At 38.5% G+C, this 72,089-nt stretch overlaps 2 protein-coding genes across 2 annotated transcripts in view; both read left to right on the forward strand.

Annotated features, from left to right (window-relative positions):
• The first annotated feature begins 22,285 nt into the window (after window positions 1-22,285).
• On the forward strand, window positions 22,286-55,595 carry LOC136847998 (mucin-2-like). Its single transcript, XM_067120009.1, has 6 exons — window positions 22,286-22,487; window positions 24,482-24,536; window positions 47,963-47,995; window positions 49,053-49,113; window positions 49,673-53,517; window positions 54,759-55,595. Exons 2-6 carry the CDS (start codon window positions 24,504-24,506, stop codon window positions 55,593-55,595), a joined length of 4,809 nt encoding a protein of 1,602 aa, XP_066976110.1. The 5' UTR covers window positions 22,286-22,487; window positions 24,482-24,503.
• A 14,158-nt stretch (window positions 55,596-69,753) lies between these two features.
• Window positions 69,754-72,089, forward strand: part of TM9SF2 (transmembrane 9 superfamily protein member 2) — an 18,472-nt gene continuing 16,136 nt past the window's right edge. Inside the window, exon 1 of the mRNA XM_067120596.1 lies at window positions 69,754-70,060. Coding sequence (XP_066976697.1) covers window positions 69,938-70,060 — 123 coding nt within the window. The 5' untranslated portion in view covers window positions 69,754-69,937. The remainder of the gene's footprint in view (window positions 70,061-72,089) is intronic.

A 72,089-nucleotide genomic window follows, 5' to 3' on the forward strand; every position in this document is an offset into this window, starting at 1 on the left:
GTTCAATGTGATCGCGAGAACCATTATAAGAATGAGATGACGCTTTTGTTGTCTTCTTTTTCTTCTTCTTCTTCTTCTTATGAAGTTGATTAAAGATTTTAGGTACCTGTGTCTGTATTAGTGTGTGTGGGTGTTATAGAATGCCCAAGCGCGTTTTTGTGTAATATAGAGGGTTTGCATCATTTCCTTTTGGGATGTAACTTGTCTCAAATGATCTTCGGAAACCACAGTCGCGTCAGATCACAAAAAATGTAAATTTAAGTTGGATATTTAAAAAAAAAAAAAAGTGTCAGGGGAACTCATTCGAACTTAGGAAAGGCTCAAAATCTTGTCATTCAGACGGTATAACTATTTAAACTGAACAGCCCCAACCCCCCCCCCTCCCCCTTTCCCCTTCAAACAAAAACATAAACATAGACTCGAGCACCAAACCTCTTCACTGAGCCAGTACCAAGTCTCCCTTTCAGTGTTAGAATGTCGAGCACTTGTCACGAAATGTAAATGGCCTTCGCGCCTCTCTGGAGAAGCTTTGACCGCTGTCTGCTACTAGCGAAGGTGAATGGTGATCACGAGCCATTCAGGTGATCAATTAGCCTTGCCGACAGGGCTTACCTGAGGTGTGCGTCATAATCTCTTAGGCCTGTGTGTTACATAGCAAAGAACATTGAACTTGGCCGTGGTCTATGGCAGTTAAAGTTCGCGTAAGTTAATCTAAAGTAGAACTGAGCAAGTAATTTAGTTTGAAATAAGATAAAGACACCACAACACAATCATAAATTATGAGATAATGAAAGTTAATAACGGCAGGAATGATTAAATAACTTGACCAAGAAGGCAATATATTATCATAATCGTCAGAATCATCATCATTATCATCGCTTCCAAAACCGCGCGACAATAAATGACCGTGAAATTTCGCCACTCGCGTCTTTCCCGCTTCTTTCACTTTCAAATGTCTCCACTTATCTCAAGCCTCCCGCCCTCATAATTCTCCTCTTGGTAAGTCAAAGTTGAAACTCTCCTGGTTGCCACTGGAGCCCAGCTGACATTGCTACATAGTGTTGCAAATTGCAATCATTCTATGCCAATCTGCGCCTAACTAATACCCTGAAGGTTGCATGAAGACCATTGAATTTGTTTATTCACCTTTTTATTTGTTTTAGTTTTCTGTAGGGAAAACTATTGTGCCGGCTTTGTCTGTCCGTCTGCACTTTTTTCTGTCCGCCCTCAGATCTCAAAACCTACTGAGGCTGGAGGGCTACAAATTGCTATGGTGATCATCCACCCTCCACTCATCAAACATACCAAATTGCAGCCCACTATCCTCAGTAGTTTTTATTTTATTTAAGGTTAAAGTTAGCCATAATCGTACATTTGGCAACGCTATAAGATATGCCACCACCGGGCCGTGGTTAAAGCTTCATGGGCAGCGGTTCATACAGCATTATACCGAGACCACCAGAAGGTTAGATCTAGTTTCGGTGACTTTGATTATACGCTGTAGCGGCTGTACAGAAAACTCGATTGCGCCGAAGAAACTTCGGCGCATTTATTACTTTTTTTTTTTTACATTTCGTTCATAAACAAGTAAAATAACCGACGAAGACACCGGATGAAGTTGAAATTTGTTACGTTATCATAACGTAATTTCAGAAAAGAAATTCCCTTTGAAGTGTTCCTCTTTCCTTGCCGCTTACTTAACAAAGCTGTCTGTCATTTAAGTATATATAATTTACTTTTGATCCCTTAATCTTTTTTATGCATTCTTAAAGTTTTTTTAACTTACTATCTTGTATATATGTGTGTGTGTGTGTATGAATATATATATATATATATATATATATATATATATATATATATATATATATATATATATATATATATATACATATATATATACATGTATGTATGTATATATTTACAGTATATATATATATATATATATATATATATATATATATATATATATATACTGTATGTGTGTGTGTGTATCGTACGTGTATATATGTGTGCATCATAAATAAATCTGGATCCTTTCAATGAAATACAGTCCAACAGCAATAAATATAAAACTAATTTTAATAATAGTCTTTTGTGACGACTAACAATGACAAAGCAAAAAAAAACGAAGCAAAGAAGAATATAATCAAAATGGGTCTTATTTTATTTCGTTTCTTATTTAAACTTAGAGAGTAAAACATTGTAAAATAAACTGCTCTACGAACACGAAAACTGTTGGCCTTCCACTTCGCGCCAACAGTTCCACAAACGAAAGGTATTATTGCATTGAGACCAACAACGGCCCTTTTAAAAAGGTCTGTTTCCAGCTAAGCGGAGGGATTAAATATATAGGCAGCGAAGGGGCAGACATCTCCGAATTTTAAGACGCGGGAAAGGTTTGGACCGCAACAGCAGTGACACAGTTGCGAGGAACCCGCGGCGAAAGGACTCGTGTCGCAATAAACTCGGACCATTTAGCGAGGGAAAATGTGACAGAATTCTTCTCCTCCCAATTAAATTCCGCGCTGGAGTCCAATGAAAAGAATTATATTTCGCGCTGCCAAATGTTTCACTCTTTCGGGAGAGGAGAGGCTAAAAAGAAAAAAAAAAAAAAGGGAATGCGAGACTTTTCGTTTTCCATAAAGAAAAGGTGAGAGTAATATAAAGTGCTTCTTAAATAAATAAGGTGAAAATACCTCGTAGAATAATGTATGACAGTTCACGGGGAATAAAAAGGGTTACCAGTACAATACATTCCCTAAGCTCTTAGAGGAGGGGGAACTAGACGCACTGTTCCAGATCCACTTCTAAGTGAATTATTTACGAACAAAATAAAAGCAAAAGTTTGTCTTCGTGATGGACGCTTACAGTTTTCAAAAAACGTATATATTTGGAACATTTTCATTAGAGCCAACTGAAACTTTTACCGGATTTAGTGGGGTAACAAATATAAACAAAAAATAAATAGATTTTCAGAGCTTCATCCGGGAGTTTCAACAGAAATACAGAAATACAATTCGTGCAAACGTCAGCAATATTGTAAGAACTGAAAGGGGAATATTTTGCATTTTAAAATCAGCCAATAAAACTGAATAACGATAAACGTCCACTTCAGAATGAGTTGTTGGAGGGCTTCGTCTCTAAATGCTTTTAAAAAGCCATCCGTCTAGAAATATGAGAAAATACATATTCTTGCACTTACTATACCCTTCCTTTCATAAGGACAGAAATTGATACCTTAGGGATTGTAGTGAATTGCTCAATTGATCATCGTACACAAAGTTCAAGGGTGTATATATATAAATATATATATATATATATATATATATATATATATATATATATATATATATATATACAGTGTATATATATATATATATATATATATATATATATATCTTGGTATGTATACAGTATATATGTATGTATATACCTTGGTATGTATACAGTATATATATATATATATATATATATATGTATGTATATATATACACCCATGAACTTAGTGTACGATGTTCAATTAAGCAATTCACTAGAATCCCCAAGGTATCAATTTCTCTGTCCTTATGAAAGGAAGGGTATAGTAAGTGCCAGAATATATTTTCTCATATTTCTAGACGGATGCTTTTTCAAATCATTTAGAAACGAAGCCCTCCAACAACTCATTCTGAAGTGGACGTTTATTGTTATTCAGTTTTATTGGCTGATTTTAAAATGCAAAATATTCCCCTTTCAGTTCTTGCAATATTGTTGACGTTTGCACGAATTGTATTTCTGTATTTCTGTTGAAGCTCCGGGATGTAGCTCTGAAAATCTATTTATTTTTTGTTTATATTTGTTACCCCACTAAATCCGGTAAAAGTTTCAGTTGGCCCTAATGAAAATGTTCCAACTATTTACGTTTTTGAAAACTGTAAGCGTCCATCACGAGGACAAACTTCTGCTTTTATTGTGTTCGTAAATAATTCACTTAGAAGTGGATCTGGAACAGTGCGTCTAGTTCCCCCTCCTCTAAGGGCTTAGGGAATGTACTGTACTGGTAACCCTTTTTATTCCCCGTGAACTTTTATACATTATTCTACGAGGCATTTTCTCTTTCTTTATTTAAGAAGCACTTTATATTACTCTCACCTTTTCTTTATGAAAACAAAAAGTCTCTCATTCACTTTTTTGTTTTTTTTTAGCCTCTCCTCTCCCGAAGGAGTGAAACATTTGGCAGCGCGAAATATAATTCTTTTCACTGGATTCCAGCGCGGAATTTAATTGGGAGGAGAAGAATTCTGTCACATTTTCCCTCGCTAAATGGTCCATGTTTATTACATCACGAGTCCTTTCGCCGCATTTTCCTCGCAACTGTGTAAGTACCGTCTTGGTCCCAACCTTTTCCGCGTTTTAAAATTCGGACATATCTGCCCCTTCGCTGCCTATATATTTAATCCCTCCCCTTAGCTGGAAACAGACCCTTTTAAAAGGGCCGTTGTTTGTCTTAATGTAATAATATTTTTTCATTTTTGGAAATGTTGGCGCGAGGTGGAATATCAACAGTTTTCGAGATTAAACTTGTCTTGCGCCGTGTGTATTGTAACTCAACTCAAGCGTATTGCCAAAGTCTTTAAAAAAATTCAGTATTTTACTGAATCACACTGCAGTTTTTTTTATTATTATTATTATGCAAGAGAAGCTACGGTTGCCCAGGTGCGCTTTTGTGCTTCAAACTCCGATGGTCATTCGCCACAATTTTCTGAATAATAATAATAATAATAATAATAATAATAATAATAATAATAATAATAATAATAATAATGAAATGCTATTAGGATTAGACTATGAAAATTACCAAAAAGTTAAATATGACACCACACTTTTAATCTGTACGATTCATTTTCACAGAGATAAGTCATTATGATAATAATAATAATAATAATAATAATAATAATAATAATAATAATAATAATAATAATAAAACGTTATTACTGTAGGATTAGACTATAAAAATTGTAATAAAAGCTAAAAATGACATCTCATTTTCCATCAGTACGATTAGTTTTTAATTTGGTAAGTCTTTGAGTCATACGTTGCTCTGTACCCTATGTTATATCTTGCCATTTTAAGTCCTAATATTCATGTTCATTACTTAGTTGTAAACTTCAATTTAGGCTTCCGTCATATATCACAGTTTATTATTTAATCAATAAGTAATTTAGATTATAAACTTCAATTTAGGCTTCCGTCATATATCACAGTTTATTATCTAATCAATAAGTAATTTAAATTGTAAACTTCAATTTAGGCTTCCGTCATATATCACAGTTTATTATCTAATCAATAAGTAATTTAAATTGTAAACTTCAATTTAGGCTTCCGTTATATATCACAGTGTATTATCTAATCAATAAGTAATTTAACCTGAAATGTGAGATATAAAAACATCAAATATTAACCTGAACTCCAGTTGGAGTTTTATATCGAAGAAATTCATTCTTTTCAAATACGCATGGCAAACTGATTGGCTCATCAGTATACCAAAGCAAAAAAAATATTCCAAATACACAAATATTGATCCCGGTCGTAGAAGCCCCACCATTGGTGGGCCGTGCAACCTCCAAATGGAACGGGTCACTGCTCTATCCTAATTTCAAGAGAGGAAACAAATTGCGGTGCCAATTCGGGAAGAAAGGAACTCTCGGACCAAAAGCAGTCTTGGCGAAGCCTTGGGGAACTTCAAAAGAAAGATTTTTATCATCGCGGACAGAGGAGCCAACTTTATTTAATCTTCACCGCTTAATGGCCAACTTCTTGATTTCCTCTTATCGGTTATTTATTTTTCCTTTTTATTTACTTTCATCATCAGGCTACGCCCATGATGCTTTTCAAGTTCAAAGCAGTGGGTTTCGGGAGAGTCAATATCCACATTTGGGCTTCGACTAATCCCGTTGGATTTTTTCCTTTTTTTTTTTTTTTACTTTTAAGAGCTTATTTCGTATTTCTTCTCAATATTTTCATAAGCCAAGTGTGATATACATTTCAAAGTAAAGAACAGAAATGGATAAATGTCAGTATTGGAGTCAGTATGTTCTACTGCTATTTCCCTCAGGCCTCAAAAGGCCCGATAAACCGCCTGCTCTCACTTTTTCTGACGATACAGCTCTTTCTGATAGTTTCCTGAAATAATTTTTCCGTCCTTATAGATTCAAGTTCCATTTTATCTCTTAGTTTTAGTTTCCTAAAATCATTTTATTCAAGGTCCATTTTCTCTCTCATACCTCTGTTTTCATATATTTCAAGAACTCGTGTATGTTGTTGTGCCGGCTTTGTCTGTCCGTCCGCACTTTTTCTGTCCGCCCTCAGATCTTGAAAACTACTGGGGTTAGAAGGCTGCAAATTGGTATGTTGATCATTCACCCTCCAATCTTCAAACATCCCAAAGTGCAGCCCTGTGCCTCAGTAGTTTTTATTTTATTTAAGGTTAAATTTAGCCATAATCGTGCTTCTGGGAACTATATAGGATAGACCACCACCGGGCCATGGTTTCATGGGCCGCGGCTCATACAGCGTTATACCGAGACCACCGAAAGGTAGATCTATTTTCGGTGGCCTTGATTATACGCTGTAGCAGCTGTACAGAAAACTCGATTGCACCGAAGAAACCTCGGTTCATTTTTTACTTGTTTCCCTTCTCTCTCTCTCTCTCTCTCTCTCTCTCTCTCTCTCTCTCTCTTACTGATATAGAAACAGATTTTCCCATAATAGCTTTTCTCTTCTCTCTCTCTCTCTCTCTCTCTCTCTCTCTCTCTCTCTCTCTGATACTGTGATAGATTTTGCAATAAGAGCCTCTCTCTCTCTCTCTCTCTCTCTCTCTCTCTCTCTCTCTCTCGCCAGGCCCTCGAATAAAAGTTGGAAATCGTCGCATCATGTCGCAGAACTTAATCTAACGAAGCAAATTTCCTGCTTGACAGTCGCTCAGAGGAAGAAGAAAAGGAGGGTGGCCCCCCCCCAACCCCCCACCCCCACCACACACTTTTCGAAATCTCACGTGCAAAGTTGAGGGAAATTCCCCAGCAGATTTCCAATGATATTCTGCGATTCACGTTGAAGTTTGAGGCTACGTTTAAGTGCCGTACAGTTTATCAGCTCTCTCTCTCTCTCTCTCTCTCTCTCTCTCTCTCTCTCTCTCTCTCTCTCTCTCTCTCTCTGTGCATTGGTAGAAGTATTGGCTGAACGCATCAGGACATGCCTACCGTACATGCACTCCTTAATCCATTCATTCACCCATTCACCCATTCAATCATTCATAACCATCTGTTCATTCACCCATCCACCCATTCATTCATTCATATCATCAGTATTTAGTGTCTAACATTTTATATCAACTTTAACTCGTTCATTTTTTTCCGTAATCCAGTCGTTTAGTAATACCAATGAAAACCCATTGCATTTGAACTGTAATTCGTTTAAATATAAGGAATTGGTTTCTAACAAACAAACAAAATTCTTAAACTTCTTTTTATGGATTTCATAAAAAAAATGTTTCGACATTTTTAAAGCGAAAAGATGATTATTTTTCCTTTTTCCAGACAGATAAACCTCTAATTAGTCATTACTCTGATAGCTCATATTTCCAGCATAAAGTTCAGCAAGTACACTAAAACATTTAGGAGTGAGGTATTTCCCCGATAACAAAATGTTCCTGGAAAAGAATTCTGTTTTTAGACTTGCCCAGTCGATTGAGAGTGAGGCCCCCTGTATATTTTAGTCATCCACGGCGAAACATTTTTAGTTTTCTGTAAAAGAAAACTATTGTGCCGGCTTTGTCTGTCGTCCGCACTTTATTCTGTCCGCACTTTTTCTGTCCGCCCTCAGATCTTAAAAACTACTGAGGCTGGAGGGCTGCAGATTGGTATGAGATCATCCACCGTTCAATCATCAAACGTACCATATTGCAGCCCTCTAGCCTCAATATTTTTTATTTTAGTTCAGGTTAAATTTAGCCATAATAGTGCTTCTGGACACGATGTAGGCCCGGCCACCACCGGGCCATGGTTAAAGTTTCACGGGCGGCGGCTCATACAGCATTGTACCGACACCACCGAAAGATAGATCTATTTTCGGTGGCCTTGATTATTCGCTGTACAGAAAACTCGATTGCATCGAAGAAACTTCGACGCATTTTTTACTTGTTATATTTAATCCACGAAACGAAGCAAATCTGTCGTATATTCTACAACATGCCTTAAGAAAGTATTCAGGAGACTTTGGTGGATTTTAGAGCGTTGAGGTAATTGTGAAACAGAATTTCTTGACGAAAAATTATCATGATTTCTTTCGGCAAACCTCTCATCTATTTTTCAAACTGGGCGTCAATATGAACTGTGATTTCTTCAACTGGAAGTGGCCACCTTACCCCATACTCAATTTTGTCTACCAAATGCAAGGCCGTCCAACCGCATGCCCGTGGGCCAAAAGTGGCCCGTTTGATTTTGAAAGTGGCCCGCTAGAGAAAAATAAGTAGAATTGTATTTCTCTGTTTTATATCATAAAAATTAGACTTACTGCTTATCCTGAATAATAGAAATATTCCTTGCAAGATCAGTAACTGCAAATAACTGCAAAGCAAAGTTTCATTGGCGCCTGTTGTGTGTTACATCATTATATATATATATATATATATATATATATATATATATATATATATATATATATATATATATATATATATATATATATATATATATATATATATATATGCTGTATACATATACATATTTACACACACATATACATACATACACACAGGTAGCCCGCATGATTTTTGTTTTTTTCAAGAGAAGGCTCTCAGACTAAACAACTTGGTCTGCCCTATGTCTCATGGATAATGATAAGGGAGTCTTATAATTATCTGAACCTAGTTATCATTCTGAATTTGAAGTTTGCCTGTAGAAAAGTAAAAACTAATCGTTGTAATAGTCTGTGACTTAATATACGGACGGAATAAATTTCATTTATCGTAGAGTAAACAAACAGAATGCTTCAGAAAGTTGACTATGTGATATACAACATTACCGGAGTGAATCTTTTTTTTTTTTTTTTTTTTTTGTCAAATAACCAACTTCGAGGTGATCCTGGATCATAAAATTTTTAGACTCAAAATTTTTTGCATCAAACAATGAGTTTCATCTACAAGCATCTACGAAATTTCTTATGTAATGCAAAGAACTGCGCAAAACTTTTGACCGTCTTAATGGAAATTAATGTCTGGTATATTATTTTCATGAACCTAGAAAGAGAATTAGGTTAGACAAACGGAATATCAGTAGGATATTGTTGTCACAAAGTAAACTAAATAAAGAAAAGTCAAATCAAGGAATAATGTTTCATTTTATATAAGAACTTCTGATGCAAAAGAGCTTTAGTAATTCCTCATGAACACAAGGCATTTGTCATGAATATGTGATCAGTTGTGGCTCTTAGAATTACCGATTGGTCTGATAAACACTCAGACATTAGTCTCAACTGTGCCAGAAACACTTGCCCAAGTGTAGATTAAGCACGTCAGCAAATGTATAAGAGTATGGGTTAGGTTTCTTAAACAGCTGGAGATAGAGTATGAAGATATGACTTTGTACACACATGCACACAGGTAATATATATATATATAAATAAATAAATATATATATATATATATATATATATATATATATATATATATATATATATATATATATATATATATATATATATATATATATATATAGTCTCTTAACATAAAAAAATAATTCCTCAAGGAACAGAAAATACAGCAATGGCTTATGATCTCAGTACACCAAGAAAATTAAATAAATACCTGAGAAACTGCCCTTTTTGAATTGGCAGTTTACATACAATAACAATAAAAAAAAGAATGAATACTAAGTGATAGATAGAAATATAATATAAAAACTTTTATGAGAAACAGGTTCGTCTAATAATAATAATAATAATAATAATAATAATAATAATAATAATAATAATAATAATAATAATAATAATAAAAATCCACAATATATATATACACTATACACACACACACACACACACACACACACACACATATATATATATATATATATATATATATATATATATATATATATATATATATATATATATATATATATATACAAGTAAATACAATGTAAAATAAACGAAGGTCTTTGTTTATTTTACATTGTATTTACTATATATTTGTGGATTTTTATGAGTTTTTTACGAGATTGTGAATATCTTAGCAATAATAATAATAATAATAATAATAATAATAATAATAATAATAGTTAGTGAAGGCAAGTGCTCACTTTTGATTCGGGAATTCTCCTCAGAACGAAAGACTGGTCCGAAGGCAGCACCAGCAAGTCTTCCGAGCGCATTACTGTTAATATTTCCAATAAGATTCAGTAGAAGCAATTTTGGGCTGATCCCGTAAGCCCATTTCAGGCTGCATCCAACCGGCCCACCCACCCTCCCACCTCCAAATGCAGAGGGGTCGTTCTGCCCAGGAGGGATTCGAGCTCAATCCCGGGTTCGTATCCCGCCTCTCGTTTGCATCTCATTATACGAAACACCTGAATGCAAATTCCTGAATTAGAATGTCGCCGACGTGGTTAGGAGGAGGAGGAGGCGTCTCTCTCTCTCTCTCTCTCTCTCTCTCTCTCTCTCTCTCTCTCTCTCTCTCTCAAAAGAGAAATGATATTTGCCTGTTAATCTCAGTGTTTTTCGTTATCTACGCCTTGGGCCTACGGAACGTTCCCCTTGTGCTTCGTTTAGGAGTCGTCTGCTTGTGCTTTTATTTTGAGTTGCTTCGAATCGTTTGCTTGTTCGTTCACTTGCTTGTTCTCGTGGCAGTCTGAAGCATTTAAGTGCTTATCTGTTGTTTCGAATACTGTTTTCTACTTCATCTCTCTAACGGAACCTTTATTTGGCAGTGTTTGTGCTGTGGATAATTACTTTTGAATATCATTCGAATCACCTGCTTCGAGTGTTGAACTCATCAAACGAAACACTTGCTTGTTCTTTAACGCCCCGAATCTCAAATACATTAACCATACTTGGCTAATCCTTTTTCCATTAATCTCTTTCAAATCACTTACTCGTTCAGAAGGGGAGAAGACCAGCCAAAATATCAGAATAACTCCACCAAAGAATAACATGAAAAAAGGAAACGGAATCAAAGCACTACGTTAAAAGGAAGAAAAACTTTGTTCTGGGACCATACTAAAAGCGTTTACACCATTAACGTTATAGACGCCAAAGGTGTGTGTGTGAAAGAGAGAGAGAGAGAGAGAGAGAGAGAGAGAGAGAGAGAGAGAGAGAGAGAGAGAGAGGCAAAGGCATAATTAATAAACACGGGAAAATCAGATCTATACTGGAACTGACTGACCATCAGATAAGAAGACATTGATTTCTGTACTAAATGTTCTAAGGTATTACAGCCGGAGATTTTATAGCCTTATAATCCATAGGCAATTAATAAACTACCATTCTTAAATGTATTCAAGATTATGTTCTGCAGTAAGGTAGATATCATAAGAGTTGGAGAGAATAAATCAAGAGTCTAAAAAAAAACGGGCGCTTGAAGGAAGATGTGAAGCAAGGAATCGATTTGTATAAATGTTAGAATATTGAGAATAATATGAAATGAAACTGTAGTTTAGTGAAGGACATGACATTTATTATACCCGATAAAATGTAGAGTTCTCTAAGGAAAAGCAAAGGCGGAAGGTATCAAATGCTAGAGCAATACTCTCTCGAAAGCACGAGACTCGACAAAGAGCAAGTTATTGAAAATGGATGATGAGGCTGAGGTCTCACTCTGCCAGATATCAATAACAGACCAGAGGACCTGCGCCATGGGAGCAAGAAGAGGAAAAGAACGGCAGTTAAAGGGTCTGGTGAGTTCACCCTTCTCAGGAGAGCTCGAAAAAATGGGGTTGATTTCTATCAAAAAGAAAGTAGAAGGGGAAAGAACTACTTCAGAATAGGATGACAGAGAAAGAGAACGCGTTTATAACCCTAAGACAGAGACAAGGAAACTTTAAGCTCGACTTAGATCAAAGAGTTTCAGTAAGTCTGCTGACTGGCAGAAAGACGTGGAGGGGAAAAAAGGAGTGCGGTTGATTGGCGTTGCAGTGCCAATAAACCTTCAAAGGTAGCAAGAGAAAGTTGGAGGAAACCGAGAACAGACGCTACACGAGAGAGAAAGAGAGAGAGAGAGAGAGAGAGATCTGTAATTCATTTAGGAGCTCTGGAGACGAGCTGGGAGATGGTCCAGAGATCAGCGTTGTTTTTGACTGCCCGAATACTGCGCAGAGACCGCATTCAAAATTTAGACAACGATTCTGACGAATTCGTCGGAAGGCCCGGGTGAGATTCTTCAATTTCGGTGCTGGCCTCGCTCGAATACCTGAAATGTAATAGATTACGTTAAAAGGCAAATCAAAACTATTACATTGCCAAGAATTTGGTAGTACCTACTTACAAAATATGTAAGAGTATATAGGAGTATATGTATTATATATATATATATATATATATATATATATATATATATATATATATATATATGTGTGTGTGTGTGTGTGTGTGTGTGTGTGTGTGTGTGTGTGTATACATACACAAACACACATATACGTGTGTGTGTGTTGTGTGTAGATGGATGGCCGTGGAAATATGCACGAAAGGTAGCGCCAATAAACCATATTCATGTTGAATAAATGAAGATAAAAGGGAACAGTTGCCGATTCCACAGCTGTCCCCTCATGTAAATGAGACATGTCAATGGGCGAAGCAGCATTATCAGCAAACCTCTGGAACATCGTCCCAGACTGTAATTAAAGTCTCAGAGAGAGACAGAGAGAAACAGAAACATATTCCAATTCAGCATCACACCAAGTCTTTAACTGCTTCCTTATTTGTGATTGTCTCATTATTAGGTCCTTTATGTGCATATAGCATTCCTTCTTTATCACCATAGTTTATTGATTCAAATTTATCAGAGTTAAATACCATCCTATTTACCTCTGCCCATTTATATATTTTGTTTAGGTCTCTTTGTAGCGAGTTCCTGTCTTCATCACAAGTAATTTCTCTACTTATTCTTGTGTCATCGGCGAAACTTCTCACTACCGAGTCCTTAACATTACTGTCTATGTCTGCAATCATAATCACAAACAGCAATGCAGCTAACACCGTACCTTGAGAGAGAGAGAGAGAGAGAGAGAGATAGGAGCAGAAAGAGAGAGAGAGAGAGACAGAGACAGACAGACAGACAGACAGACAGACAGACAGACAAACAGAAACAGAGAGAGAGAGAGAGATAGAGAGAGAGATAGCAACAGAAAGAGAGAGAGAGAGAGACAGAAACAGAAATAGAGAGAGAGAGAAATAGGAACAGAAACAGAGAGAGAGAGATAGGAACAGAAACAGAGAGAGAAAGAGAGAAACAGAAACAGAGAGAGAGAGGAACAGAAAGAGAGAGCGAGCGAAAGAGAGAGAGAGATAGACAGAAAGAGAGAGAGAGAGACAGAGAGAGAGAGGGAGCGCTTCAGTGAATGCGAATTCACCAAAGTAAGATCGACTAGGCACTTAGAGTAATGGAGAACTAATCTGGCTTTGTTAGATGCAAATTGCGCGAAGTCCGCTGTGTGTGCTTTCAAGCACAAAGGCAGTATTGACCTAAGGCCAGACGTCTTTTACGAAGAATTGCTGAAATTAGAATTTTATATATATATATATATATATATATATATATATATATATATATATATAGATAGATAGATAGATAGATAGATAGATAAACAGATAGATAGATACATAGATAGATAGATATACAGATAGATAGATAGATAGATATTTCTAAAAACTTATTCGTTGGGAATAGCCCTTATTACATTTATGACTACCAAAAGATAAGGCATTAACTTACAAAATACTTGTTAAGAGCCGAATGACAAATGAATATTAACTTTACAGTAAAAAAAATATTCTTTTTATATTCGCTGAATATTGTCAACCAGCAAAAAAATATGCAAATACCGCTACCACTTCGATATAAAATCAAACTATTTTTTACGGTCTATTCCTTTTTTTTTTCACCCGACGCATCATTATTCCTAATTATTCCACACGATTTTAACCATGAAGCACGTATAGAATCTTTATTTATGTGTTGGGGGGATAAAGAGAGAGAGAGAGAGAGAAATGCACGAAATATTAATAGCGCTAAAAGCGGTCGGCGTGAATTCTCGACTGAGAATTCCTGCCCATCACGGGATGTTTTTTGAGTCCGAGCTCAAAAAAAAGGGGGCGGAGCCTAGGGACATGGCGTCATTAGTAGCTGTGTCTGGTTTTACACTTTCTGATTTGTGAGGTGTACTGGATTCTAGTGACTATGATGTTTTATTTTTGTCTGTGAAAAAGTGGGAATGTTATGATAATAATTATAATCATATTTTTTTCCTTATTCCTGAGAAGTTTGCCTGAAGACGTAAAGTATAGACTGATCCAAAGTGTAGGCAAAAAGATCGTCTCTGCAAATAGTGCCATTGGCTTCAGTTTGAACTGCATAAGAGCGAAAATGTGCCCAAATAAAATAATAATAATAATAATAATAATTGAGAACTTAAAATTATAAAATAATTATGATAATAATGATACTTAGAGCTTATAATAATAATAATAATAATAATAATAATAATAATAATAATAATAATAATAATAATTAAGAACTTAAAGTGATAACAAAGTAAATATAATACTAATGATAATAATAATGATACTTAGAGCTTATCATCATCATCATCATCATAATAATGATAATAATAATTATATTAATGATAATAATAATGAAAGCACACATACATTAAAAAAAGTATAATACTATTTGGAAAGCCAAACACACCTGATTGCTCTGCATTATACTGAGAAAACAAAAAAAAAATGACGAGAAATCACAATAAACTAAAAAAAATCAACCGGGCTTATTCTCTCAGAAGACTTCTCAATCGCCTCTCTCATCCATGTTTAAATCTCAATAAACGATTCTCAACAGAGAAAGCATTTGATTTTGAAAGGCAGGACGGCCTCAACGCTCTCTGTGGTCTGGTTGTGCCTTGTCAAGGCTGAGTGAACGCTCCAATTCACAATTGAGAGAGTGGTATAACTTATGAAAGCGGCTGCAAGGCTCCAGACTTTCGAGAATGGCTAATATTTTATCACTCAAATCGCCTTTGCTTTCCTCACTGGTATTGTATTTCGTTTTGATGCGTACGCGCGTCCGTTGGTTCTTTGTGCTCTTGTTGTTATTATTTTTGTAGTTGTTTTCAAAAGTGGCTTTTTTTTTTATTCAAGTATTTTGAATATGAGTCGGATATATCACAGCGATATGATTTTGTCACGAGATTTTTGATAGTGAAATGTGGCGTATGTTTTCCGTAGACTTTTTCATTCCACCTACGGGAAAACTGGAATCGTGAATTCACGGTGTGTTTTATGCTATTACCGTTGTTATTTTCGTAACCGTTATTATCATTCATTCGTTAAAATCAAAACCAATAAGATCCACTACACCTCATTTGGTCATAAAACATACATAAACCGCTCCTTGGAAAACACCCTTTTTAGTGTTCTGTAAAAGGAAACTATTGTGCCGGCTTTGTCTGTCCGTCCGCACTTTTTACTGTCCGCAATTTTTCTGTCCGCCCTCAGATCTTAAAAGCTACTGAGGCTAGAGGGCTGCAAATTGGTATGTTGGTCATCCACCCTCCGATCATCAAATAAACCTCATTCCAGCCCTCTAGCCTCAGTTTTTATTTTATTCAAGGTTAAAGTTAGCCATGACCGTGCGTCTGGCACCGCTATTGGTGCCAACAACACAGGCCACCACCGGACCGTGGCTGAAAGTTTTATTGGTTGCGGCTGAGAGTTTCATGGGCGGTAGCTGAGAGTTTCATACAGCATTGTACACTGTACGGAAAGCTCGATTGCGCCGAAGAAACTTCGGCTCATTTTTTACTTGTGTTTTTCCAACGCGGATGAAAATTTCCTGCGTTGATGGACAGGAATGATCGCAGCGAGAACTGACGTCGAAAGCTTTAAAAGCCTCTCTTCCTCCGCAAATGAGCAAAGACTCCGGATGTGCTTAGCGCTTTTTCGATGACGTCAGACGGTGTGAAATGACGGCTGGTCTTGGTAAGAAGAACCATTTTCGTATGGGGTCGTGGGCCTGAAATTCAAGTTTCCAAAGAATATGGTGTTCATTAGAAAAGAAGTAGCAGAAGTTTGTGGGAAATGCAGAAAGAAGAGATCACTTATTAAAAAAGAAAAAAATAAATTAACAAATTAACAAATAAATGGATAAAAATGAGTCATTTACTAAAATACAAGGATGATTGTATTAGGGTAGCATTGCATTGCATCTTCCCTTGAAAAGGATGAAAAATAGGAATGAACTGTCAGTTATGTAGTGCGCCACTCTCTCTCTCTCTCTCTCTCTCTCTCTCTCTCTCTCTCTCTCTCTCTCTCTCTCTCTCTCTCTGCCGAAGAGGAGTATTTATCAAGGGTAATCGATTATGTCTTCGGTCGTGCTATCATTGTTTTTGTGGCATTAGCTGTGACCGTCATCTACGTGTTATCTGATGGTAAGCAAGTGTTTTTCTATGTACGTGTAAGGGCTTCGGAGAACGAGGATAATTGCCACGTATGAAAAGCTGTGCTTTACCTGTGAGGAGCAGTTAATTATACATGTTAACTTCAAGGTACATGCATATATATATATATATATATATATATATATATATATATATATATATATATATATATATATATATATATATATGTATATATATTTAATGTATATTATTTTGACTCATCGTTCCCTTTATGTAACGTTTATCGCTTGAGTTTTATTTTTTATTTTTTCCTTTAACTTAGTCTTCCAGTCTACTCACATTCTCCAAAGGATTTTCCCTAAAAGTTTTCAATGTTCAATATTATCATCTGGAATCGTCTTCTCTCAAGGAAGATTTTGTAGTCTCTTAATATAACTAAGGCCTTTGAATGAACAATATAAAACCTCTCTAAATCGTACTACATACTAAATCATACTTCACACAAATTCATGTCTCATTATTTTATGAACGAACACCTACGACCAGTGCCGAGAAAAAAGGTAATTATACTAAGAGTCATCGCCAGTGTATGTGTGTGTGTAAGTGTATGTGTAAGTATGTGTATATGTGTGACTAACGAATAAGATCATAAAATATAAAAAATGAAACTTAACTTTTATTTGTCGAGAGAAATATGTCATATCCTGGGAGAAATGTCTGATATATACGGGAGGAGAAAAAAAATTCCGGGAAACTTAGGGAGGAAAAGTCGTCATTGGTAGGAAACTTCTAGATTTTCTAGAGTTTCTAGAACTATTTCTCTTAATTAAAACTTTCTTTCTCCTTTTTTTTCGTAAATATCACTCTTTTATGAGAGAAAAGCAATTATTAACTTTTCAGGCTTTTTTTTCTCTTTTCACGGTAGTCTTCAGGGGTTTAAAAAAAGTATGTCTGTGTGACAGTTTTACTAATTAATCACAAAAAGAATATTTTCACTTTAATTATATCTTAATTGTTGTGAGTTTAAACAAAAATGGACGTCACGATGGTGGTTCCAATTAGAGGTTTTCGCCACAGGAAGCTGAATTTGGAATAGAACAGTAAATTTTTTTTTTCATTTGCTGTCATAAACTGGCGTCTCGGATGCAGTGGTCATCAACTTTAAACTACGACATCTTCAGTTAAAATTGATAAATTTCGATTGATTTTTTTACCTAAAGACGTAACATTATTTTTATTTTTGAGAGATAAGTGAAGGCAGCTACAGGTAAGTTTTATTTTTCCTTAACCTGAGGGTATAGACCTTACCTTAATACTTTACCTTAATATGCTTTACTAGATGTTTTACCAAATTGCTTTTCCATTGTATATAAACATATAAAAATATATATACGATTATATATATAGGTAGATAGATGGATACACGCACACACATATACAGATATATATATATATATATATATATATATATATATATATATATATATATATATATATATATATATATGACTATTTATCACATCACCGTGATTCATATACAATCAGAAAGCTACAAACGTCCTTTAATATCAATTCACTCTACCTCGGAGTAATATATTTTCATATATGTTACCGAAGGAATTTTAGTTGATAATAAGTCCACCGTCCCGTGGGGTCGAACCAGCGACGGACGAGGAATCAGGACTACAGTGACACACTAACCAGTCGGCCACGATCCCACGGGACGGTGGACTTATTATCAACTAAAAATTCCCCTTCGGTAACATATATGAAAATATATTACTTCCGAGGTAGAGTGAATTGAATATTAAAGACGTTTTTTTCTGATTATATATATATATATATATATATATATATATATATATATATATATATATATATATATATATATATATATATATATATATATATATGTGTGTGTGTGTGTATACACACATATATATATGCATACATACTTTAAGCCCACTAAGTTACTTTGTTATACACACACACACACATGTTGCCCATCACCCAATTTTGAGATAACAACCTTTGAAGGATCCTACAAAGTGTTCTTGCAAAGGGTCAAAGGTCAAAAGAAAGTGTTCTCTTTCTCTTTGAGGGAATAATATTACATGAATGGTGGCCAAAGCATTCTATGCTCAGAAGAACTCAAGAAAAAACTGGAAAAAAAGTTGGGAAAAAATAAAGAAAAATAGTTACAAAACACATTTATCATTTTGCTTGTTTGACAGATACACATTTTTAGTGTTGTGTCATGATTTGTTTACTAACTGTTTTTCGAAATTAGTGAATTGTTGTTTTTTTTTATTGATATCATCGTTCCTAGTTGTAGTATTAGTAGAAATATTATTATTATTATTATTATTATTATTATTATTATTATTATTATTATTATTATTATTATTATTCAGAAGATGAACCCTATTCATATGAAACAAGCCCACCAAAGGGGTCACTGAATTGAAATTCAAGCTTTAAGAGAATATGGTGGATTACTGTTCTTTTTATTGATATATTATCATCAGTCCTAGTAGCAGTATTAGTAGAAATAGTGATAACAGTATTATTATTATTATTATTATTATTATTATTATTATTATTATTATTCAGAAGATAAACCCTATTCATATGAAAAAAGCCTACCAAAGGGGCCATTGGCTTGAAATTCAAGCTTTAAGAGAATATGGTGTTCGTTTGGAGGAAGTAACAAAAGGTAACAGGAAATACAAAAAGAAGAGATCGGTTATTAAATAACGTCATTACATAAAATCCCCCATTGAAAACAAGCGGTCCGATATCAGAGATTTTGTCAAATGCAGACGAATCCTATTTAGTTTTCTGTAAAAGAAAACTGTTGCGCCGGCTTTGTCTGTCCGTCCGCACATTTTCTGACCGCAGTTTTTTCTGTCAGCATTTTTTCTGTCCGCACTTTTTCTGTTCGCACTTTTTCTGTTCGCACTTTTTCCTGTCCGCACTTTTCCTGTCCGCACTTTTTTCTTGCCGCACTTTTTCTGTCCGCCCTCAGATCTTAAAAACTACTGAGGCTAGAAGGCTGCAAATTGGTATGTTGATCATCCACCCTCCAATCATCAAACATGCCAAACTTCAGCCCTCTAGCCTCAGTAGTTTTTATTTTATTTAAGGTTAAAGTTAGTCATAATCGTGCTTCTGGCAACGATATAGATAGGCCACTATTGGGCCGTGGCTAAAGTTTCACGGGCCGCGGCTCATACTGCATTACACCGAGACCACCGAGAGACAGATCTGTTTTCGGTGGCCTTGTTTATTCGCTGTAGCGGCTGTACAGAAAACTCGATTGTGCCGAAGAAATTTCAGCGCATTTTTTTACTTGTTTTTTTTTTTTTTTTTATATCTTACGAAAAATGGAAAATCCATTGACGGACTGAAATTCTCGAGGGAGAGGTTTTCGGAAGCTTGGTGGACTGTTAATATTTCCTATATATATTTTCTTGTCTGCAACCGAATGTTATTTGCATAATTCAATAACTTTCCAGTCTTTCTCCCGTAGAATTTATTGTTGGATGTACCAAATTTCATTGAGGACTTTTATTCGTTTGTTTCTAACAATAGTAAAATCCTAAGGTTCTTGCCCGAACATTTCAAAAGGGAAAGCTGAGTGTGTGTGTGTGTATATATATTTACATATATATATGTATATATATGTGTGTGTGTTTGTGTGTATGTATGTATATATATATATATATATATATATATATATATATATATATATATATATATATATATATATATATATATATATATATATATATATGTGTGTGTGTGTGTGTATATATATGTATATGTATATGTATATGAATATGTATATATACATATATATAGATAGATAAATATAGATATGTATATTTGTATATATATATGCGTGTGTGTGCATGATGCGTATGTATACATACGAAAATTTAATAAAAAATGAAATCTTTAGTCGCAAATAATCCTAAACTTGAAGTACAGTCAAATCTTTAAAAAAAAAAAAATTAAAACATTAAAAAAAAAAGCAGCAGAGTTTGATCGCTCCCATTTTCAAGTTGGGAAATTCTTGTAAAAATCAATCAAAGTTTGCTCGCCAAAGATTCCCGTCTGGAAATGCGAAAACGCCACTTCCGAATCAAATTACTTCGAACGTCGCCGGCGGCCGTGGCTTCGACAACGTCGGGAACCGCGCATTGGTGATTTCCAATTTATATTCAGTTGGTCTAATGGTTTATTAGTGTTTTTAGTTCATTAGTTTGTCTTCTTTTCTGAAGGGGTTGTACGCCTTTTGGACCATTTGCAGTATCTGCAAAATTTTCGAAATTGAGACGTGCCACCTATTGGGCTCGTGAAACACTAATACACAAGTTACTGCAGTTTCAGATGATTCTTCAATGCTTTATTTTGGTGGTCCCATTTGCAGTATATGCAAAATCAGTAACAAGGCAAGGAAAACTGCAGTATCTACCATTTTTCTCAGTTTTTTTTTTTTTTTTTTTTTTTTTTTGCAGATACTGCCGTCTTCCATTCTAGAGCAGTACTGTACAGTTGTGATATGCTGTACTGTATGTTATATATCTACCAAGTATAGTCCATAAGATCCAATTGTTGACTTATTGTAACGCCTTTCATTATTTCAAAATCGGTGCAGTTAAAAGAGAGTAGACGTATTAGAGAAGATAAAAGAAAAATGACAAAAGACAAGAAGAGAGAGAGAGAGAGAGAGAGAGAGAGAGAGAGAGAGAGAGAGAGAGAGAGAGAGAGAGAGAATTCATCTCTAATGTCTAATGTCTTAAGATGTTTCGAAATTATTACTCTATTCCTCTTCGATAATCCTAAGTTAAAATTTTTATTCTCATCCTCCTTGCTTTGGACACCTTTCAGTCGTCTTCTTTTCATCAGGTACGATCAAGTATATCCTTTTTCCCCCCTTAAAAAGCCAAGTAACACCTACCGAGGTTGCGACGCCAGAAGAAATGTCAGGCCAATCATCAGCTGACCTAGTTAGCATTCAGTCTAACGACTCTGGGTTTGGCTTCTAAAACTTTATTTTCTTCTACCAGGCAGCTATAACCCATATACACGGCACCATTATAATTCCTTTTAAGTCCAGGTAATTACTTCTGGACCAGAAGTGGTGAAGCCCTTTTTATTTAACGGCTGAAACTGACCAATATCCGCGCTTTTATAAAAATCAAAGTCGCAGTTACCGACCATTAGATAATTCATTGATTTCAAAGTAATGGCGAACCATTGTTTTCTCATTCTGAGGTGTAAAAAAACCATCATATCACTCAAAAATTAGATAATTGGACCATAATTACAGCTGTGACGGGCGTGAAACCAAGACAGCTCTCAGTTTACTCTCGTCAGAAAGAAAGTACAGATGTTCCTGGGGGAGTGGGGGGAAGGAGTCTACTATACAGGTGCCATATTCGACAGTGACTCGATCTCCTTCACTATAGTCTCACCATTAAGGTATGCGTCACCATAAGCAGTCTAGCAGAATGTTAGCAGCTAAATTCGTACTGGCGAGATTCTGAAAACCTACAAATTCTCTCGCTGATATTCCGGTCACGTACAACAGATTCTCGTCTGCTTTCCTTACTCGATGGCAACGCCGAAGATAATGAGGGGAGGAGCACCTGTGCCAGCGTAGAAGAATAGCCATAGATCTCAAAAGAGGAGGAGTGCTGTTCTAATTCTCGAAGTTCAGTGAGGCTTCTTGTACTGTTCAGCCTGGTTGGAGGATCGTCCTGACTTCGCTCTCGCCTTCTGTCGTCTGGTGGTGATTTAACTACTCTCTCCTTTTCTCCCCCTTTTCTTCTGTTGATGGTAAGTTCTTGGAGCAGAGGTCTTGTTGATTACTGACGCTCATCTGAAGGGGGTGGACGAAGTATGAGTTGCAGTTTAACAGCTTTAATACTGGAGCTAGTTCAGTTAACTGTTTTATGTATGTATGTATGTATATATATGTGTATATATATATGTATGTATGTATATGTATATATATACATATATATATTGCTCTCAGTGCTGGAAATAACACATAAAGATTCATCTCTTATTTTTTCTAAATACTCTCATGCAACCCTCAGAATACTGTTTCCATCGCAAGCTTTCTTTTAATCTATTCATGCCTTTTTACAACTCTCTCCATTGATTCGCAAACTTTTTACTCAACAAATTCATAACAAATACTTGACCTATGCATCTTGTTTCCCCTTGTCTAATTCCACACTGCTCTTCCCCTATCAAACCTTCTACCATGTGTCTTGCTTTCACACTCTAAACCGTTCCATACATCTTCATATGTGTTTTAAGTAATGTTACGCCTCTTGGACTTTTATATTCATTAAACATTAGTTACACAATGATCATTGTACAGCTGAATCTCATTCACATTCTCTTAAGCTCCTGACACCGGCCCAATCTTGAGTCTGAAATTTTAACCAAATTCTCAGGTAAAGTCGTCCAGCATTGCATCTCTCAGCTCTGCTTTTTGTGCGCATGCGTGTGATTGTGCGTGTGTGTGTGTGGGTGTGCGTGCGTGAGTGTGTATTTGTGTGACTGTGTATGCGTGTGTGTGTGTGCGTGTGTGTTTAGCGTGTGACTTATTTTTCCCCAAAATTCAAATTATTACGTGAAGAGTGGATTCCTTGAAAAGTTGCAGTCAGATATCTTTCTCAGAAATAATTAGCATATAATTATCAAGCACACATTAAAGCCAATTTAATTTCAAAGTTTGAAAAATTAAACAGTTATCTATTCTTCATGACAGAGCTTTAATATAGTTCCACAATTCCCTAATAACAATTCTCTGTAATTATGCCCTCAAAGAACTCGAAAAAACTCTCGTAACGTAACTTGAAAATTCAACCTGCTCTAATTTCTCTATATTTCAAGATACCAAGTTGAATTCTGTATGAGATGAAGTATTTGCGATCAGGAATAGAATAGTATACATAAAAGAATTGTAGTTCAACCCCACCCCCTTTTTTTTGGGAAAAAAGGGGAATTATTTTAAAGCTGGTCAGGCGGAAAACGCCATTTGCAAAAGTTGGATTGCGAGAGGCCATTCTGGTGCTGAACACCTGATATCGGAAAAGCAAGAACATTAATTAACAGGTCATATATCCCGCTCAGTGTATATCCTGGGATATGCAAGTTATTCCGGGATATAACATTTGCTTGTTGTCATGTGCAATAACAGTGGCTTGTTCCCGTTGTGCTAGGAAATAACAATTGCTTGTTATTCGTAGGCGCTTTTTTTTAAATTCTGGGATATAACAATTGCTTGTTGTTCGCGGTTATAACAATTGTTTGTTATTCTGGGATATAACAGTCGATTGTTGTTCATGAAAATTAAATTTTGTTTTTCATTCTGTTATTCTGGAATATACTTGCTTGTATTTCTGGGATATAACACCTGCTTGTTGTTCTTGGACATAACAGTCGCTTGCTGTTCAGAGACATAACATTTGCTTGTTCTTCAGGGATATAACGTTTGCTTGTTCTTCAGGGATATAACATTTGCTTGTTGTTCTGGGATATAACGTTTGCTTGTTCTTAGGGGATATAACGTTTGCTTGTTCTTCAGTGATATAACGTTTGCTTGTTCTTCAGTGATATATTTCCTTGTTCTTCAGGGATATAATATTTGCTTGTTCTTCAGTGATCTAACGTTTTGCTTGTTCTTCAGGGATATAACATTTGCTTGTTGTTCTTGGATATAAAACTAAGATAAGACGTCGTATATTTACAAATACGTGCTAAATCATTCACTGCTTAATCCGGTGCCTCTCCTCTCTCTCTCTCTCTATTTCCAGACCTTGCTGCCGGCCTGGAAAGATGCTACGACTGCTTCTTATATCTTGCGTTTTGGTGAGTTCATCCAGAGAGGTCTGGGAGTAGACTCTCTCTCTCTCTCTCTCTCTCTCTCTCTCTCTCTCTCTCTCTCTCTCTCTCTCTCTCTTTTCTTTTTATCTGTCTGTCTATCTATCCATCTGTCTACATTTCTCTCATTTCTTCTTCTTCTTCTTCTTCTTCTTCTTCTTCTTCTTCTTCTTCTTCTTCCAGGGAAAAATCTGGAGCCGACACTGTCTGACCATTGAGTCAAAGATTCACTTAACTTTTTTTTTATCTTTTTAATTATCTTTATATTTGCACTTCTTATTGCCAAGCTAAACAAACAAGTCGCTTTTAGTCTTTTTTTGTTTATTTAATTTTTTTTGCACGGGATGGAAGAGAGCAAATTGCTTGCCTTTTCAAAGCATGTCGTGAGATGATGGTCTTCTCTCTTTTTCGAACACTGAAAGAATTTGTTTTGGTAAATAAAAAGCTGAAGCTTCAAATGATTATATATATGTATATATACATATATATATATATATATATATATATATATATATATATATATATATATATGTGTGTGTGTGTGTATTTATATGTATATATATATATATTTGTATGTATTTATGTAAATATATATACATATGTGTTTGTATATGTGTATGTGTGTGCATGTGTGTGTTTACATATGCATAAATACGTGTGAATGAGTCTAGTCTTTTTGTGTATAGAAATAAGCCCAAATCCTTTTTCTTTATCCATTTTGTTCAAATAATGATTAAATCTTTTATGGCTGTTCTCAAAGGTGTTACATAAGCATCTCATGCAACACATTTTCTTCACATAATTGTGAAATTTAGTATAAGTATTTTCGCAGGTGGTTCGGTTCACATCTTATTCAATAGTAGAAATTCCTTGCTTGGAGTCTAATTAATTCTTGTTTACATCATAGTTTTTTGTTTATCTCATCATTTTTGCTGCTGTTGTGTCTGATTTGTTGTTATTCTAAGGCCGTGCAGGCGTTCTCGCTTGTTTAAAAGCCCTGACCGCTAAATGAAAGTAATGATATAAAGTGTTAAGCCGTGCGGACGTTAGTGTAGCTTACATTTGTACCTAACGCTGCGTTTCTGTTGGCTGAAGTTAATCAGCTAATGCACATATCCTCCCTGTACGAGTTGTCTGTCTATGGAGTTGCGAACTGCCAGTGACTCCTGTCTGTCTTGACGCAAGGGACTGTTGAGTAAGCTGACTGAAGACATTTTAAAATAGATCCCTTAATCCAATATCATGTCCTAAGAGGGTTGAGGCTTCTAATGGCGTTAGGACGTTAGATAACTGATGGAATTAGCTTCCCTCTAGATTTGCTACAAAATGCAGTTAAAAAAAAGTTGTTATCGTTTATTGTATTACTAAACGTACTCGTCGGGTATATTAGATTATACATATGGTAAATATGCAGTTGCAACGTACTGCATATGGTAAATATACAATAAGTTGTAAATATGAATATGTGCAAAAAATTTTACATATTTTATTTCGTGGGTAATTTCACGCATGCGTGAATGATTACATTCATGTGATTTGTTTACATAGTACATGCATGTACTCTAAGTGAGTTTATAGAGATCATGTTTTAATACCTAAAACTACATGTCAGTCATCGAAATTATAAAAGAAATTTTTCAAAAACATTTATGCTCACTTTTTCCAATATTTTTTCCTGCGAGATTTTTTTTTTTTTTATTCTTTTCAAAGGGTTTTATTTCCTTCATCTCATTCGTGTATCTTAAAAATGTACTCTAAATGAAGTGTTACAGACACTGCTTCATCCGCCTGAGGGCATCATTGTTAAGCAGCTTTAAAAAACACACGTAAAAAAACTCGTGAAAACTTTCGGGAGGAAAAAAAACTCCTTAAAACTCGTCTTTGAACTCAAACAATCTCATCCTTCCTTATTTGTTTAGTGATATTTTACTGAACTTTTACCTTTTTTTAGATGCTGTAGTTTCCTGAACTTTTGACTTTTTTTTTTTTTTTTTTAGTTTTCTGTAAAAGAAAACTATTGTGGCGGCTTTGTCTGTCCGTCCGCACTTTTTCTGTCCGTCCTCAGCTCTTAAAAACTACTGAGGCTAGAGGGCTGCAAATTGGTATGTTGCTCATCCACCCTCCAGTCATCAAACGTACCAAATTGCAGCCCTCTAGCCGCAGTAGTTTTTATATTTTTTATGGCAAAAGTTATCCATAATCGTGCTTCTGGCAACGATATAGGACATGACACCAGCGGACCGTGATTAAAGATTCATGGACCGCGGATCATATAACATTATACCAAGACTACCGAATGATTGATCTATTTTCGTTGGCCATGATTATACGCTGTATAGAAAACTCAATTGCGCCGAAGAAACCTCAGCGCATTTTTTTACTTGTTTATTTTTATTTTTGAGGCCATGTCTACGTCTTTCTGTCCGTCCAGGAAAATTGACAGTTTGACAGTCCCGTGTTAGACGGGAATGGCAGAATTAGCAGTTTTCTGTCCCAAGGAGAAACAAAGAATTATTAGGTGACAAGACAGAAATAGCAATATTATCGTACAGGAAGATGAAGGAATTTCTGAAAACCGTCTAAGTTAGTTTCTTGAGTCCAAAGGTCCACGCTAGACCTCTGATACCCTTATATATTTATAAATATATAATGTATATATATTATATATATATATATATATTTCTGACTCACACCGGGAACGAACCTCGGCCTCCCGAGTGACAGGCCAAGGCGGTAGCGACTGACCTGCCTATAGTAGATATGTACCACCTTGGCCTGTCACTCTCGAGACCCAGGTTCGTTCCCGGTGTGAGTCAGAAATTTATTTCTGTGAAACAACTGCTCACATGTTCATTATTTCCGTATATATATATATATATATATATATATATATATATATATATATATATATATATATATATATATATATATATATATATATAGATATATGTATATACATACTGTATATATATTTTATACATATATAGAAATGTATATATATATATACATGCATACATACATACATATGTATATATATACATATATATATATATATGTATATATATATATATATATATATATAACCAGTCTTCGGCTCCCCTCAAAACCTGTCAGCTATACCAGTCGATACCAGAAATATTACTCAGAAATACCTCTTCTTATCCATTTCTTATCTGAAACATACATCTGGTACTTATGGTTTGCATGTGAATAAGAACTTGTCCTATCTCTATTACGTCTGCTCATTTATGTATGTATGTATGTATGTATGTATGTATGTATGTATGTATGTATGTATGTATGTATGTATGGGCAGAAGTTAACAACAGCTTCAGAACTACTCCTAAATATATGATGTCTTCTTTTTATCGTTTATTTTTCCTCTATATTTTCTTTACTTTTGTACCCAACTCATGAAAGACTTGAGAAAGTATTTGAAGGATTTTTGTAGGAGTTTTGTTAGATTATTATTATTATTATTATTATTATTATTATTATTATTATTATTATCAAAACTGTATTTGACCATTTTTATACCTTTAACAGGGCCATTATAGCTTTTTTAAATTCGAACTGTTCCAAGTAACCTAAAAATTTTTATAGCATTATTATTATTATTATTATTATTATTCAACAAGAGCAAACATGCATGTGATATACATCTTGAAGGTCATTATTTTGACATGTTTTCACCTTTATGTGTATATATACATACATATATGTATATATATACAGTATGTGTATATATGTATATGTATTTACCAATGTATATATATATATATATATATATATATATATATATATATATATATATATATATATATATGTGTGTGTGTGTATCTGAAAGTACTTTAATAAATTAAATTCGTCAGATTTTGCTTGGCAAAAGATAAAAATTGCATTACATCTCTCTCTCTCTCTCTCTCTCTCTCTCTCTCTCTCTCTCTCTCTCTCTCTCTCTCTCTCTCTCTCTCTCATTAACAAGATCGTAAACCTCACTTACGCTTGTTCTTGTAAAGCGACATCTTTTTCTCATTTTCTCTCTAAACCATTTACGACCGTTTCCTTACCATTATCTCCTCGCATGCCCCATTGTTCCCTCAAATTATGACGTCAGACGATACGGGACACCTGTAGCATTGTATAATGGTCTGCGTATTGAATGTCATTTTGGGCAAAATACTATTGGGAGCGGTAAATACACGCATGCGCGTTAAGGAGAATTCTGATCACGACTTCGCCCTAATGGCGGGGAAGAGGGACTTACTGTGATAGCCTAGTCATTTGAAGTCAAAAGGAACGCGTTTATTGTATCGCTAAGAAGTGAGCTAAGGGCTTAATGACCTTCTAAAGGTGCAAGCGACAAGTGTGCCGCTCTAAGTGCGTCGCTATTTGTCGTCCTCGACGACACTTGTGAGAAGAGGTTTGTCTCATGTTCAGAAAGAATGTGAGGAAGGTCAAGAATCGTCCTAACCCTGTTTACGTTTCAAGAATGTTGACAAACGAATAAAAAATGCCTCGTAGTTTCTTCGGCCCAATCAAGTTTTCTGTACAGCGTACAATCAAGGCCACCGAAAATATGTCTATCTTTCGGTGGTCTCGGTATAATGCTGTATGAGCCGCGGCCCATGAAACTTTAGCCACGGCCCGATGGTGGCCTGTCCTGTATCGTTGCCAGACGCACGATTATGGCTAACTTTAGCCTTAAATCAATTAAAAAATAATGAGGCTACAGGGCTGCAATTTGGTATGTTTGATGATTGGAGGGTTGATGATCAACATACCTATTTGCAGCGCCCTAGCCTCAGTAGTTTTTAAGATCTGAGTGCGGACAGAAAAAGTGCGGACGGACAGACAAAGCCGGCACAATAGTTTTCTTTTACAGAAAACTAAAACAGGCGTTTTGATAGATGTTTTATATTCCCAGGGCAATCATTTGACACGATTCGTAAGGTGCCAGTAAATGCTTGTTGTAGGTCATGCATTTTTACCCCAAGATCTGGGGAACTCTCCAGCCATTTGCTTCTAGTTTATTCAGTTCACCTTGAAAAACGATGAACGAACGATAGATGCATAACTTGATCATAACAATTATAATTATTTTCCCTTTGGTCAAGGATCTAAAGGAGAACTGGGTCTGCAGGACTGGTGCTTGTTTATAAAGAACCATTTGGTTACTAAGTTTTCGTGTCAGTGAAACTTTGTCCCCTGTTTATTTCAGAACTCATGAAAACATGTGACCGAATGTAAGAAGAGAATTCTATATTCCTTATCATTTTTTACTTAGGATGATAATTGCATCTTTGGCCATAATCGTCTTGAATTATATATCAGATTTACTCATTTCGTTGGAAAGGTCAACAGATTACAGCTCTGCTAACAAAGAGTTTGTTTGTCTCTTGGTGAAATATTTGCAAAATTACGAAACGGCCCTGACATCCATGACGTGGATTTATTTTACAGATTTTTATTTTTCTGTAGAAGAAAACTATCGTGCCGGCTTTGTCTGTCGGTCCGCACTTTTTCTGTCCGCCCTCAGATCTTAAAAACTACTGAGGTTAGAGGGCTGCAAATTGGTATGTTGATCATCCACCCTCCAATCATCAAACATACCAAATTTCAGCCACCTAGCCTCAGTAGTTTTTATTTCATTTAAGGTTAAAGTTAGCCACAATCGTGCCGTGTTAAAGTTCATGGGACGCGGCTCATGCAGCATTGCATCGAGACCACCGAAAGGTAGATCTATTTTCGGTGGCCTTGATTATACGCTGTAGCGGCTGTGCAGAACACTCGATTGCGCCGAAGAAAATTCAGCGCATTTTTTTTTTTTTTTTTTTTTTTTTTTTTTTTTTTTTTGACAGTTTGTCTGTCAACACGAGATCGACAGATATGTAGACAAACTCGAAACCGTATCAAAAGCATGACTTAGTTTTGGTCATTTTCATATTTATCTTGGTGGCAAGGGGAAGGTTTTCTGGACCTTTCTCTTTTCTCCTTATTTTTATTTTGTATTTTCTTATTTCTACCTAACGAACGGCAAGGCCGTGATGGAGAAACCCAACCATATGGCGCCGTAGGAACCCAGAGGTCCTGAAAATTTCACGAATGGGAGAATACGGTCTCTTAGGAGTCAGTGTTGCCACATCCCTGTGCTTCATGATATGAGAAGGCGTTTAACTTTTCAAAGCTCGGCAACGCTCATAAACAAAAAGAATTACTCCGCCCTCTATCTGGTAACGAATTCCCTCGAACTTCCCGGACTCCCAGAAGAAGAACACATTAGCGGAAAACGCCGCAAAACTAACAAGGAATAATATAGCGCAGTTGGCCCAGATGCGCCGCCCTGGCTTTTTCGGACATACAGTATTGATGTATTGGTTATGTATTCATTCTTCATAAGTTATGCAATCATTGCCGCGCGAGAGTTTCTCTCCTCTACCTGCGAAAGGGTTAGAAGTTTTTTCCTACTTCCCCGTTTTTTCTGGGTTACCTTTTTCCCCTTATTACCTTTTTTTATTGTTGTTTCTTTGCTTGTTTTGCTTTTTGCATGTTGGGTTTTTTTTTTTTTTTTGCGTTAAATCTCAGTCAAGTTCTTTTACTGGTTGGAGTTGTTTTCTGAATGACTGAGAACGAACTAAAGATATTGCTTGTTGCTGTGGTGTGGGTTGAGTTACTTTAGTAACTAAAGCGATATTAACCATAATAACTATAATTATATTAGTTTAGTCACTATACAACCCCTTTTCAACTGTGAAGTTTCTCTAGAAACACCAGCTGTTTAATAGCCTTCCACTCCGTAGTGGGGTAGTGCCGTCAGTCCCCCTCGCAGGGTGCACTGTAGGCATTACTTAAGGTTCTTTGCTGCTGCACCTGCCTTCGGGCCCCAGCTGCAACCCCTTTCGTTCCTTTCACCCTACCTTCATTCATATTCACTTTCCTCCATCTTGCTATCCACCCTCTCCTAACAATTGCTTCATAGTGTGCAGCTGCGAGGTTTCCTCCTGTTACACCTTTCAAACTACCTACTCTCAGTTTCCTTTTCAGCGCTGAATGACCTCATAGGCCCCAGTGCTTGGCCCTTGGCCTAAATTCCATGTTCAGTTCAATTCAACCCTATCAGCAGAATAACCCACGTCTGTAGCGGCGAGCAAAAAGCCATTTTCAGTTGTAAAGTTTCTCTAGAAACGTCAACCATTTAAGAGCCCTCCAGGTAGCTGGTGACATCTGTTGGCGAATCTTGAAAGCTCCTTCTGCCGGAACGAGCCATTTCCTCGAGCGGAAGAAAGGTATCCTGGAAGGTTTCTCTTGCTAAAGTTTTTTAGCTGATTTCATTTGCAATTCTGGCTTAGAGAGAGAGAGAGAGAGAGAGAGAGAGAGAGAGAGAGAGAGAGAGAGAGAGAGAGAGAGAGTCACAGGCAAACAGGTGGACGCTACGGTGATAATGTACTGCGTATTATGACAGAGATTCATTCAGTTGAATTGCGGAATATCTATACAGGCATAGCAGTGCAATAGCATTGATACTTAATATTACTGATAAAAGTTTAGCAATGATATTTTATATTACTGATAAACATTTAGCAGTGATACTTAATATTACTGGTAAACCTTTAGCAGTGATACTTAATATTACTGGTAAACCTTTGCAATGATAATTAATATTACTGATGAACATTTAGCAATGATAATTAATATTACTGATAAACATTTAGCAGTGATAATTAATATTACTGATAAACGTTTTGCAATGATACTTTACTTAACATTACTGATAAACATTTAGCAACGCAGGGCCTTATGCAACATCTGTTACATGTTTACAAACATTTGCATGCATCAAATAACATAAATTCTAGAATATCTAATGAGTTTTTCATAATTTCAAATTTTACTGTCTCAATTACCTCATCACTCGCACTAACAAACACAAATTTCATCACTGGTCTGTGATACGTGAAACCTAATGTATTTCTTAAATATCCATTCCTGCCAAAAAAAAAAATATTCTTTCTAGGACATTTAGAAGGAAAAAAGCCACGACTCTGAAACTCCATGATGAAAATTTTCAGATCAGAGAACCCCCTCCCCCCAAAAAAAACATACCAGACTTTTAAAAGTTTGTTTCAGCATAGCAAAGAGAGAGAGAGAGAGAGAAAAAGGAGAGGGGTGTCTTTGAATCCATAGAGAGAGAGAGAGAGAGATTGAAAGGAAATAGGAAAAGAAAAATATTTAGTGAATGGCCGAAGAAAAATATCTTTATCCTCAAAGCCTTGCATTGAAAATATGGAAATGAGAGAGAGAGACTCTTGAATGTTTGAAGAAATGGTACCTTTTACCCGCAAGATTATTGGCGGAAAAATTGAGAGGATTCCGAGATAGACAGAACGATAGATAGATAGAATGAGAGACCAAAGGTCAGAAGGCGAAAAGACAAGTGAGTACTGAAGAGGAGTGGAGAAAGGGATAGATAGATGAATAGATAGACAGACCAAAGACCAGGAGAAAAAAAGGACAAGTGAGTAACTGAAGAGAAACGGAAAAAAGGTTGGACAGATAGATAGATAGATAGCTAGAGAGGCAGACATACACACAGACAGCTCTGGTACAATCGCAAAAATGGCACAGGTCTTTCACTGTATGAAAAGAGGAGACGGAAAATGGGAGAAGAACTCGAAAGTCGTCCAGAAAAAAGAACCACTCAGCAAATGGAAAGCTGCAACTCACTTCCATCAAGCTGCGAACTCCTGGAAGCGTCATCAGGAAATGAAGGATGGAAATTGAGGATGGGTGAGTAGGTGGATAGGTGGGAACAAGGAAGGATAACTGAATTCAGTTGAATATAGGATTTAGGCCAAAGGCCAAGCACTGGGACCTATGAGGTCATTCAGCGCTGAAACGGAAATTGACAGTGAAAAGGTTTGTAAGGGTGCAACAGAGGAAAGCCTCGCAGTTGCACTATGAATCAGTTGCTAGGAGAGGGTGGAGAGTAAGACGGAAGAAAGAGAATATGAAAGGGAGTACAGTAAAAGGAACGAAAGGGGTTGCAGCTAGGGGCCGAAGGGACGCTGCAAAGAACCTTAAGTAATGCCTACATTGCACCATATGAGATGCACTGACGGCACTGCCCACCTCTACGGGGAGGAAGGGTAATGCCCATGAAGACGCAGCTCTCTTGCTGAGTATCAGAGGTCGAGAGAGAGAAATTGTTTGTGAGTGGAACAGGGTGAATTTCGAGCTGACCCGAGTTCGAATCCTGAGAGAAGAAGGAGCATTGTGGGAACTGTATTGAAACTCGTCGGGTCTGCATTGAATAAAGTGGTAAATAATGTACCTGGTGGTTGGTAAACTCTTCAGGGACATATATATATACATATATATATACAAATATATATATGTATATTCATACACATATGTACACATACCTTTATGTATGTATGTATGCATGTATCTTAAACTTAGCAAATTTATTATTTACAAACAAAATCATATCGCTTCGTCCCTCTCGTGATCAGCAACTATCAAAATAAAAAGAAATGAATACAAAAAAATGTTTTGACGTACGAGAGGGCATGGGATACTTCAAATCGCCCCCCCCCCACCCAATCTCAAGGAACCTTCATGACCCCTGCCACCCCCCAAAAAAAAATAGAGGAAGAAGGAAGATTTTAGCCACGCAGATAAATTCCTTTAGTAAAGGAACCGTGAGAGAGAGAGATGGGATAAGAAAAAGATTAAAAACAGTTTTGCCTTTTCGGGGTAAAGTAAATTTCAGACGAATAACAATTAGGAGAGGAAAAGGCTTAAAAACGGTTTTGCCTCTTCCGTGAATTCCTTTCCTGCGAGAGTAAATTTCGGACAAATAACAGTGGAGAGAGAGAGAGAGAAAATGCATCTGCTTTTAAATTGTCGTTGGTTTTCCGGGAGTTTTAGCTCCGGAGTAAAAACAAAAAAACCAAGAGAAAACAGATTATAAAAGTTGCACGGTCGAAAGTAGAAAACTTCAGGCAGATTATATAGTTTTATGCCATAAAAACTCAGTCCGGGTTTTTTTTTTTTTTTTAGTTTTTTCCTGGAAAACATTTTCGACGAAAGTTTTTGGGTGTCCTATTGTACTCAGTTACCGCTTCATCGTCGAAATTTTTATACGCGGCATTCTGTGCAGCGTGGCCTCTTTGAATGCGTGTATGCGTTATGTATGCGCGTATGTAAATGTATATGAATTATGTTTTATATATATTTATATATATATGTATATATATGTGTATGTCTATATATACGTATATATACATACATACATACACATACATATATAAATGTATATATATATATATATATATATATATATATATATATATATATATATATATATATATATATATATATATATATATATATATATATATATATATATATATATATGCATGTATATTCACCATTTAGATTTGGTGCTCAAAAGACATTAACTTCCCATTTATTTTTTGGGAAGGAGATTGTGAGCCTTATGCCACCCACCGCAGTAGACTAGCCACCAGGTACATAATAGCATTATTCAGGATACGGGTATCTTTATCTCCTTACAAAGACTGCAGATAGATATATATATGGCCGTATGCATAAAACCGATGTTTTTTGGAGAGAGTCTCTATTTCCAAAAATGAAATTTCTTTGGATAAAACAAACCAGGCCAGTCTCTGTTTCATTCACCCTCCAACTATTGCTGATTCAAAGAAGTGAAGACTGAATGATTTGACAGTAAACTATCTGGCGTCACAACCACAAAGGTCAGTGACGTCATTCAAGGAAGGAACAGTGGACCTGCATTTGTCCAATCCACTTTAGATTAAAGTGATGCAATATTTGGACTATGCAGAACTTTGAATTTTTAGTCTGAAATTAGGGTTGATAAAACTTTGGCCCGGGCCGTGGGCCAAAAGCGTTTTATGGGCGATTAAAAATAGCATATTGCATTCTAGTAATAATCATGAAAAAGTAAGCCTTCTTGTGCCAATATGATCAGCCAAAAATTCTGAAATCAATCACTGTGCTTTGAGCAGCAAGGGGGAATGTGCTGAAGATAATGACTGTTTCACAAAGTATTTTGAAAAAATAATCGGACTGCTGCATGTTTTTTTTTTAAATCCTTTTCAGAGTTTTACTGGAGAAGGCTGCCTAGTGGCACTTACAAACCCATTTTTACTTTTTTATTATTATTATTATTATTATTATTATTATTATTATTATTATTATTATTATTATTATTATTATTATTCAGAAGATAAATCCCTATTCGTATCGAACAAGCCTATAGTGAACAAGTCACAAAGGCGCCTGGCCACATACCAGTGGAACGTAATGATTCATTTTTCTCGATCAATTACCTTGTGAATATTTTGTCATGACTCACAAATTTATCCCACAACAAAATCTGTCGCTTCGAACAAGATTTTTCAGCCATGAAATTACTCAAAAACAAAAACAAGTAAAAAATGCGCCGAAGTATAATCAAGGCCATCGAAAACCGATCTATCTTTCGGTGGTCTCGGTATAATGCTGTATGAGCCGCGGCACATGAAACTCTCAGCCGGCCGTGGTGGCCTGTCCTATATTGTTGCCAGAAGCACGATTATGGCTAACTTTAACCTTAAATAAAATATAAACCACTGAGGCCAGAGGGCTGCAATTTTGTGTGTTTGATGACTGGAGAGTGGATGATCAGCATACCAGTTTGCAGCCCTCTAGCCTAAGTAGTTTTTAAGATCTGGGGGCTGACAGAAAAAAGTGCGGACGGACAGACAAAGGCGGCTCAGTAGTTTTCTTTTTAGAAAACTAACAAGGCCATATCTGTTTTTACCTTTCAACGAAAATAAGAGTACATTCAGCCATTCTTATTACTCGGCCCACCTACTTTACGCCCACTAACAAATTTGGGTCTCTCACCTGCAAATGCGGAAGTTTCACTTTCCCCTGAAAAAAAAAAAACTAATAGCTCGTAGTACACGGTCGTAATTTTTTGCTTGACGTAATGTTGACGTAATGATGACGTGTAGCTGACGTCACGAACACCTGTGACGTGTGTCGTGAGACCATTCACCCAGGAATTCCTCTGTAGCGATTAAAATAGTCCTCCAATCGATAGCACCAGACTGCTATTTATTTTGTTTATATTTTGCCCAAAAAATGCCTGCCACGTCTTTTCTTTGTGAAGGGAATTTTTTTTTTTTTTTTGCTAATCTCTTTTTTCAGTTATTCCATTTTATCACCACTACACAGCATCTTAATTTTGCGTGTCAGAATTTCATAAGGAGTGAAGGAAGAGAGAGAGAGAGAGATAGAAAGTTAATGTAATCGTCATCATCACAATTAGGAAGAATGGAAATGTCCGTAACGCCATAGATTTTATCATGCCAAGCCCAATATAAAGGGTCATTCTTCAAGAAAGAGAGAGAGAGAGAGAGTATCAGGTAATTCATTGCTATGAAACAATTCATTTCTACAGCAGACAGTCTGCTTGCGTGTTGCGTGCGTGTGGTCTGCTTTCTGCTTTCAGTTTTGTATGTAAATATTAATATCTATGATTTACGTTTAGGCGAAATATATTATTATCAGAATTTCCGGCATATGATTAATATAAAAAAAATTATACGACCAATAATTAAACTTACAAAAGAATTTTAACGGGCTATTCGCCTTATCACGTTTATTCAATTTTCCACTTTCGTTGGAAATAGATAAAAAGAAATTTTCCAGAAATCTAAAAAGATAAAAATTGCGTCCACCGACTTATTATTTTGAGGAAATTTTTGCTCTAAATCTCACAGTAATTATATCCCACGTGACTCCACTCTAATGAATCTCTTTAAACAATAAAAAAAAACAAAAAAAAAAAGTAAAAATTGCGCCGAGGTTTCTTCGGCGCAATCGAGTTTTCTGTACAGCAGCTGCAGCGCATAATCAAGGCCACCGAAAATAGATCTGTCTTTCGGTGGTCTCGGTATAATGCTGTATGAGCCGTGACCCACAAAACTTTAACCACGGCCCGGTGGTGGCCTATCTTATATCGTTGCCAGATGCACGATTATGGCTAACTTTAACCTTAAATATAATAGGAGGAAATCCTCGCAGTTGCACTATTTAAGTAATGCCTACAGTGCACCGCATGAGGTGCACTGACGGCACTGTGGGAACCTTCTAGTACTAAACATATCGGAAATTAAGGCAATTTCCATAGCATCGTAAATAGTACAGATATTACAGTCACTGTTGCAATTCTCATTGCAATATGACTTATTCAGACGCTGTATATCAGATTCAGTAAATCGCCGTTGCTTTGATTATTCCTTATATTCATAAAGACAACACTGTTTTGCTTGTAACTAGTTCTGTTGCGTAAGAAAAAGAAAAAGTATTTCGTAAAATTCATTATTATAATTTTCAATTGTAGTTCAACTCTCGTATAAGTTTCAAGATAAGTCCATATTTATCTTATAAGTACCCCATTCAGCTCAGCAATAATCTTATTTAGATACTTTTCACTAATATATGCAATATATATATATATATATATATATATATATATATATATATATATATATATATATATATGTGTGTGTGTGTGTGTGTGTGAGTAGAAATATGTGTATATATATATATATATTAATGAAAATTTATCACACGACCGTAATTCATATATAAGCATTAAGCTACAAACGTCCTTTAATATCTAATTCGCTGTACCTCGGCAATAATATATTTTCATATATGTTACCCGAAGGGGAATTTTTTAGTTGATAATAAGTTCCTCGTTTCGTGGGCTCCGTTCAGCGAATTAGACATTAAAGGACGTTTGTAGTTTAATGCTTATATATATATATATATATATATATATATATATATATATATATATATATATATATATATATATATATATATATATATATATATATATATATATATATATATATTTTTTTTTTTTTTTTTTTTTTTTTTTTTTTTTTTTTGAAGAAAAACTATTGAATGACATATTTCTCTTTCTGTACATCCTTAGTGGGCAAAATCTAAGCTGGCATCTAATAACTAATATTAGACGTATCCGTTGGTTGGTTAGAATCAGTAGGTCTACGACAGCCTCTCACTCACTACCACACCATACCATACATCAGGGCCTCTTCCCTGAGGCAAGGGCTAGTACTGGTATAAGGCCAGCCTAATCAGAAACCATCCAATTGCCAATATTTTATGATTCTGCAGATATTTCAATAGAGCCTTCTCTGTCAGAGTACATCACAAAATGAGGAAAATCGTGGGATTTATTAAAACTGGTGATTTTAATCAGGAAAATCGTGGGATTTATTAAAAATAGTGATATTAAGCTAATGCTGAAGTTTCTTTTACACTTTCTAGAGCATCAAAAACAAGGGATTATTACAGACAGGTGTACCTGAGCAGATCTACCCTATGCTATTTGTGGCTTAAACCACTCAGGGGAAATCAGAGTCTTCTAAAAAAAAATTTCAGTACGGAAAGAGATTTAAACTCATCTTCATTTAGCTTTTGATTAAGTTCAGCGAACACTAACGCAGTGACGCAGACGTGTATAATTAATCCGGATTATATGGATTAAGCTCATTGAAAAAGTCTCAACAATACATAGGAACAAATTCCTTTCTTTTAACCTGGTTGTTCCTGGTTTTGTAGCCTACAGAAAACAAGGTGCACATTAAATTTTGTGGTAAAGGAGAAGAAGAATGGAATCAAGAGAAGAGAGTAATAAGTAAATAATTCGTTGAAAAATAGAGTATATGTATGTATGTATAGGTATATATACACAATACACATACACCTTATATAAATTATATAAATGTGTATATATATATATATATATATATATATATATATATATATATATATATATATATATATATATATATATATGTATGTATGTATGTATATATATGTATATATATACTCATACTGTAGATATTCATATATATACATATACATACATACATACATGCATATATATGTACACATACACACTTACTTGTGTTCCATCTCTAAAAAGCATCAGAGTTATAATAGCCCGTGGTAAACTAAAAAAAAAAACAACTCTTTGCAAATTAATCTCAAGTTAGTAATTAATACGACCTCGTAATCTTTGCAGGTAATTAAGTCTCTAAATTACTCTCACAGAACCCAACAATTATACTGTAGAAAATTTAATTAGTCTCACCATCCGAAAACATTTTTTTTTAACTAGATGAGAATTCCAGCTGTTATAGAATATATAACTTTATTATTATTATTATTATTATTATTATTATTATTATTATTATTATTATTATTATTATTAAATGAGAATACCACCTGTTATAGAATATATAAGAATGTCAGCTGTTATAGATTATCTAACTTTATTATTATTATTATTATTATTATTATTATTATTATTATTATTATTATTATTATTATTATTATTATTATCCGAAAAAGAAGATTGCCAATGCTTAGCCCAACAGTTCCATTGCTATCTCTCCAAAAAGTGTCATTTCTAACTTTCTAAATCTAACCACTTGTTGCCGGTTAAAGTGGCTACGCAGTAGACTTTATATATATATATATATATATATATATATATATATATATATATATATATATATATATATATATATATATATATATATATATATATATATATATATATATATATATATATATATATGTGTGTGTGTGTAATTGTAATAGCCACAATGCCCTCTTAACTTTGTCGAATTCTTCGCGCTTTTGTGGATAAGATTGTCAGTACAAAGCCTTAGGATGAAAGTGCAAGAAATATGAGGAAATTCTGATGTCCGGTAGCGGGGAACGAACCCGGGTCCCCTAATCAGAACGAGGTACCACTGTCGACAATGGTACCAGTAGATTCTACATATATATATATATATATATATATATATATATATATATATATATATATATATATATATATATATATATATATATATATATATATATCGTACATTTGTCATACAAGGAGGCTGAAATATATAGTTTAATTTAGGAGCCAAAGTAGAACGCATTGAAAATAAACAAACCAAGCGAAATTGCCGCTAAAATAACCTGCACCAAAATATAGACGAGTCATGACTCATTGCTTTTGCACAAACGTTAATCAACGGGAGATGATTATAAACCCCCGTTGTTGGAACCAGACGCGAGTTCGGAGATAATCTAATGAAAGGCACAAAGCACTTCACCTGCCGTCAGAATCCGGGGTCTTTGATCACGTTACATCAGCTACAACGTCTGCAGGTTAATGAGACGTCTTCCTTACTTGCCTGCCTGCTTGCTCGTTGTGCCTTTGGGATGGAAGCAGAACGCGTGTGTGTGTGTACATTTGTGCTTGCGTGCTTGCTTGTTGTCCCTTTGGGATTTGTGTGAAGGTTCGGCATGTTTTATACGTGTAAAGGCTAAGCATCTACAGCACTTGTTTAGGCTCATATGAAATATGATTCATTTTTTATTTATATCTGTAAAATGCAACTGCAAGAAATCTTGCTGCCGTGACGTCACGAGTGTCTTTGCAATAGGCGTGAATGATTGCACATATTTCTGTATATGTTAACTCGTGTGTGGTATTATAATGTGTTTAGTATTTGAGTAGGAAATATTATATGCACACACACACTCATATATTTATATATATATATATATATATATATATATATATATATATATATATATATATATATATATATATATATACACACACATATATATGCATATTTATATATATACAAATATTTCTAAAACAGATGCATTTCATATATTAGGTACATTTAACTAAGTGAATGAAGAGTATTAAGTACTCATCTTTAACACCTAAACGTACACTCACGCGTCGCGCATACTCGCTTAAACACATACGCACATCAAACACTTGATAGATATAACAAATTGTTCGTCTGTGGACATAACATTTCATGCCACGAGGTCGGGATAGAGAGTTTGAGCAAGTGGCTGTACATCTGTTCAGGAATATTCTCTCTCTCTCTCTCTCTCTCTCTCTCTCTCTCTCTCTCTCTCTCTCTCTCTCTCTCTCTCTCTCTCTCTCTCTCAGTTTGGTTATTAGAAAACGAACACCTAATTATAGAGGACTATATTACTATAAATGGAGTGAACTAAGCATTGCATTCAAAACTGACTTTTTTATGAGAAGTTTCAACAAATACACACTCATAAATACACACACACACACACACACATATATATATATATATATATATATATATATATATATATATAGAGAGAGAGAGAGAGAGAGAGAGAGAGAGAGAGAGAGAGAGAGAGAGAGAGAGAGAGAGAGAGAGAGAGAGAGAGAGAGAGAGAGAATTAAATGTGACCTGTGGATTATATATATATATATATATATATATATATATATATATATATATATATATATATATATATATATACATACATGTATAACTGAGTCACGAAAATATGGAACGTGATGAATATCTAAATGAAATGACAAAATCCTCTCCTTCCTTCGTGGATTTTGTCTTTATATATATGTATATACATATATATATATAAGTTCATATATATACACACATATATATACAGTATACACCTACGTGCCATCCTTCTAAGAAGGGTGACTTCAGATAACACAGAACTCCTGTTCTCACCAGTTCCTCATGGCACTATTAACATACTTCACGAAATGCCTCTACAAAGTTTTCCTCGTATAGGCCTAGTCCACCTGCGAGCGTGAAGGCCCAGGCCAGAATGCTAGGTGAGTTGGCTCAAGCTATGAATAGGTTTAAACAGGTGTCCTGATATTTGAGCATAGAAACAGGTGTTGAGGAACGCCCGTGTGTACGAATGTGTACGTTCAGGTAAAGACCCGTTCAAGTGCAGGGCAGGAGATTAAGGCAAAAGGTCGTAAAATCGTGTAAGAAATCGATTTAATGCGCTGAAGGCCGCGACACCTTCCAGGTGTAGGTTCCGGCTGACGAAAGTGGTAATGATTCTCATTGACCCGCCCGTTTGTTTAGGGATGTTCTTGCGCGTAACTCAGCGCTCATTCATTTACATGAGCCACGCAACGCTGGCTCGCGAAGCATGTTAATGATGCTGTCGGCCTGTCATGTGCTGTGGACGCTGGAATGATACAAATGTGTCTGCAAATGTCGGTCTGAGCGCTTTCATCGTCAGTTTGCGTTCTCGCTAAAACTTACGCTTATCTTTTGACTGAATGGATCTTGACCTTTTTAAGCGGAAGAAAATTAATTCTTGTCTGTGGTCCAGTTACGGTTTATAATTTCAGAGCCAAAAATTCTAGATTATCAGAGTTACGGAAAGTGAAATTATTTTGGTAGTAATACGAAAACTATGAATAATAATCAACGTCCCCAACTTCAAGCGTTGTCATTATCATGTATTTTTAGTTTTCTGAAAAACTGTTGTGCCGGCTTTGTCTGTCCGCACTTTTTCCGTCCGCCCTCAGATCTTAAAAACTACCGAGTCTAGAGGGCTGCAAATTGGTACGTTGATCATCCACCCTCCAATCATCAATCATACCAAATTGCAGTCCCCTAGCCTCTGTAGTTTCTATTTTATTTAAGGTTAAAGTTAGCCCTAATCTTGCATCTGGCAACGATATAGGCCAGGCCACCACCGGGCAGTGGTTAAAGTTTCATGGGCCCGCGGCTCATGCAGCATTATATCGAGACCACCGAAAGATAGATCTGTTTTCGGTGGCCTTGATCATACGATGTACAGAAGACTCGATAGCGCTGAAGAAACTTCGGCGCATTTTTTTAAATTGTTTTGGTTCCCAACAGCACTGGGAGCATAGACTGGCTCTAAAATAACGTTATTATGGTCCGTAACTTATATTTTAGCAGGAGGTTGATGAACATACACACAGACACAAAGATATCAACTTCATTATGAGCTACAGACAGACAACCTGCAATGGTAATATTACATGCTCAGTAGTGTCGAGGGAATGTCTGACAGAGAGAATCATTACTTGAGCCGTGTGGACAAGTCACGTCGAGAGAATCATTTCTAAAGCTCGGGATTTGTTTAGAAGGATGGCTGTCTCACTTCTCCTCCACCTTTGACTCCAAGCTAAGCTCCAGGACTTGGTTACAGTTCGGTTAACTGAATCAGCTGTTAGCTTATCATATAACGGTAACTACCATATGTGACGGAGCTCCTTTAGTGAGTTGGATAAACAGAGAGGTGGCAACCATCATGACCGTCTTTCAGTTATTTTGTTCCCTGAGAAACAAAAGGTTTTAAAAAATCATTAAATTTTATGTCATTGAAAGAGAATAAAAAAGTTTGGGGAATGAAAATGAGATATTTCATATAGTCTTGAATGACATAAACATTACCATTCAGTCCTGGCAATCTTCCAGTGATGTTGTTGCTTCTTGAGAAACAAAAAATAATTTTTAAAAAATCATTAAATTTTATTTCATTGAGAGAGAATAAAAAATTTTGGGAAATGGAAATGAGATATTTCATATGTTCTTGAATGACACAAACATTGCCATTCAGTCCTGGCAATCTTTCAGTGATTTTGTGTTTCCTGAGAAACAAAAGAATTTTTTTTTTATCATTAACTTTTATTTCATTGAGAAAGAAAAAAGTTTGGGGAATGAAAATATACTTCCTATAATCTCGAATGACATATAAACATCACCATTCAGTCCATTCAATGATTCTGTTGTTTCTTGAGAAACAAAATAATTTTTAAAAATCATGAAATTGTATTTCACTGAGAGAAAAAAGTTTTAGAATGAAAATAAAATACTTCATACACTCTTGAATGACATACAAGCATTGCCATTCAGATCTGGCCATCTTCAGTGATTTTGTTGTTTCATGAGAAACAAAAAATAATTTTTTAAAAATCATTAAATTTTATTTCATTGAGAGAGAAAACTTGAGTTTTAGAATAAAAATAATATACTTCATACACTCCTGAATGACATATAAATACTGCCATTCGTAAAAAATCATAAAATTTTATTTCATTGAGAGAGAAAAACGGTGTTTTAGAATAAAAATAATATAATTCATACACTCCTGAATGACATATAAATGCTGCCATTCGTAAAAAATCATTAAATTTTACTTCGCAGAGACAGAAAAAAAAGCGTTTGAGAATGAAAATTAAATACTTCGCACACTCTCGAACGATATATAAACATTGCCATTCAAGTCTTGCGAACCGTCTTTTCAGCGCATGCGCCGTTTTCGGTCGGGCGTAGCGCAAGCAATCTACGTAATAGAAGCAGCTTCCACAAAACTGTGCGTCTCCACTGCTGGGCCTTTGCTTTGTTTGGGTCACATTTTAAGGACCCGAAATATTTTTCGTCCGTGCTTCTCAGAGACGCCGCGAGATTTTACCAGAATTTCTTCTGTGCTTTAAGTGTTTAGAGCTCTCCGCTTATTTTTCCATAAAGCTTCAGATCTCTGCTTTCTTATCTAAAGCTTCTTCCTTTCTTTACTTTCTTCGCTCATAAAGCGTTAGATCTTTGTAATTCTTTTTTAGCATGGCGCTGGAAATATGCTGCGATTTAAGATTTGCTCTCGAGAAGAAGAGGCAATTTGACTAATGGTGTTCTTTTCGCTCGTTAGAGATTCGCCTCTCTTTGCTATTTTATTTTATTCCCCTTTTTAGTTTTCTGAAAAGAAAACTATTGTGCCGGCTTTGTCTGTTCGTCCGCACTTTATTCTGTCCGCACTTGTTCTGCCCGCCCTCAGATCTTAAAAACTACTGAGGCTAGAGGGCTGCAAATTGGGATGGTTATCACCCATCCTCCAGTCATCAAACATACCAAATTTCAGCCCTCTAGCCTCAGTAATTTTTATCTTATTAAAGTTAAAGCTAGACATAATCGTGCTTCTGGCAGCGATTTAGGACAGGCAACTATGGCCGGCTGAGAGTTTCATGGGCCGCGGGTCATACAGCATTATACCGAGACCACCGAAAGATAGATCTATTTTCGGTGGCCTTGATTATACGCTGTACAGACAATTCGATTTTACTCGTATCTATTTGCAAATACGGCTCCTACGTTCATTCCTTTGTTCAAATCATCATCATCATCATCATAACCATCACCGTCTCCCCGCCATATCTCATAAAATTTTCAGACGGAACAGGCACTGAGCATCGCGTTTGTTTCAGAGTCGCGCTTTCAAACTCATCTCAGGATACATCAACCATAACTGTTCTCAGCAATTCCCTGGTTATTAAGAAGCCTCTTTCCAGCTCAATACAAGCGTTCTTCCACTCCAGTCCATTAAAAACTTCCTGCCGGAGTATTATAAACCTTCCCCAGGCAGAGGGAAGACAGTTTGAGATGGAGGAACCCTCTTCGCTTTAATTCAATTTATTTTCACCAGTTCTCTGCCCATTTCCTCGAAGTGTTTCTCCGCCGTCTTGTTCCGACTAGGAATTGTCTTGTGAAACTTTCGTAATTCGTCTGTGCTTGGTTGTGTTTGTGATGTCAGAACGTCTGCTTTCATTTCTGGAGAGGAACGAAGTCTTGTATCTGAAGGTAAGTACAAAGTTCTTGACATAGTGGCAACGTACAGTATATATATATATAATTTTCATGATAAAAACATGAAGCGTTCGCTGTTACACTTAAACTGAAGATTGAGAATTTCCTTCAAGATAAATCAAAGGTTTTTATGGCACCAAAGTGGAGTAATATCGTTAGTGACGTCACGTGGTGCGCTATAGGCATTGCTTATAAGGTTCTCTGCAGCGTCCCTTAGGTCCTTAACTGCAACCCCTTTCATTCCTTTCACTGTAACTCCGTTCATGTTCCCCGTCTTCCATCTTACTTTCCTCAATCCTCTCCTAAAATTGTTTCGTAGTGCAAATGCGAGGTTTTCCTCCAGTTACGCCATTGAGACCTTTTTACTCGCAATTTCTTCTGCAGTGCTGAATGACTTCATAGGTTCCAGCGCTTGGCCTTTGGGCTTAATTTTAATTTTCATATTTCAAAGAATAAGTCCTGACCACCTGTGTTTTGGTATCGTTCTTATGAGCCTGTATTTCCCGGAAAAGTAGGTGTATATATGATGTATTAACACATTATTCTTCTCATTCATCTTCTGCACTGATATACAATAGCATAACACTCCTGGCCAGAATCAAGGTTTGCAATATTACGTGTGGTTGCTGGCTTTTATGAGACACTATTACACTCTAGAACGTAGAATTACAAGTCATTCATTCACTAATTCTACGTCAACTACCCTCCAACGATTTAGTGTTAAGTTCCTAAAATGCTTCACTAATAAAAAAAAAATTACCAAAAAATCATCTGCGGTTCCCGACAGTCTATTGTGAGCTATGTACCTCCATTATTTTTCCCCCTTTATGTTTTGATTCACAGGCACCTTCCCTTCAGTTCCTTTCCTGCAACTCATTTCGCGCTGGCGCCTCCCAATATAGATCAAAGTCAGGGCCTGTGTACTTTTCGTGGTCTCTTCTTCCGCCATAAAGAACCTGTCGGCTCCCCGCGCCAATGTACGATGCAGTAAGGGGGAGCAGAAACATGAATTTCTTCTGCCTGTGCAACTTACGGCGTAGAGGTTCCACATTTTCCTCCCCTCTTTCTCGACTGTAGAGTCGTTGTGTTTCCCGCGATGTCAGTGGCGTTTCGAATGGAAAATATAACTCCGCAGCGAATGGTATGGTGTATACGGGTGAGCCAGACTTTCACATGGTAGAATTGAGAATTGCTCAACTTCTTCGTTTCGTTGTCAACCAGGAATTCGGAGCGTTCCAGCGGACTCCATTCTCCAAAATGCTGCTGCGTACGCTTTGAGGCTTTAGGGGAAAACAAAATAGCCAGCAAAGCGTGCTACCTTTTCCCATACTTTCCTAAAGCTTATCAGCTTTATATAGCGTCATATGCCCGTGCCGTAGGGAGCCTTTCCCCGAAGGAGAAAGTATAAGTTTAGAGAGTTTACCGAACGACAGCTCACACTCATTTCTCCTTGTCTCATAACCCGGTGCGGCCGCGAGTGAGAGAGAGCATTAAATTTCTCCGCTTTCTTTCTTCAGGCTAGCCGGGTGCTTTTAACCGTTATTTTTTTATATCTTATTGAGCTTCCACTCGCCTGATAGTATTTTTTTCAATGTCATTTGAGTTGGTTGCAAATGACACGAACAAAATCAACCTAGAATTAAACTCTGTTTTTCAAAAAGTGGCTTCTTTTAGCTTTGCTTTTATGTTTGCAGAGAGAGAGAGAGAGAGAGAGAGAGAGAGAGAGAGAGAGAGAGAGAGAGAGAGAGAGAGATTTTACACAAACATTTCCTTGTTTTTCAACTTTTTAACTCTACCTGCTTTATTTTTTTTCTTTTTCAGATGTACACAGGAGAGGCCAAATTTGTCATCCAGGTATGGGCCAAATTTTTCACTGTCTGTATAACCCTGACTAATTTTAGCATTATTTTCATTTACCCAAAAGTTTATTTAGCTTTGATCAGTGATTCATGATATCTCTTCATAGGTCACCTCTCTCCAAATTAGCTTTAAAAAAATTTTAATGCCATTAAAATGATATCTTAAATAAGTGTAAGTCAAACCTCTGAATAATAATAATAATAATAATAATAATAATAATAATAATAATAATAATAGTAACTTTATTATTATTATTATTATTATTATTATTATTATTATTATTATTATCGTTGCCCTGAAAAATAGTTCCCCCGACTGAATTATATTATATTACCTTTACTTTAATCTTAGAGTCTCTTATATATAGTTAACTATTATTTATCTGCATAATCATTAAGTATTTCTGAAGTTCTGACGTCACTTAAGAAAATATCTCCTGAGTTCTGACGTCACTTAAGAACTGACTCATCACTGTGCTTGCTTGAGAGACGTTACATGCACTCAAATCAATTTCTTTAGTTAACAAAAAAATCAGTTTCTATGTAATCCAAATTTCCAACGGTGGGCATCATTCCTCTAATCATGTCGTTAAATTTACCATCTTTGACCTCATTTCCATTTAGGATAAGGTCATTCCCATTTGACCCCGAAGCGAAAGGTTATCTTGAAGATAATGGTAATGTATATTTCCTTTATTTCACAATTTTATTTCATGGTGTACTAAAGCTTATATATATATATATATATATATATATATATATATATATATATATATATATATATATATATATATATATATATATATATATATACATACAACAAGCAGCAACGGCTATTATCTTATCTTGAAATTCTCAATCGAATTCCTCACTACAGTTTCGAAAAACAGTTTTCTGCAGCTGTCAACCCATTCACGAAAAATTCATGTTATCATTTGCCTAATGTTACGATCTAGAGGAAGAAACTAAATTTAATTTCTGAAAACAGTCTTTGTAATGTAAACATTACTTACTTATGGCCTTTGCACATCTAAACTTACCGTCAATTTCAGGTTATCCAATCAGTTGATCTCAATTGCTGCAATGATAACAAGCAACCAGAACATGCTGTGGGTAAGTATAGGCTTCATTTCCGACTTAAAAAGATACAAATACATTAATACTGATAGCTTGCAAATACTCGAATTGCTCTGTTCAAGGCCCCCATCTTTTCCTCGCTCCCAGCTTCAGAATTATTTTCCTGCTTCTTGTTACTTATATCGAATCTTTCGTCTCTCTCGGAGATCGTTTACGACCAGTGCTTAACAAAATACATTCAGTATCCTCACCCGTCAGCCTCTTCACAGCACTATGAAAATGCGCATTTCTTTCTATTACATCTGTAAAAGAGGCAAAACTGAAAGGGCAGGGCGTTTTTAGCCTCCCTTCATTGTATCACCAGCAAACACCAATCATTCCGCACTCATTCCACAACCCTTTTCAAATCCCGAAAACTTGCGCCTAAATCAGTTCGTTTCCCGGTTTCTCCCACCACTTTACCCATAAACAAATTTAACAGCTAAGGATACATGAAACACAATTGTCGTAGATTCCCTCTCATGTCAGCTCTCAGTCATGTTTGCGATTAAACTTTGTTCACATTTTCAAAATTTCGAATCACTCTCGACTACAGGGCCTCCAGTCCCGAATCCACCTCCGGCGACAACCAACGCACCAGGGCCCCAAACGACAATTGCACCAGCAAGAGAGAACACCACAGTGACAGGGGCTCCAACCACAAATGTTCCAGCAGGAGAGAACACCACAGTGACAGGGCCTGCTATCGAAAGCTCAACAGCAAGAGAGAGTACCACAGTGAGACGGCCTCCGTTCACAAGTACACCAGCAAGAAAGAGTACCACAGTGGCAGGGTCTTCGACGACAACACCCCCATTGCCTGTAACAACCTTGGCCCCAGACCCTCAAGTTTCACTTGTAATATTGACAGAAACCACCACAGCAGTAGGGCCATCTACAACAAAGGTAACAATGCCAAAGACTAGCAAGACAACAGGGCTACCAGTCACAACTGCACCACCTATAGAAAGCACTACTGTGGCAGGGTCTCCAACCACAAATGTAGCAACTCGACAGAACTCTACAGTGTCAGGGCATCCAATCATAAGCACCCCAGCAAGAGAGAATACGACAGTGACAGAGCCTCTAATCACAAGCACCCCTGCAAGAGAGACTACCACAGTGACAGAGCCTCCAATCATAAGCACCCCAGCAAGAGAGAGTACCACAATGACAGGGCCTCCAATCACAAGCACCCCAGCAAGAGAGAGTACCACAGTAACAGAGCCTCGAACCACAAGCACCCCAGCAAGAGAGAATACCACGGTGACAGAGCCGTCAATCACAAGCACCCCAGCAAGAGAGAGTACCACAGTCACAGGGCCTCCAATCACAAGCACGCCAGCAAGAAAGAGTACCACAATGACAGGGCCTCCAGTCACAAGCACCCCAGCAAGAGAGAGTACCACAATGACAGGGCCTCCAATCACAAGCACGCCAGCAAGAGTGAGTACCACAACGACAGGGCCTCCAATCACAAGCACGCCAGCAAGAGAGAGTACCACAACGACAGGGCCTCCAATCACAAGCACCCCAGCAAGAGAGCGTACCACAGTTACAAAGCCTCCAATTACAGCAAGAGAGAGTACCACAATGACAGGGCCTCCAATCACAAGCACCCCAGCAAGAGAGCGTACCACAGTTACAGAGCCTCCAATTACAGCAAGAGAGAGTACCACAATGACAGGGCCTCCAATCACAAGCACCCCAGCAAGAGAGAGTACCACAATGACAGAAATCACAAGCACCCCAACAAGAGAGAATACCACAGTGACACAGCCTCCAATCACAAGCACCCCAGCAAGAGAGAGTACAACGGTGTCAGGGTCTCTAATTACAAGCACTCCAGCAAGAGAGAGTACCACAGTGACTGAAATCACAAGCACCCCAACAAGAGAAAGTACCACAGTGTCAGGGCCTTTGATCACAAGCAGCCTAGCAAGTGAGAGCACCACTATGACAGGGCCTCCAATCACAAGCACCCCAGCAAGAGAGAGTACCACAATGACAGGGCCTCCAATCACAAGCACCCCAGCAAGAGAGAGTACTACAATGACAGGGCCTCAAATCACAAGCACCCCAGCAAGAGAGAGTACCACAATGACAGGGCCTCAAATCACAAGCACCCCAGCAAGAGAGAGTACCACAATGACAGGGCCTTCAATCACAAGCACCCCAGCAAGAGAGAGCACCACAGTGACAGAGACTCCAATCACAAGCACACCAGCAAGAGAGAGTAACACAACGACAGAGCCTCCAATCACAAGCACCCCAGCAAGAGAGAGTACTACAATGACAGGGCCTCAAATCACAAGCACCCCAGCAAGAGAGAGTACTACAATGACAGGGCCTCAAATCACAAGCACCCCAGCAAGAGAGAGTGCCACAATGACAGGGCCTCCAATCACAAGCACCCCAGCAAGAGAGAGTACCACAATGACAGGGCCTCAAATCACAAGCACCCCAGCAAGAGAGAGTACCACAATGACAGGGCCTCCAATCACAAGCACCCCAGCAAGAGAGAGCACCACAGTGACAGAGTCTCCAATCACAAGCACCCCAGCAAGAGAGAATACCACAGTGACAGAGCCTCCAATCACAAGCACCGCAGCAAGAGAAAGTACCACAGTGTCAGTACCTCTGATCACAAGCAGCCTAACAAGAGGGAGTACCACAGTGTCAGGGCCTTTGGTCACAAGCAGCCTAACAACAGAGAGTACCACAGTGTCAAGGTCTCCAATCACAAGCACACCATCAGGAAATACCACCACAGTGACAGGGTCTTCAGTCACAACTACACCATCTGGACAGACCACCACGGTAACAGAATCACCAATCACAAGCACACCAGTAGGAGAAAACACTACAGTAACAGGGCACACTCCAGTCACACCAGCAGGAGAGAGCTCTACAGTGACACTACTTCCACCCACAAGCACCCCAGTGAATGAGTCTTCAACAGTCGTGGTCAGTACACCAACAACAACTGCGCCTGCTACAACTTCTCCTGTTACAGAATCTAACTTTAATGAAACTGCAGCACAACAGCAGTTGCAAGAACAAGAAATGATGTACAATCAGACACAAGGTGAAGTCAATAATTTAACGGATACTATCAATGTGAAGCAGCAGGAGATCTCGTCGTTGAACGAGACCTCAGAACGGTTGCAAAACGAATACCAGGATGAAGCAGATGCAGTGGATGCTCTTAATAACCTTACTTCAACATTTAATTCAACAAGAAGGCACAAGAGGCAAACACAAGGGTCAGCAGAATTTGATTGGCAATATTGTCCAACGGGTAACGTAACCAGAGCTACAGCTACAGGAATAATGCTCATTGCAATAGATGATATTCTGAATGTGACAGGAGACCACTTGCAGTGTCTCATCAAATTTCTGAAAGAACTGACTGAAGCATTACGAGACAAAACGTATGTCATAGATGAAGATGCTAAATCTCAGGTAGCCTCAAAGGCAAACGATGCAGTGACAGCAAAAACTGAGAAACTAGGTAAGATCAAAAAAGAAATTAATGAGGTAGAAAAAAAGAAAAAGGAAGTAGAAGATCAAGTTCAATCGATGAAAGAGCAAGTACAGAAGCTGACTAAGACATTAGACAAAATTCTTTCGGATATAACACAGATCAAAGAGACTATCAAAAAGGAGAAAGAAAAAACGCCTCCAGTGGTAAAACCAACTAATCCTCCTCAGCCGGCAAAGACTGAAAAGAAAACATCCTCAACTCAAATGTCTACATCTACAACAAGCACCCCAGCAAGAGAAAGTACCACAGTGACAAGGCCTCCGATCACAAGCACACAAGCAAGAGAGAGTACCACAGTGAAAGGGCCTCCAATCACGAGTACACCAGCAAGAGGGAGTACCACAGTGACAGGGCCTCTCATCACAAGTACACCAACAAGAGAGAGTACCACAGTGACAGGGCCTCCAGTCACAAGTACACCAGCAAGAGGGAGTACCACAGTGACAGGGCCTCCAATCACAAGTACACCAGCAAGAGAGAGTACCACAGTGACAGGGCCTCCAGTCAAAAGTACACCAGCAAGAGAGAGTACCACAGTGACAGGGCCTCCAGTCAAAAGTTCACCAACAAGAGAGAGTACCACAGTGAAAGGAACTCCTATCACAAGTACACTAGCAAGAGAGAGTACCGCAGTGACAGGGCCTCTAATCACAAGTTCACCAGCAAGAGAGAGTACCACAGTGACAGGACCTCCAGTCACAAGTACACCAGCAAGAGGGAGTACCACAGTGACAGGGCCTCGAATCACAAGTACACCAGCAAGAGAGCGTACCACAATGACAGGGCCTCCAGTCAAAAGTACACCAGCAAGAGAGAGTACCACAGTGACAGGGCCTCCAGTCAAAAGTACACCAGCAAGAGAGAGTACCACAGTGGCAGGGCCTCCAGTCAAAAGTACACCAGCAAGAGAGAGAACCACAGTGACAGGGCCTACAGTCAAAAGTACACCAGCAAGAGAGCGTACCACAGTGAAAGGAACTCCTGTCACAAGTACACTAGCAAGAGAGAGTACCACAGTGACAGGGCCTCCAATCACAAGTGCACCAGGAAGAGAGAGTACCACAGTGACAGAGCCTCCAGTCACAAGTACACCAGCAAAAGAGAGTACCACAGTGACAGGGCCTCCAATCACAAGTACACCAGCAAGAGAGAGTACCACAGTGACAGGGCCTCCAGTCAAAAGTACACCAGCAAGAGAGAGTACCACAGTGGCAGGGCCCCCAGTCAAAAGTACACCAGCAAGAAAGAGTACCGCAGTGACCGGGCCTCCAATCACAAGTACACCAGGAAGAGAGAGTACCACAGTTACTGGGCCTCCAGTCAAAAGTACACCAGCAAGTGAGCGTACCACAATGAAAGGAACTCCTATCACAAGTACACTAGCAAGAGAGAGTACTGCAGTGACAGGGCCTCCAATCACAAGTACACCAGCAAGAGAGAGTACCACAGTGACAGGGCCTCCAGTCACAAGTACACCAGCAAGAGGGAGTACCACAGTGACAGGGCCTCCAATCACAAGTACACCAGCAAGAGAGAGTACCACAGTGACAGGGCCTCCAGTCAAAAGTACACCAGCAAGAGAGAGTACAACTGTGAAAGGGACTCCAATCACAAGTACGCCAGCAAGAGAGAGTACCACAGTGACAGGGCCTCTCATCACAAGTACACCAGCAAGAGAGAGTACCACAGTGAAAGGTCTTCCAATCACAAGTACACCAGCAAGAGAGAGTACCACAGTGAAAGGGACTCTAATCACTAGTACACCAGCGAGAGAGAGTACCACAGTGACAGGACCTCCAGTTACAAGTACAACAGCAAGAGGGAATATCACAGTGACAGGGCCTCCAATCACAAGTACACCAGCAAGACAGAGTACCACAGTGACTGGGCCTCCAGTCACAACTACACCAGCAAGAGAGAGTACCACAATGAAAGGGACTCCAATCACAAGTACACCAGCAAGAGAGAGTACCACAATGAAAGGGACTCCAATCACAAGTGCACCAGCAAGAGAGAGTACCACAATGAAAGGGACTCCAATCACAAGTACACCAGCAAGAGAGAGTACCACAATTAAATTTACTCCAATCACAAGTACACCAGCAAAAGAGAGTACCACAGTGACAGGGCCTCCAATCACAAGTACACCAGCAAGAGAAAGTACCACAGTGAAAGGGCCTCCAATCACAAGTACACACCAGCAAGAGAGTACCACAGTGACAGGGCCTCCAATCACAAGTACACCAGCAAGAGAGAGTACCACCCAGTGACAGGGCCTCGAATCACAAGTACACCAGCAAAGCAGAGAGAGTACCACAGTGACAGGGCTTCCAATCACAAGTACACCAGCAAGAGAGAGTACCACAGTGACAGGGCCTCCAATCACAAGTACACCAGCAAGAGAGAGTACCGCAGTGACAGGGCCTCGAATCACAAGTACACCAGGAAGAGAGAGTACCACAGTGACAGGGCCTCCAATCACAAGTACACCAGCAAGAGAGAGTACCACAATGAAAGGGACTCCAATCACAAGTACACCAGCAAGAGAGAGTACCACAATGAAAGGGACTCCAATCACAAGTACACCAGCAAGAGAGAGTACCACAATGACAGGGACTCCAATCACAAGTACACCAGCAAGAGAGAGTACCATAATGAAATTGACTCCAATCACAAGTACACCAGCAAAAGAGAGTACCACAGTGACAGGGCCTCTAATCACAAGTACACCAGCAAGAGAGAGTACCACAGTGAAAGGGTCTCGAATCACAAGTACACCAGCAAGAGAGAGTACCACAGTGACAGGACCTCCAATCACAAGTACACCAGCAAGAGAGAGTACCACAGTGACAGGACCTCCAATCACAAGTACACCAGCAAGAGAGAGTACCACAGTGACAGGGCCTCCAATCACAAGTACACCAGCAAGTGAGAGTACCACAGTGACAGGACCTCCAATCACAAGTACACCAGCAAGAGGTAGTACCACAGTGAAAGGGACTCCAATCACAAGTACGCCAGCAAGAGAGAGTACCACAATGACAGGACCTCTCACCACAAGTACACCAGCAAGAGAAAGTACCACAGTGAAAGGGACTCCAGTCACAAGTACACCAGCAAGAGAGAATACAACAGTGACAGTGCCTCCAGCCAGAAGTACACCAGCAAGAGAGAGTACCACAGTGATAGGGCCTCGAATCACAAGTACACCAGCAAGAGAGAGTACCACATTGACAGGGCCTCCAATCACAAGTACACCAGCAAGTGAGAGTACCACAGTGACAGGGCCTCGAATCACAAGTACACCAGCAAGAGAGAGTACCACAGTGACAGGGCCTCCAGTCACAAGTACACCAGCAAGAGAGAGTACCACAGTGACAGGGCCTCCAGTCACAAGTACACCAGCAAGAGAGAGTACCACAGTGACAGGGCCTCCAATCACAAGTACACCAGCAAGAGAGAGTGCCACAGTCACAGGGCCTCCAATCACAAGTACACCAGCAAGTGAGAGTACCACAGTGACAGGGCCTCGAATCACAAGTACACCAGCAAGAGAGAGTACCACAGTGACAGGGCCTCCAGTCACAAGTACACCAGCAAGAGAGTACCACAGTGACAGGGCCTCCAATCACAAAGTACACCAGCAAGAGAGAGCACCACAGTGACAGGGCCTCGAATCACAAGTACACCAGCAAGAGAGAGTACCACAGTGACAGGGCCTCCAGTCAAAAGTACACCAGCAAGAGAGGGTACCACAGTCACAGGGCCTCCAGTCACAAGTACTCCAGCAAGAGAGAGTACCACAGTGACAGGGCCTCCAGTCACAAGTACACCAGCAAGAGAGAGTACCACAGTGACATGGCCTCGAATCACAGGTACACCAGCAAGAGAGAATACCACAGTGACAGGGCCTCCAATTACAAGTACACCAGCAAGTGAGAGTACCACAGTGACAGGGCCTCCAATCACAAGTACACCAGCAAGAGAGAGTACCACAGTGACAGGGCCTTCAATCACAAGTACACCAGCAAGAGAGAGTACCACAGTGAAAGGGGCTCCAATCACAAGTACACCAGCAAGAGAGAGTACCACAGTGACAGGACCTCTCATCACAAGTACACCAGCAAGAGAGAGTACCACAGTGAAAGGGACTCCAATCACAAGTACACCAGCAAGAGAGAATACCACAGTGACAGGGCCTCCAGTCACAAGTACACCAGCAAGAGAGAGTACCACAGTGACAGGACCTCCAATCACAAGTACACCAGCAAGAGAGAGTACCACAGTGACAGGGCCTCCAATCACAAGTACACCAGCAAGAGAGAGTACCACAGTGACAGGGCCTCCAATCACAAGTACACCAGCAAGACAGAGTACCACAGTGTCAGGGGCTCCAATCACAAGTACACCAGCAAGAAAGAGTACCACAGTGAAAGGGACTCCATTCACAAGTACACCATCAGGAGAGACCACCACAGTGACAGGATCACCAATCACAAGCTCACCATTAGGAGAGACCACCACAGTGACAGGATCACCAATCACAAGCACACCATCAGGAGAAACCACCACAGTGAAAGGATCACCAATCACAAGCACACTATCAGGAGAGACCACCACAGTGACAGGATCACCAATCACAAGCACACCTTCAGGAGAAACTGCCAAAGTAACAGGATCACCAATCACAAGCACATCATCAGGAGAGACCACCACAAGAACAGTATCACCAATCACAAGTACACCATCAATAGAGACTACCACAGTGACAAGATCACCAATCACAGGCACACCATCAGGAGAAACTACTACAGTGACAGGATCACCAGTCACAAGCACACCATCAGGAAAGACCACCACAGTGACAGGATCACCAATCACAAGCTCACCATTAGGTGAGACCACCACAGTAATAGGATCACCAATCACAAGTACACCACCAGGAGAAACCACCACAGGAACAGGATCACCAATCACAAGCACACCATCAGGAAAGACCACCACGCTGACAGGATCACTAATCACAAGCACACCATCAGGAGAGACCACCGCTGTGACAGGATCACCAATCACAAGCGCACCTTTACGAGAAACTGCCAAAGTAACAGGATCATCAGTCACAAGCACACCATTAGGAGAGGCCACCACAGTAACAGGATCACCAGTTACAAGCACACCATTAGGAGAGACCACCATAGTAACAGGATCACCAGTCACAAGCACACCATTAGGAGAGACCACCATAGTAACCGTATCACCAGTCGCAAGCTCACCATCAGGACAGACTACCACAGTGACAAGGTCACCAATCACAACTACACCATCTGAACAGACCGCCACAATAACAGGATCACCAATAACAAGCACTCCTTCAGGAGAGACTGCCACAGTAACTGGATCACCAATCACAAGCACACCTTCAGGAGAGACTGTCACAGTAACTGGATCACGAATCACAATCACACCTTCAGGAGAGACTGCCACAGTAACTGGATCACCAGTCACAAGCACACCTTCAGGAGAGACTGCCACAGTAACTGGATCACCAATCACAAGCACACCTTCAGGAGAGACTGTCACAGTAACTGGATCACGAATCACAATCACACCTTCAGGAGAGACTGCCACAGTAACTGGATCACCAGTCACAAGCACACCTTCAGGAGAGACTGTCACAGTAACTGGATCACGAATCACAAGCACACCTTCAGGAGAGACTGTCACAGTAACTGGATCACGAATCACAATCACACCTTCAGGAGAGACTGCCACAGTAACTGGATCACCAGTCACAAGCACACCTTCAGGAGAGACTGCCACAGTAACTGGATCACCAATCACAAGCACACCTTCAGGAGAGACTGCCACAGAAACTGGATCACCAGTCACAAGCACACCTTCAGGAGAGACTGCCACAGTAACTGGATCACCAATCACAAGCACACCTTCAGGAGAGACTGTCACAGTAACTGGATCACCAATCACAAGCACACCTTCAGGAGAGACTGTCACAGTAACTGGATCACGAATCACAATCACACCTTCAGGAGAGACTGCCACAGTAACTGGATCACCAGTCACAAGCACACCTTCAGGAGAGACTGCCACAGTAACTGGATCACCAATCACAAGCACACCTTCAGGAGAGACTGCCACAATAACAGGATCACCAATCACAATCACACCTTCAGGAGAGACTGCCACAGTAACTGGATCACCAATCACAAGCACACCTTCAGGAGAGACTGTCACAGTAACTGGATCACGAATCACAATCACACCTTCAGGAGAGACTGCCACAGTAACTGGATCACCAGTCACAAGCACACCTTCAGGAGAGACTGCCACAGTAACTGGATCACCAGTCACAAGCACACCTTCAGGAGAGACTGCCACAGAAACTGGATCACCAGTCACAAGCACACCTTCAGGAGAGACTGCCACAGTAACTGGATCACCAGTCACAAGCACACCTTCAGGAGAGACTGCCACAGTAACTGGATCACCAATCACAAGCACACCTTCAGGAGAGACTGCCACAGTAACTGGATCACCAATCACAAGCACACCTTCAGGAGAGACTGCCACAGTAACTGGATCACCAGTCACAAGCACACCTTCAGGAGAGACTGCCACAGTAACTGGATCACCAGTCACAAGCACACCTTCAGGAGAGACTGCCACAGTAACTGGATCACCAGTCACAAGCACACCTTCAGGAGAGACTGCCACAGAAACTGGATCACCAGTCACAAGCACACCTTCAGGAGAGACTGCCACAGAAACTGGATCACCAGTCACAAGCACACCTTCAGGAGAGACTGCCACAGTAACTGGATCACCAGTCACAAGCACACCTTCAGGAGAGACTGCCACAGTAACTGGATCACCAGTCACAAGCACACCTTCAGGAGAGACTGCCACAATAACAGGATCACCAATCACAATCACACCTTCAGGAGAGACTGCCACAGTAACTGGATCACCAATCACAAGCACACCTTCAGGAGAGACTGTCACAGTAACTGGATCACGAATCACAATCACACCTTCAGGAGAGACTGCCACAGTAACTGGATCACCAGTCACAAGCACACCTTCAGGAGAGACTGCCACAGTAACTGGATCACCAATCACAAGCACACCTTCAGGAGAGACTGCCACAGAAACTGGATCACCAGTCACAAGCACACCTTCAGGAGAGACTGCCACAGTAACTGGATCACCAATCACAAGCACACCTTCAGGAGAGACTGCCACAGAAACTGGATCACCAGTCACAAGCACACCTTCAGGAGAGACTGCCACAGTAACTGGATCACCAATCACAAGCACACCTTCAGGAGAGACTGCCACAGTAACTGGATCACCAATCACAATCACACCTTCAGGAGAGACTGCCACAGTAACTGGATCACCAATCACAAGCACACCTTCAGGAGAGACTGTCACAGTAACTGGATCACGAATCACAATCACACCTTCAGGAGAGACTGCCACAGTAACTGGATCACCAGTCACAAGCACACCTTCAGGAGAGACTGCCACAGTAACTGGATCACCAATCACAAGCACACCTTCAGGAGAGACTGCCACAGAAACTGGATCACCAGTCACAAGCACACCTTCAGGAGAGACTGCCACAGAAACTGGATCACCAGTCACAAGCACACCTTCAGGAGAGACTGCCACAGTAACTGGATCACCAGTCACAAGCACACCTTCAGGAGAGACTGCCACAGTAACTGGATCACCAATCACAAGCACACCTTCAGGAGAGACTGTCACAGTAACTGGATCACCAATCACAAGCACACCTTCAGGAGAGACTGTCACAGTAACTGGATCACCAATCACAAGCACACCTTCAGGAGAGACTGCCACAGTAACTGGATCACCAATCACTAGCACACCTTCAGGAGAGACTGCCACAGTAACTGGATCACCAATCACAAGCACACCTTCAGGAGAGACTGCCACAGAAACTGGATCACCAGTCACAAGCACACCTTCAGGAGAGACTGCCACAGTAACTGGATCACCAATCACAAGCACACCTTCAGGAGAGACTGCCACAGAAACTGGATCACCAATCACAAGCACACCTTCAGGAGAGACTGCCACAGTAACTGGATCACCAATCACAAGCACACCTTCAGGAGAGACTGCCACAGTAACTGGTTCACCAATCACAATCACACCTTCAGGAGAGACTGCCACAGTAACTGGATCACCAATCACAAGCACACCTTCAGGAGAGACTGCCACAGAAACTGGATCACCAATCACAAGCACACCTTTAGGAGAGACTGCCACAGTAACTGGATCACCAATCACAAGCACACCTTCAGGAGAGACTGCCACAGTAACTGGATCACCAGTCACAATCACACCTTCAGGAGAGACTCCCACAGTAACAGGATCACCAATCACAAGCACACCAGTAGGAGAAAACACTACAGTAACAGGGCACACTCCAATCACACCAGCAGGAGAGAGCTCTACAGTGACACTACTTCCACCCACAAGCACCCCAGTGAACGAGTCTTCAACAGTCGTGGTCAGTACACCAACAACAACTGTGCCTGCTACAACTTCTCCTGTTACAGAATCTAACTTTAATGAAACTGCAGCACAACAGCAGTTGCAAGAACAAGAAACGATGTACAATCAAACACAAGGTGAAGTCAATAATTTAACGGATACTATCAATGTGAAGCAGCAGGAGATCTCGTCGTTGAACGAGACCTCAGAACGGTTGCAAAACGAATACCAGGATGAAGCAGATGCAGTGGATGCTCTTAATAACCTTACTTCAACATTTAATTCAACAAGAAGGCACAAGAGGCAAACACAAGGGTCAGCAGAATTTGATTGGCAATATTGTCCAACGGGTAACGTGACCAGAGCTACAGCTACAGGAATAATGCTCATTGCAATAGATGATATTCTGAATGTGACAGGAGACCACTTGCAGTGTCTCATCAAATTTCTGAAAGAACTGACTGAAGCATTACGAGACAGGACGTATGTCATAGATGAAAATGCTAAATCTCAGGTAGCCTCAAAGGCAAACGATGCAGTGACAGCAAAAACTGAGAAACTAGATAAGATCAAAAAAGAAATTAATGAAGTAGAAAAAAAGAAAAAGGAAGTAGAAGATCAAGTTCAATCGATGAAAGAGCAAGTACAGGAGCTGACTAAGACATTAGACAAAATTCTTTCGGATATAACACAGATCAAAGAGACTATAAAAAAGGAGAAAGAAAAAACGCCTCCAGTGGTAAAACCAACTGATCCTCCTCAGCCAGCAAAGACTGAAAAGAAAACATCCTCAACTCAAATGTCTCCATCTACAAAAAGGACTCCAGGGACAGAGTCGACCTCAGCATCAGATGTCCCAACCTCAAGTGCCCACATGAGCGTGTCAGAAAATCGAACCTTTACTGAAGACCCGTCGACAAATATGGTCATCACATCAGACCCCATCACTTTTTCACCCAAAGATGGACCAACAAGCATGTCGATACGATTAGACATCAAAAGAAATGGAACAGCCTTCATCGGCTCTGTATACATAGATATTGACTTCTCTGCCCTAAGGGACGCCAGTAATGGAAGTAAGCAGATCATCTACATTTATCTGAATTCGACTCTGAACAGCACCGATGAAAATGGCGCTCTCGTATCCAATTTCAACTCTGGGTCGTACGGGGTTCCCATAAACGACACGAAAAATATCTACACTCTGGAGGAATCCAGGTACATCACTTTGGTAGTCGAAGACGCAAGGTTTGACCCAGAGGATTTGGACACCTCCTTTAAACTCAGTGGCCAGATCGTAGACGAACCTGGCAATTTAAAGATAAGTTTCAGCCTCGTCATTGAATTTGAGGGCTCTGAAGAGAGTAGTAGCAATACGACAGTCACAGCTGGAGTAACTGAGGTAGGGATTACGGAAACATCGCCCTCGACCATCTGAAAGTGTGAGGAGAGTAGGTAGACCTCCCTCAGCATCAGTTTAGAGTTCTTTGCCCAACAACAGTCAGATCTTTCATGTAGCGTAGAGCGTATGATTAAATTTCCATCTTAAGGGCAAGGCGAAATGTTGAATCAAATCTTAAGTGAAAAATCTATCTGATTATGAAGAACGGCTTTTAATCTCCAGGATCAATTCGGACCATAGTGACTAGAGACTGCTGAGAACTATTCCATCACATCTCTTGAGTTATTGCACCTGTTGTTTTCCCCCATGTATGTGATTAGTAGAAGGTGGATTTTGATCTCCCTGGTGCTGAAACCATTCCCCAGGGCTAAGAGCATCCCTAAATAACTTGATGAGTGAAGATAAATAAACGCAAAACATCTGAAGTTGCTTTACTATCCTTCATAATTAAAACCTTCACGGCAGTTTGTGTTGGTCAGCTTCTGGCAGACACCATAAATGCAGTGACACAGATGGCGCTTCGAGGAATTTCGCTCCCTCACCATGGTTCTATCGGGAGGATGATAAGAATCTGACATATATTCATTTTTATGCGTGTAACAATTATATCCTGCTGGTATTAAACAATACTTTTTAATGTGCCGTCGTCTGGCCCTGCCCAGCCTCTCTCTCTCTCTCTCTCTCTCTCTCTCTCTCTCTCTCTCTCTCTCTCTCTCTCTCTCTCTCCCACTGGTGCCTATATGATGCAAGATAAATGACGGTTCCTTTGCCCGAATTTTGCGACGATACGTAATGTCCCTGGGGTAGGAACCTACAGTCTCGAACCTCCATTATAGTACCGTTATCTCTGGAAATAATAATAATAATAAAAATAATAATTAGAATTGTAAGTCACAGATTCAACCGTAAAAGAGAAAATGAACAGGAAAAGAAGTGCAATAGACAAAGAAAAGATAACTGGAAAAAACAAATTAAGGAAATATAGAAGAAGTATAGAGAGAGAGACAGACAGACAGAGAGGGGGCGGGGGAAAGGGTGGAGAGAACAAATTGAGATTGTGGGAGGAACGCAACGAAGAGAAGGGGAAAGTGCAACTGCTGGTGGAAAAGATAAACAAGCAAAAGGGGAATAGAAAGAAGAAGAGAACAGAAGAAGGCATAAAAACAAAGGAGTGATAAAGTGGGAGGAAAGACGGTAACATGAACTCTCCAAGAAATGGCAGCTTGAACGTACAAGGTATAAAGCATAAGACGTAATAATTATGATGGAACAGAAGAGATGATTGAAAGAAACAAGCTTAACATGCGCCAAAGTTTCTTCGGCGCAATCAAGTTTTCTGTATAGCGTATAATCAAGGCCACCGAAAATAGATCTATCTTTGGGTGGTCTCGGTATAATACTGTATGCGCCGCGGCCCATGAATCTTTAACTACGGCCCGGTGGTGGCCCGTCCTATATCGTTGCCAGATGCACGATTATGGATGACTTTAACCTTAAATAAAATAAAAACTACTGAGGAGGCTAGAGGGCTGCAGTTTGGTATGTTTGATGATTGGAGGGGGGATGATCAACATACCAATTTGCAGCCCTCTAGCCTCAGTATTTTTAAAGATCCGAGGGCAGACAGAAAAAGTGCGGACGGACAGACTAAGCCGACACAATACTTATCTTTTCAGAACACTAAAAATAGCGAATGTGGCTGTATTTAGAAAATACAGTAGGAAAGTTTACAAAACAGGGACAACAGAGAGAAAAATTTATGATAAAGAAGTAAAGAACATGGAAAACAGAATTAGCATAAGGAAAAAACCGGCATATGGTTGGGGAATACTGAGAGAAGGAAGATAATTTTTCCATTCATCTCGAGGGATCACATTACCCTGGTGCCAGAAACCCCAGTCTATAAGAAATTAAATAAAGTTATAAATAAAGTAGATTATGCTAATGAGAGGATCAGAATAATACAATAATACACACACACACACACACACACACACACACACACCAGAGAAAGCTAAAATAGAGGGACGCTTTCACGTGAATTTCTAATGAAAGCGGAAAGAGAAAGTCAGTAGAGAGAGACGTCCTCTTTGAGTTCTAGAAACATTCTGATAGAAAGTTGGCAATATTACCTGAGTAAAGGCTCCTTTTATTATTATTATTATTATTATTATTATTATTATTATTATTTCTTAAATATAATAGTTATCACTTTAAAAAGCTGAACATGTATTTATAGACCCGAATATCTTTCACTTTCATTGTAGTTTTTTCTGCCGTGAAGTGTTGATGTTTTATCGTTAACCGAAAATAAATTCCATTAGACATTATACTTGTCATTTCATTATACCCATCAAATCAGTAAAAAAAAATACTGATGTTTAGAAGAGAAATAATGAGATGGATGACGAAAAAATTTGACATTTAAATCAGCTCAAGACTTTATGGGTAGTTTAGATTAAGACGGCCTTATGCCAGCATGGCACCTTTTCCCAGGGGCGGCCCATAGGAGCAGTAGAGCGATAATGGATTCTAACAGCCTGGTGTAGACCTCTAGACCAACCAGCCAACTGAAGCAAAAAAAAAAGTTCTCTAAGTTAATGAAACGAGAATATGAACACTGGCTAACGATAAAGAAAAGATCGCAATCAATCAATCAATGACTGATTGGTTGGGTTTTGTCAAAATGTCGTTGCAACAGGCGATCGAAGAAGAGGCATAAATTTGACAATTGAAAATGTTATCTGACACTGGTAAATATCGAGATAAATCATGAACAAAGTGCAAAAACAGTTTATCAAAAATATAGTAAACAAAAGATTAGATTTAATTTAGAAAAGGAAACGGCTGCTAAAAATAGCAAGTAAGAAATGCGCCGAAGTTTCTTCGGCGCAATCAAGTTTTCTGTACATCGAATAATCAAGGCCAAAAAATAGGTCTATTTCTCTGTGGTCTCAGTATAATGTATGAGCCGGGGCCCATGAAGCTTTAATCATGGGCCGGTGGTGGCCTGGCCTATTTCGTTGCCAGATGCACGATTATGGCTAACTTTAACCTCAAATAAAATCAAAGCTACTGAGGCTAGAGGACTGCAATTTGATATATTTGATGATTGGAGGGTGGATGATCAACATACCAATTTGCAGCCCTCAAGCCTCAGTAGTTTTTAAGATCTGAGGGCGGACAAGAAAAAGAAAGAGTGCGGACAGAATAAAGTGTGGACGTACTAAGCCGGCACAATATTTTTCTTTTACGTAAAACTAAAAAGGTGCAAAAACAGTTTATCAAAAATATAATAAACAAAAGATTAGAGATTCGATTCAGAAAAGAAAACGGGTACTAAAAATAAAAGCTAATTATAACCATCACGAAGACAGTACTGAAGAACAGAAGTACTTTTATATGAAGACATTAGAAAGGGAAAAACGAATTGGGAAAATCAGAAAGCAGAGCAAGAAGAAAATTAATTGGGAAAACGAAAAGAACGAACGGAATAAGAGGGAATAGTGAGGGAACGCGTATCGTTCTTGGGGGGGAAAAAAAGAGAAAAACAAAAAAAAATATAAAAAATTAAATTGCAACAAACATAAGCAAATGGAAGTAAGAAAAATTGCAAAATCATCTTGATGTGGTGTTAAGAAATACGAACAGTGCAAGTGCTAAAATACAAGGGAAAAGGGGAGACGCAATAAAGATAAAGACAAGAATTTCTTAGCAGGGGTTAAGAAATGAGATCAAAAGGAATGGGGAAGTAGAGAAAGGCGTGATAAAGCAATTAGTTAAAGATAAAAAATAAGATTAACGATTGGAAGTAATGTACTTCCAGGAAGGTATAGTAAGTGCGCAGAATCACAGGGAAACGAATAACAAGAAGAAGAATAAAGCAAATTTGCATTGGAAAATAGATGCGAATGTGGTATACGTCTCCTTTGCGCTTCTACCTCTGCTGTTTTGGTCGGCATAAGGAATTAAGGGTTCGGGGATCACTCAGACCATCCCTAACACCCTCCCCCAAACCCACCCCATAACAAACTAGTGGTTGATTTGAAGTGAATACAGAATTTAGGCCAAGCACTGGGATCTATGAGGTTATTCAGCTCTGAAACGGAAATTGACAGTAAAAGGGTTGAGAGGTGTAACAGAAGGAAAACTTTAAACCTCAAAGCAGTTGCACTACGAATCAATTGTCAGGAGAGGGTGGAAAACAAGATGGAAGAAAGAGAATATAAAAGGAGGTACAGTAATAGGAACGAAAGGGGTTGCAGCTAGGGGCCGAAGGCGGGCGGCAAAGAACCTTAAGTAAATGCCTACAGTGCACCGCATGAGGTGCACTGACGGCACTGCCCCCCTGCGGGATATTACTCTCGTTAAACGGTCTCCCCCTACCCCGTTTGATCTCGCTATAACGATCCGTTGGACTTTAGATGAATTCTTGGACATTTTCAAATACCACAGCTTGAGTAACTACCGGAAGGTTGAAAAACTTATTGTCAAAGAAAACGGGCACCAGAGCCATTTAAATAATGAACATTCTCTCCCCGCACTAAGAAAAGATGGTCCGCATTTCGCGATTTCTTTGACAGAATTTGAGCCGTTTCATTTTCCTTTGCGTTATCTAAACCGGAGTCTGACGAATTACGTGACAGGAAGAATTAAAAATCGTGAATGACAGACATAAGTGTTTCGTGTTCCGAGAACAGTGCTGTATTATTTCCCACCTGCAAACAAAGTCAAAGCATCTCGGAGAGACAGGTGTTTTGTATAAACGCTTTTTGCCCCTTAACAAAATGTAAACTAATGTTCCCTTGTGATCCTGGCTTCCGCTTATAGGTGTCGTTTAACCTGAAGTCTAATTGTATACATTTTGGTATACATAGTGACGTAAGTACCGCCCAGACTTTAGTCTCCTTCCATAGACATTGTCTTTTAAATTCGAGATTACAGAGCGATGTCGAGATTCTTATTAAACGCCCACGCAAAGTCAAACTCTCGACTTCCGTCTTCATTCCATAGACTTCCTTCAGTTCTTTAAATAAAAGAATAAAAAAAAAGTTATTTGCATACCACTATGGAGAATGGGAAAGGAACAGGTTTTTAGTGAAATGTTAAAAAACACTGCAAGTGATCGGATACTGGCCAGCGGAGACCCCCTGATCTTTACGTAAACGAAAACTTACACCGGAAACAGCAGCTAGGGAAAACTCGTTCAGTGCGGTTATCTCTCTACCCACTCAGGCTCTACAGTGTGTGTGTGTGTGTGTGTGTGTGTGTGTGTGTGTGTGTGTGTGTGTGTGTGTGTGTGTGTGTACACGAGGCTTAACGGAACGTAGCTACGTTATCACGCGATTAAGGTACCCCCGGGTGCTTTCTAATCCCAACTACACTACACAGAACCATTAGGTCTATTGTTACATAGGACTAAGATAGGTAAGAGTAGACCAATTTGATCTGTGTAGTTAAAAAATAACATCATAAATGGATGGCTGAGCTGACCCTAAATATATCTGATTGATGCTATTAGTAAGTCTCACATGAATCTTATTAGGTCGTGTGAAGTCTTAATCACATGTCTGAGTGTGCTAGTTATTTAGCCATTACCTAATATTTTCCCAGAAAGTAGGTGTGTAGAATTTTGGTATGCCCATTTTGGAAGGTAAGAAGGGATTGTTGAGCCAACTCTTCTTTATGGCAGTGAAGTGGAAATGCTGAATGCAAATGAAAGAAAAAATGTTGAAACTCTTTGAGATGATTTGTTTGCTTTTAGGCCAAGTAATTAGAAAAACAGAAATGGTGAAAATGTGGAGATATGTAGAAGTAGCAATGAAGTTAGCATAGGCAAAAGGATGGATCAGTATTTTGAGATGGTTTGGTCATGTGGATAGAACGTAGGATGATAGGTTGTTGAAAAGAGTGTATAAATCAGGAGTGTCTAGAAGGAGGGAGCAACTAATATTATGACAGTTTCTGAGTTTCTGCACATGGTCATTAGGAGTTTAATAGTATGAATTCTAAAGTGACTGTGTTATTTTTCTAGAAACCATCGTCTGTTAGATAAATTATATATATATATATATATATATATATATATATATATATATATATATATATATATATATATATATATATATATATATATATACATATATATAATCTTGAGCAAAAGCTTATAATGATTCATACTCGTTGTCACAGTATACTTGAGAGCAAACTTGGCCACGAGACATCCCGTTATCTCTCGATAATAATGTTGCTTATCTGCCTGTTGATTCCTTATCTACATTACGAATGAGAATTATTCACACTTGTAAGAATTGGTCTCAAACCGGTAATATTTCCATAAATCAGTGTAGGGAATACGCACGTATGTACGTACGTACGTATGTATGTATGTATGTGTGTATATAAGAAACTGGATGATAATCTGTGATCCGCACCTGCCTACAAGCACTGCATATATAATGACGTACAGTACATATATTATGCATTTACTTACTGTAATTATCAGGTAGATAGAAGGCTTCTTATTGAATTCCGAAGAGTGAAATACATAGGTGTTCCATTGATTCACAATAATGATGGGTTATCCATTGAAGTTTACTGTGCTTATCTGACTACAGCTGTCTCGTTATAAAAACGACTGAAATCTATCTGCACTTGCCATTTTTTAGCGTTGAATTTTGTTGCATAGGTTGTTGACGTGGGGAATATTATTCGTATGAAATGGAAAGACTTAGAAATTTATATATTTAAATCTATATTTATAAAGAAGTTTTAGCCTATAATTTCACCAATAAGTTCAATTCAAAAGCCTATATGTAAAGCAGTTAAATTTATTTTTGAGTCATTTCATTCTTTTCAGTGTTACACACAGCGACGAAGCCAGAGTCATTCCGTTAGGACGTAGCATTTACGTTATGCATATGTTTCCTTGTCATTGATACCAGTCCCAGACTGGAAATAATCCTATGCATTTTTTACCTTTTTGATGTCATATGTCATTTACGTAGCCTTAAATGTCTTGTATGTGTTGGCTTTTATGTTTAAAACTGTTTGAAGACGAAAATTTGAGTAGATACCGAGAGAGTTACGAACAAAATCCGGCGATGACATTAGAGGGTAGATTATTATTATGGGTTCTGGCAACACCGTTACCCATCATGCTCCGGTTAGACGTGTCAGCGATAACACTGGAGTGCCAGATCAACAACACACAACCTTTCCGCCGCTCTAGAAACCCCCAAATTCTTACCCTGACGAGGTCTAATGTCTCTAGAAAGCTCGTAGAGATTTGCCTGTACCTATCCGACGGCGAGTGAGGAGATATCACCATGCTAGGGAGAATTACACTGCTGCTGTTATGTGGGGCCCTGACGATCGACGCATTTTACCTGCCCGGATTGGCCCCTGTCAATTATTGTGCCAAAGGGACAGATACCGAAGCGAAATGCCAGGTGAGTCACCCGACCCCCTTCTTATTTGGTGCATGGAGGTGTTAATTAGTAAGTTTTGACGCAGGCAGTCATTACCTGGCTGCCCTGTCGTCTCAGGTTGGTTTTGGTTCGGGCCACCGTAACCCTCTTCAGGGTGGGTTTGGCTACGCTAGGCGACTCGGCCCTACCCCCGTAGGATGTTTTCCTCCTTCCATAATATCCTGAAAATCATAGACTCCTACAGTGCCTTCATCCTGTAGGCTAGTCCTAGGCTTGGCCATGGTACTCCTCAACTTAGTATCTGTGTGATTTTAATGTAGCTTAACCTATACTAGGCCAGGTTGTGCTACCCCAAGGTGTAGTCTGTCTAGGCAGTTAGGGTTAACGGAATGACCAGACCTGCCCTCTGCCCATCCACAGGTAACTTGATACGGCTGTTTCGCTGAAACCGTCATCCCACAGAGGTAGATCTTGGGCTAAGTCTAGGCAGCGCCACTTTTATGTTAAACCAAGAGACGGCTTGCTACAATCCTGGCTAACCGAAACGTCGTTAGTCTTGTGTAACGACCTGAAAATCCCTACAGTGTGCTTTTTCACAATAAATCCACTTAAACTGCCACACTTTGCTTTGCAGGGAAATCGAGATGGCCTAGCCTAGCCTAATGTCTAAAGTACGGGCCTCTGTTTGGTTTTAGCCTTGGCATAATATTGCACTTGACTCATAATTTCCAATTGCATGAATTAATTCATTGATATCACCAAGAGTCCAGGTATAACCATTTTTGCCACTTTTTTCCTTATGGAGTTGCTTCGAAGGGCAATTGAATAATTAGGTATGCAGGCCTAGTAAGTGATAAATTATGAAGTCTGATCATTTTTAATTCTATTGTTGATGTTTTGGAGATGTTTTTGAAGGACTGGTACATGCCGTGCAATTATAGAGCAATGGCACTACTCACTGCAATGTGACTTAAGTTTTGGCAGTAACAGATAGTGAGAGTGGACAGGTTGGATAGTGATTACATTGCCTAACAAGTAATACAAAAATCTATGGCTAACTTATCTTATATTTAATGTTCATGTAAGAAATACTGAATTTCATCAAGTAATTAATTGTTTAAAAAAGAAGTTGAGGCTTGGTCCTATATTATAAAACTTTAGACAGTGGAATCACCATCATTTTTCTCTCGACCCACTCTGTTCGTTTGTTATTCTTTCTCTCTCTCGCACTTATCGTTTGTTATTCTTTCTCTCTCTTGCACTTATCGTTTGTTATTCTTTCTCTCTCTCGCACTTATCGTTTGTTTTTCCTCTCCCTTTCATCATCATTCGTATGTTGTTCCCTCTCGTGCCCCTGCCCTTGCATTCTTCTGCACATCCCATGTCAGTGGGCGAGTACATCCCACAGTGCTTCCGTGACTGCCTGTCAATGAATGATAATTTTTGTTGCTAGATGAGTTGAAAGAGAGAATAGGTAAGGTTATGAGGTATTCCTGTATTTAGCTCTCATGGTTGTCACTCAGGGTCAGGTTACCTTAGGTTTGTTGGGTTCAGGATGGATACAGTAAACTAGGTTAAGATATATCCATGTTAAGCTCACCTCATCTTACTTACAAATTACTTTGGTAATTGGTCACATAAACTATTGAATTTTCTGACTGTTGTCATTTATGCAATTATGGAACCCCCTAGAATTGATATAATGTAGTTATATTGGATAGGTCAAGCTCCATGAAACCCCAAATATAATTCAGGAGGAAGTCATTTACTGTTACTAAGGTTGCAACCGGGAAAAAAACAAGCTTTTTTTATTTTTTTAGGAAAAAACCGTTTTATTCGTGAAAAAAAAAACAGCCAAAAAAAAGTTGGTAATTCTAAGGCGGCTGTCCGCGGTGAGCTAGCCTATGACAATTGACATTTTCCTATGTTATTTTACCTGCTGAGCAAGAATTTAAAATAATATTTTGTCGGTCGGCTGTAACTAAAATGTAATTGACCCTTGAAAACTGCACGTCTGTACCAGTGGGCAGAGAGAACAGCCAGTGGGTCG

The sequence above is a fragment of the Macrobrachium rosenbergii genome, chromosome 18 (genome assembly GCF_040412425.1).
Source record: "Macrobrachium rosenbergii isolate ZJJX-2024 chromosome 18, ASM4041242v1, whole genome shotgun sequence".
Lineage (NCBI taxonomy): Eukaryota > Metazoa > Arthropoda > Malacostraca > Decapoda > Palaemonidae > Macrobrachium > Macrobrachium rosenbergii.

What these genes read in the sequence shown, in the direction of transcription:
- LOC136847998 (XM_067120009.1), top strand. Translation starts at nt 24,504, where the DNA reads ATGCTACGACTGCTTCTTATATCTTGCGTTTTG. An exon ending in AGGCCAAATTTGTCATCCAG is followed by an intron (nt 47,996 to 49,052) that starts GTATGGGCCAAA and finishes CGTCAATTTCAG; the next exon opens with GTTATCCAATCAGTTGATCT. An exon ending in CTCCAGTCAAAAGTACACCA is followed by an intron (nt 53,518 to 54,758) that starts GCAAGAGAGAGT and finishes TCCAATCACAAG; the next exon opens with TACACCAGCAAAAGAGAGTA.